This window comes from Paramormyrops kingsleyae, chromosome 5 (genome assembly GCF_048594095.1).
Source record: "Paramormyrops kingsleyae isolate MSU_618 chromosome 5, PKINGS_0.4, whole genome shotgun sequence".
NCBI classification, from domain to species: Eukaryota; Metazoa; Chordata; class Actinopteri; order Osteoglossiformes; family Mormyridae; genus Paramormyrops; species Paramormyrops kingsleyae.
Genome location: NC_132801.1, coordinates 27,922,982 through 27,984,224, shown reverse-complemented (window position 1 = coordinate 27,984,224; position 61,243 = coordinate 27,922,982). Strand labels below are relative to the sequence as shown.

General features: G+C 39.8%; 1 long non-coding RNA gene across 1 annotated transcript; it reads right to left on the bottom strand.

The window, feature by feature from the left end:
- Positions 1–14,039: 14,039 nt before the first annotated feature.
- Positions 14,040–39,215, bottom strand: LOC140590902 (uncharacterized). The gene is made up of 3 exons (XR_011991799.1): positions 38,942–39,215; positions 26,412–26,523; positions 14,040–14,357 (listed from the first exon to the last, which is right to left on the bottom strand). It is a non-coding gene; the product is annotated as an uncharacterized lncRNA (long non-coding RNA).
- Between the last annotated feature and the right edge of the window lie 22,028 nt (positions 39,216–61,243).

The following is a 61,243-nucleotide window of genomic DNA, read 5'->3' as shown; positions in this document are numbered from 1 at the left end:
GACATAATTGGCCACCTAGGGGACTTTGCCTTGGACAGTGATGCGTCAGCGGTTATGCTCGTTTACGGCACCACATCAACTAGGACTTGTACTATTTATGATTTTCTGTTGTTTCCAATTAATTAAAAGGAATTTATATTGGCAATTTTAGAAACAACTTGCTTTACCTATAATAACCGATGATTATCTATAATAAAAACTTAAAATACAGATATAAATATATATATACTTTTAAATAGCTTACAGATTATTTTCTATAGTAGTCATTCGGGCATTTTAGAAAGAATGTTCGGTAAAAGATTCTGCAATTGCACACAATTTACACAGAGCTGCTTATAGGACAGAGGGTATAGTAATTACAATTTATATTGAGGAGGGAAGTCAATGTCATGTTATCTATGTCATATAAAATAGGTAATGTGACCCAGTCCCTGAGTGACAGAAAGAGAGAAAGTTATAGAGGTATGGCGATGCCATCTTTTGAACCTTTCTGCTAAGTTCAGATATATTAATACATCTCAGATTCTTGCATTAGTCACTTTTGACAAATATGCACTGAGCTTTTTAGTGGTACAATTTTAACCATATTCCTATTCTATCTGAAGTACATTAATCTCCCTTTTTTGTAACATCAAAACAATATAGACCATGTTTCTTGAAATGTTATTATGTCGTCCTTATTGTGCATAACTATATAATGAAGGAATGAGTTTAAATGTTTCTAAATGCTGTGAAATGTAAATACAGTGCCAGAACGAAAAATTTGAAAAGGTGTAAAAATGTAAATAGCTAAAAGTTTAGTTTTCTAAGTAAGGCCTGATATTCTACTTACTGTGGTGACTATTTACAACAGGAAAGCGATCTCAAACTGTTGGCAGTGTCAGTATCTTTGTATGTTATACGTTAAATTGCTACAGAAAAGGCTCTGGTCTGGTTACTTGCATTTTTTTTCCACAAAAATATCTATTGCCATATCTGTGACAGGTCAGGACCCAAAATGTTGTATTTTCATATTTTAAAAAATCCATAGAACAACATTAATGATAAATATCTTCACACAGTACCTATTTCAATTAATCCAAGCAACAAGTCAAAATTATTTGGAGCGCATATTAAACTTTCTTGAATGTTTCAGTTTTAGTGTTACTTACTCATGGTTCTTTGTAACTATTTTGAACTTTTAACTATTGATTTACTGTTTTGGTAATAATTGGTTATGATTTTTTATTTTATACAGAGTGATTATGTATTCTGATATTTGATTCGGTTTCTGTCCTGTTGCCTTAGTTTGCTGTCTGTGATATTTGTGAATCCTTGCCTACCTTTCCATATATATTGAGCATTCTGTTCACTGCACTTCATGTTGATAAACTTCCCCTTAAGCATATAAGTTCTCTGAGATATGCCCTGATTTGCATATTAATTAATCAAAGTCTGCAACAGGGAGCAGTTCACACAATTATCACTGTTTACTTACTGTCAATAAATCAGACTTAAACTAAATGTCTTATAAAAGGTGTGAAGGCTAATGTCAGTCTAGCTACAGTAACTGTAACACTACTTTTTAAAATTATTTACAGAATTTAATTAGATGTTACAAATACAGTTGCTATACAAATCACAGGTTCAGTAAAATTCCATCCATCCATCCATCCTTCTAACCCCATATCCAAAACAAGTTCTTCAGTAGTCTATCCCAGCAAGTACCGGGCACAAGTCAGAGGACATCCAGTACATTACAAACCAACCAAGTGAGTTTTTTTCAGACAGGCTACTAAAAAAGAATGAAGCAGCTCAGCTGTCTCTACATATTAATTTCAAACCTATTTATTCATTTTAATGAGGGAGACATGACACAGTGTTTACCCCCATCAAACACAGAAGCGAGGCACAGTTGATGTTCCCATTCATATCTTGTTTACATGTGAATAATTGAGCAAGGGCTGAGGTGTTAGTTAATTGGTATTGTGACTGTTTAGTGGACAGTTCATTAAGGAAACATGTCTCTCATTGCTGATGTTTTGTCAAAGAGAGTACATCTGCATAAATAATTCTAATTTATTCAATTTCTTATTAACCCATTTTCCTTTAACAAGGGTAAATTAGTATATTTCAGTAGTTTCTTAGAGTTTGGCGGGTTTTGCATATTTGTAGGTTGCCATTTGAAATGTTGTCTTTAAGTTCATGATTCCTCCAAAATAACTGATGACACTGAAGTTTGTAGTTTTGGAAAAATATCACATTCATAAAAACATAAAAGATGATCATATTTCTTGTAGTAAAAGTCTGCAGGCAGGGTCAGATCCTGACAGCATGTCAACAGGCACCAGGAGGCAAATACTAAAATAAATGAATTTCTGACTTTCTGCTTATTATGGATTACAGTAGGTAGATTACAGACCTACTGTATATTTAAAAAAATTGCTTGAATGAGTTTGATTTCTGGTACAGCAGATGTAATGTGGGAAGTTTCTGTGTTAAAATAATAAGGGCTCTTAAGTAAAAGAATAAGGCAAGAAATAAGTAACTTTCAGTTTGATGGAATATTTGGGGTTACAAAGGAAAGAGTGAATAGATTGCACTGCAGAGCACAGATAAGATTAGCAACTGGATTTGGGGGTCAGCGTATTTTCTAGGTTTGATTAATTATTCATACAGCAGGTTATTTGAAGTTAGCTTCTGTAAAGCCAAACTACAGAGAAAAGAAGGACTAAGTCGCTCATACTGTATAAAACAGAAGTCAATGAAAGGGAGGAGTGTACTTTGTAAATATGTACCAGTAAGTGGTTTGTAACGGCGGTTTGGACAGTTAATGAGAACATGTAATATGGGTATGATACTTGCTAAAAATCTAGGTCCTATTTTTTACCCCCCTCCCAAAAAAAAAAAGAAAGAATGTAGTCAAACAGTTGAAGCAGTATTATATGGGTATCCGGGGCATGTTTTCATATTAGTGCCTCAAAGGTCCTGGAAACGAAACCTAGTTTTGGTTTTAAAAGATCAAAAGCATACGCATACAATCCTGTTAAGACTAGACATCATGCTGACTGCAAGACAAATTAGAAAAAGAACCTTCATTAGTTCAGTATCACTAGAAAATGTTAGGCTTAGAAGTCAATCTAAAACAATAGGGGTATTTATTAAGTTCATGTACCTTTTGTATGGAAATGTAATGATAAATCTGTGTTTAGAAAATTGCATGATCCTCTTCTTGTCACACAATATTGAACATGAGAATACAATGAGAGCACTTGTATTACAATTGTATACAGTACTTCAATTTATAACAATATATGACACTGATTATTTACACTACCACAATGGTCTTTTGGAAAATGTGCTGGGCAAGCTAATGAACTCTATTAGACAATTCTGGAAAACTGATTATAGCTGCAAATAGGGCTTCCTATCTGATTATATTATTACCTTGAACTGTGAACTCGAAAGACAACATAATTAGCACAGCATTTAGTAATAAGAAATTTAGGAGCATCCTACAATTGAAAAGCTAACAGAGAAGGCTAATATCAATACTTTCTAAAAACCTGATCAAACATGTCAGTGATGTTTAAATTAACATTTTTATTGTTACAAAAGCTTGTTACAAAAGATAATTTTCCTTCATGGTTTTGCTGTTCCTTAGATTGCTCTTCCTGATATTAATCATACGTAAGAAGTGAAGGATATTAATCCAGTCAATGTTATAGCAGAGCGTGGAAAATCCAGTGTTTCTCTTTAGAGTCACATTTTTTAAACTTGTCTTTATAATGTGTTTTGTAAGTGTTAGCACTTTAAATGTGGTACCAAAGAACATAACAAACCCGTAGAATAAGGAAAGAAATTACACACTATGCACTTGGAAATGTTGTAGACACCTTGCATTGGTGGAAATGGCTAACACCTTGTTGATAAATAGACAGAAAAACTTTAACCTGATGGTAAAAATGTACACAAATGTTTGCTTTCTCACTTCCTTTTTAAAGGAGTGCCGGAAGTGCTCCGTCATGCATCTGGGGGGATAACCCTTTGCTTGTGGGTTCTCCTGAAACTTCCAGCTCTCTGTTGAGACGATGGGCCTCATTTTTCAGAACGGAGCACAGTTTGGATGCCTCTCTTCTCTCCTCCACTGATTCCAAGGAGCCCAGACTGAGTCCTGTGACAAAGCCAGCTTTCCTGTAAAGTCTGTTCAGCCTACCAGCAAAGAGCAGCGAGGAACATGATGGACGGCTATGACAGATCGCTAAAGCTGGATTGCCTGGTGAATTTTACCAGTTAATTTGATCCAATCTTTTACCATTCACTGAATCCCTCAGCGCTTGCTGCAATTTTCTGGCTTATTAACAATCTATCATAAGTTCTCATTTTATAATTATTGGGATTCTAAAGCTATTGCCAGTGCAGAGAGAAAATGCTCAGAAGGGAAGTACTTCCCTTCATATCTCTGTGAAAACAAGCTTAGAGAACAAGTTAAAACACTGGAGTCATTTCATTTTCTCTTATTTACCATTCCAAAGTAAGACCCTATCAAAGTGTCTGTCATGGTACAGGATGGGCAGTGGTGGGTAGCAGATCACAGCAGATTAAGGAACCTAGCGTAGAAAATGCATAATTATGAAATGCATCTCACATGAACAAGGGCCGGTTTCTTTTAGCTTTATGCATGAAGCCGGGGGAAGCTGTTATACTTGCAGGTACTTAAACAGAAGCATCAAAGGCATAACTCTCCCCCCCCCCCCCCCACAGTCTATTTATAGCTTTTAATAAAGGATTTCTGAAGAATTTTAGTTGACATATAATTCCGTTCCTATGCATATGTAAACCCCAGATAATTAAATTTGCTTTGCTATGTTCTAGTCTATAACATCAAAGGTATTTTAAATATCTGTTTGATTAAGAAAACTAGAGTATTTAATTAGTTCCATTTTTAACACCGAGATTAATTTTTCCCTAAGGAGCCTCATGACGACCTCACAAAGCAATTTCCAGAGTTCTCTCTCGTCACCCTTACAGTAAAGCCCCTTGTTGTTCTAGGTGTAGTGCACATGGTTATTTATGCAACAAAAGCTCACAACGAAACTATTTTATGTTATGACAGCAAATTATATAATTCATTAGGGGTATAATTTTCTAAATTTTGCTAACAGGATTAATCGTTCCTTATTCTGGATATATAGCAGTTAGTAATCCATCCACCTCTTTTTACATTGCTGTAAAAATTCAGTATAATGAGCTATGGACTGCAGTCACAGACCTCCTTGGCATTACAGGATACAGTGTATTTTTAGTTCAACATGATGGTGGCAGATGAAGTGATTTGCGCTACGGAAGTCACGAGCTGAAAATTACGACCACTCTAAATATATGCAAACAATGATTTATGAATTCAGTCTGGTTGTGTGAGACAGGAAATGTCAGTAGCTCTTTGCTCACTCAGTCACTCTTTGAGCAGCACCTACGTGACAATGACACTGGTGTCTGATTATGCTGACATTGATGGAGAAACCTTTAAGATACCAGGCTACCCAGAATGCTCTGCACCCCCCTGACTGTGTCAAGAAAAACAATGGCCAAATGCAGAGGAGCATGCTTCTCTGATGGATTCCTTCTCAAGCTTTTATTTAAATATCCACCCAAGAACACAGTGAGTCTAAGGCAGTCTAACAGTCTGGAGATACCTGGATGAGATTTCTTGACTTTTCTCAAGTCAAAAACCACTCCAGTTTTATGATGAACTAATTATGTATTGGATTTTATAGTGATTGCCATGGTAACTTACAATTTTTCTGTCAATGTGCAACTAAAATCTATATGCAATATTTCAAATATTGTACAGTACATGCCCATTGAACCACAATGGCTTGTGTGATGTTATAAGCATGTTAATCAGCATGAATCCCTTGGATACATCAACTCCACCAAACACCATAATCAGAGTAACAGGGCATTGATGAAATAATATATGTTAACTTCTCAACTGAAATCAACCCATTATTCTCATTTTCCTCTAAGTGTTATCCAGTATACAGTGATAGGTCAAGGCATACCCCATCCTTGTGCCCTATGCTGTCTGGGATAGGCTTCAGACAGGGGTCATGATGGGACACAAGGAAGGAACAAAGATCCATGAGCAGAATTTTAGAAACTAAAATGGACTTTATTCCAATAATGACAAACAATAAATCTAAAACCAAAAAGGCTCATGAGGGTTTAAAACAAGAGGCAGTGAAAATTAACAAGGAGGGAAAAGGACTAACCTAGTGACTGAGAAAGGCTGGGGGAAACAGTGACAAAGAACACCGACTGGGGGCTACAGCACAGGTAAGACACAGGGAGGAACAACAGAGGAACAGCGCAAGGGCAAATACATACATATAACATGGTAACAAGGGCAAAACAAGGGACAGGTGAGAATCATTACAATTAGACTAAACACTAGAGACCTAGGAACAACAAGGAACAGGTGAAGGTCGTGAACAATTAACAAAGACTCAGGAAATATGACAGGATAACCAGTGATACCTGTTGGCCAAAAACAGGAAAACGATGGACAGAACAGGGACTGATCCTGGCTATAAGTGGTTAAATGATGGATGGATGAATGATATCCAATTTATACAAAGGCAAAAATGAATGTTACCTGGAAATAACTGACCGTTCATATATTTATTATACATTATTGCATGCCGGGGATAACATTACATGTGTTCATATATTATACAAGATTACTTAATGGTTAATTTTATCGTATTAAGTAGGATACCCTTAGATCTTCAGTTGCATGCTGAAATGAGGATGCGTATAATTTGGTGAGGGGGAGAGGTGGGGGGCTACTAACATAATCAAACTTCTCTGTCACCATCACTAATACTTTTAATGCTTGAAATGAGACAAATTCTATATCAACATTTTATTCAACCAAAGACACTGATCTGTGAATTTATAATGTATTATTAGGAGGAATATACCTCCAAGGGACATTTTAAAATAAGTTTAAGAGGTTCATCCTCCTCAAAATAGAAAACGTAGGTTGCCAGGTATATAATGATGAAAGGACTGACAACATTTAAATGCAGTGTGAGATTTCATCTTCCTTTCTGAATATTTATTGATCATTTTCCTTTTTAGTGTCAAATTCCCAAGAAATTATCTTGGACACTTCTCCATAGTAAATAGCTGTCTCGCTGTATATCTCTTTTTCATCGAGTTTTGTCCTACACTTAACTTTGAGCGCTCCAAGCACTCCATCAGTAACATGTCTTCAAAGGGGAAGGAAAAAAAAATCTTCATTTGGAACTGATTTGGATTTATGGGATTGGTGACATCAATTGTATTTGTTGCCTGGATAACAAATGTTCAAAGGGGACTATTCTGAAACACGCACCCAATCCATTACTGGCTCCCAGAATATCCGCCAAAGCAGGTTCTCAGCAGCTACACGGCCATCCCCAGGGACACCCACCTCTGCATCCGTCACAATGCAGGACAGGACAGACAGCAGCAATTCAATAAAGACTGCAGGCAAAATGAGGGGTTGAGTTTGTAGCTGAAGGACCAGTTAAGACTTCTTTGAAGGCTGCTTTTCTCCCCACAAAGCTCTCTAAAACACGTCTGTTCCGTCAGATGTTTGACTACCTTGTCAGCTTCTGTCCCATTCACTCCCAACCTAATGAGTGTGTCAGAACTGCTATTTTACCAGCTGAATTTGATATATTACTACAATAACATATAATAAATTATGCAGAATTAAACCACATTTGTTAGAATTCAAAGACAATAACCATGGATGTCAAAATCCAAAAACAGTGAATACATTATTTTTAATAAATATAAATGTTAATTATAGTAATAAAGCCATCTCAATTAATATTTATAGAGAACGGTGGTTAAATTACTGGTAATTTATGACCTTAAGCAGCTTAAAAGCACCTTGGTCATAGATATTGATTTAATAAACAGGCATTAGCAAATGCAGGATATGAGTAATAAATAAGAACCATTCCAAGTTTTGATGAATGAATATGCATTTCAGGCCATTCAAGCAATAGAATATTAGGAGGAGAGAACAAAAATATGCACAGAAAAGGATTCAGTTTTACTAATGAGGATCCTGAGTGCAGGAAAGGTAACTGAGCATGAATTTTAATGTATGGGAAAAGCATGTGGGTAAGGTAGTAACCTTATGTCTGGAAAGTGCATTCGATTAGTCTAATGATTGGGGTACGTCTACGGATTTAGCAGAGTTGGTTTAATATGAGCAGGAAATATAATGATAAAACAGTAGGATAATTCACAGAATCATGTAAGGCAGACATAAACATAGATATTAAACAGGCATGGAATTAAGAAAATAAACACAAGAAAAATAATCCAAGGGCATAATAAAACGTGGACTAAATTGAAAGAGTATTTGCACTCTTTTCCACAGCTAATTACAGACAAGAAAGGAAGTTTGTTAATAACCAAGGACTGGGAATGCATATATTTAAACAGCACCCATGTTTGAATAATTCTTTAGTAGTCTTGTGGACCCTTACAAATAATGATAAATTAAATTAGCATTCCACCCATTTGACGGATCCGCAGATCACTTGTCAGGTTCAGTTTGACTACCCCAGCACCTGTTCTCGGTCTAACACCTCCAGCAGAGTCCGAGTACAGCTCAAAACATTATGTTTGACATCTCCTTGACAATTCATTCCATTAGGGCCTTATATGTGCTTTTCATAAAATGTTATATGCTATCTTTAAATTTTTCACACATGCAGTGTGTGTTGGAATATATGCAAATTTAGCTACATTTCATGTCAATAAATCTTCCACATGAACGATATGTTGACTGATAGACTACTTAAGTAAATATTTTGACTAATTTTGAAAAGAGGACACTAATGTATTAAAATGACATGGACCATCTTTTCTGTACTTATTACATGGTAATAAGTAAAGACATGCCCTGATAAGTATTGTGACTGTTTAAATGACATTACTGTACATGACGCATCCATTTCTATAGGCACTTATCCAGTAAAATGTTGCTTGGATTAAGCCAAGTAGCTCAAGACAGGGACCCTGGATGCAATGTCAGTCGATAGCAGGACATACATACCCGCCAACACTATGAACAATTTAGAAACACCAACTGATGTACGTCACAAAGGTTCACAGGGAGGTTGTGCAAATTGCACACAGACATACAACTGGGAGCAGTAGGCAATCCCACAGCCCTAGAGCAAAGCAATAGTGCTAGCCAGTGAGCCACTGTGCCACACGCAACCTGGTCCACATAGAGCCCGTACAATTGTGATGAAAAGTAAACCAGCCATTTGAGGAAAATTCTATCCCACTTTCAGTCTGTTTATGATCAGTGCAGAGATGACAAAAGCCCAGTGTTCTTCTTGCCAACTGTTCTTCATCATCTGCTGGAAAATGTCAATGACTCAAATGTCTCCTTGCCCTTAACAAGTCATCTACCTCATGACAGACTGCCCACACAGTCACACAGCCGCTGTGAAAGGGTGTAAATCCCTCCGGCATAGACCCTGGGAGTCATGAGGCAGGGATGTGAAATGCTGCTCCTCTGTATAAAAAGATCTATGCTTGTCCTCCTACAGTCAGCAGCAGAGCGTGTCAGGGCGCTTTCATCTCCCAGCACCCCACACTGAGCTAACAGATGCAATGCTGCAGATAGCTTTTACTCTCCCCATGAAAGACGATTCCCCAGGTAAGGAAATACGCCTGGGAAAAAATTACAGTGGATCATATGAATATAACTATGCAACAGTAAAAATCCAAATGTTCATAATTGTTAAACAGGAATATTCCAGGACAAGAACACACGATTTGCACAAGGCAAGAGAATTGGGTGGGTGTCTCTGGGGCACTCAGGTAGCTGGGGCGATTGTGCTCATTCACTCCTCTTCTTTCTTGCTTTGATAGTACTATAAATTATGGTTTATTTCTACATTACAAAAACCAAGTAGTTGTTTTACTTTTGAGTGATTATACGAAAAATCTTAAAAAATATGCTACAAGATTTTTTCTTTACTAGAAAATGTGGAAGAAAGCCCTTTTTTAATTCACACTTGCACTGACCCCATGAATGCGTTCACAAATATCCCCGGAGCGTAGAATTACTTTAGCCATTGTCGTCTTACTGTTGGTTAGTGGAAGACTGATGACATTTGGGTCAGATGGCAAAACTAAACGCAGACTGAGGGAGCGCAACTCTGCTCAGCCAAAGACGCTCTAAGGCAAAAGGGGGCAGCTGCTTCCATCTGTTGAATTAGACCTCAGATGGTGCCTGATTTGTCTGCTACTATGTGGAGAGGTATTGGTTTCAGGGGAAGTCCGGAGGCCTCTACATGGAAGGTCGGCTCGCCATATTCCCCTGTCTGCTCCAGTCTCCGGCGATTTCTGAAATACAATGACATGGCAAATAGATAAGACAAGTGCAATCTTCTCTCTATTTTCTATCTAAAAAGGGGCAAAAGGTAATTTTTGTCCGTGTGTCCCAAGACCTCAAATGTCACTCAGTAACAGTGATGCACAGTGGCTTTATTGAGAGCAAAAGTGGAAATTTTAGCCCTGTTCGTTTAATCACAGACCTCAGTGATGTGGATGAAGACACGAATTAGACAATATATTATTCAAGTGTAAATCCATCACTAATTGAAGGGTAATTCTAAAGGCTGCTTTGCTTAACTAAAGGGCCTGTTTAATTATTTCCCTTGTTTACTACTAATGATTCTCAAAGATTGTATGACTTTGCAAAGACTATTAAAAGTAAAATATGGTCTAACTCATATATCTCCTCTGATCTCCCCAGATGGAACACCCAGACATAAAAAAACGTTATATTTGCCGATATGATTTATCCATAAACTGAACGAGATACGTTCCTGTGAAACTGACAGGCAAATACAGATCAGTAACAGGTCTTGCATGGTTAGGTATAAGATGGCTTGGAAATGGCTGGAGCTCTGCAATAATGTCCTGGGGAATCACACTGAGGGGAATTGCTGAAATTTTTGAAACCCATGCTTTGCAGACCGCTTGTACTGAGGTGCACAAACCTAACTAACGGGACCTGTCACATGACTGGTTGGCTCGTCCCCTGCTTGTCTCACCACATCTTAATGATTATTGGCAGAGTCTTAAGGACAATCTGATGTCTGTTTCAAATGGCTCCCATCTGTCACACAAATCTGTTCAACTCTCCCTGCACAATGAAAGAGAACAAGAAGGCAATCAAGCCTCCATTGAATTTGAAAGATGATTCACAATATAATTCAGATTTGACTTAATGGATGTAATGATCTGCCACTAATGACAGGAAACACACTGTGTGCATCTAACATCATGCTATTGAGGGGCATAGGAGGGAAATTATGAAGGTTTTTATCCCTCTGCTGGGTTATGCAGGAAATGAGTACATTTACATGCAGCCCAGAGGAGGCCTGACCTCTGCAGTACTTTGCACAAAGGCATTACTTTGTCCCACATCCAACAGTTAATCCTCTCAGGAGCAATTCTGGAAAAATCTGATTTAATAGTTTACACCTGCATAATGCAGCAATATTTAGAAACATAGTTAGCTTTTATGCATTGTAATTCCAGGTGGATGAATGGATGATTATGGTTTTCTGACCTTTTGAAGTGCCTGCTATCCTGGCCAAAGAGCTGAAGAGACTGATGGCCTCGTGCCCATTGCTCCAGTCACATAACTTCTCAACCTTCTTGCGTTGCAGTGGACTTCTTCCCCTGACCTCAGTTTGCAATCTTATATGTGTTGCCCCTTGGGGATATTATTTTTCCCAGTTGCCTGGCTGATGACACACAACTCCATGTATCTGTCAAAACATGTGAAAGATTTCAGCTCTCTAACGTGAAGCCTGCATAGACATTAGGGACTGGATGACACAGAACTTCCTTCTGCTGAACTCTGATAAGACTGCGATGATGCTAGGAACTCTTAAGTTACTCAGACATGCATTCACAGGCTTTGAGCTCAAACTGGAATTCTTCTGTGTCAATGCAGATGCTGGATAGGAAAACCTTGGCGATGTGATTCACAAGACCCTTGCTGTGAAAGATATGTGCAGGGCTTTTCTTTCCTTTTTCTTCAGTTTCGCAGAAAACTATACAAGTATTGTGTCTAGACTCGAGAATTATATCATTCTGAGATCATACAAATGGGCTGCAGAAGTATCTTTAACACGTATCTTTAACAATCATTCCTGTAATCACCTTAGCACACCACATACATACACCATATATATGTTCATTTAGGAAGAATACTGGTTGCTTGACATTCCTCCTCCTTAAAGTCCATTGTCTCCTCCTCAGATTCCTCTGTCTCAGGCTCCAGTACATCATCATTTCTAGGTACTCCAGCATCCATGCAAACTGGATTTTAGGCGCATATTTTAAATTTCCAGGTGGAGTAGAAAAATTGCATGCTGTTGTGTTTGGATGACAGAGAGAAACCATTTTTTTTCACAGGGAAGGAAAATGTTGGCATGTAAGGAAAATTGTGCAGAATATGAGGACCCCTCTCTATTTCGTCAGCATGCTTGTTACTCATGCAATCCCTGACAAAACTGCACAATTTCACAGTAGCTGCTAACTGGATCATTACATGTTTGTAATGGACTCTATAGAACCCTGCTAGGATTATAGACCTGTGTGTAATGGGCTTATAATTCTGATATTAAAATAAAAAAAGGATATAAGTATCATTGACATTCAGTTTTCTCTGGGCTTCATCTTGTGCTTTTTTTAAAAAAAATAAAAAATAAAGGCTCATTTGTCTGCGGATATTTCAGATCAAAACATTCTAACTTGGAATATAATAAAATAAATCAAGCTGCAATGTTATTACTGAAGCTCCAATCTTTGCAGCATTCCTCAGCAACACAGATTGAATACACCCAACTCTTTTTCATTTCCTCATTTTATCTGTACGCCAATCCCATAGGTAAACGGAGACGAAGGCAATTCTGCCCCAGAAAAGGATATATTAACTCAGGATAGGGGATTGTGAAGATAAGGCCTACAGAAGACTTACACACAACATATGTGCTACTGATTCGCTTGGAAAGGATTTCAGTGGTGGGACAGATATAAAGAGGCTGGATTAGAGGTGCCAATATTTCGTGTTGGACATAAATTCTTGTCTTTTATCTAAACTTGAGAATGGTCTTAAAATGTCACAAAATTTCAGCTACATGAAAAAGGATTCTGGCTTCGATTTCTACGCCAAACAACATCAAAACCAAACAACATCCCCCAAACAACATCAAAACCAAACAACATCCCCCAAACAACATCAAAACAGAATTTAGGACTTTTCCGCTTCAATACAATTTAATACATATATGAAATATTCTAAGAATATCTTTGTCCAGGTTCAGCCTCTCTAGTCCTGCTTTTAAGTCCATCTACACTCAGTGGTTCTTTATTAGTTTCACCTAGCTGGTACCAGGTAGGACCCATGTTTGCATACAGAAATGCTTTAAGGATATACAGTATCAGTTCTGTATTCAAAGACTCCATTCTGCCCACCACTGAGCTGTTGTTTTACACAAGTGGCCTTCCTGGTTGCTTTTACAAGTCTGGCCATTCTCCTCTGACCTCTTTCATTAATAAGGTGTTTTTCAGCCACAGAAATATCCCCTGCCTGGATGTTCTTTGTTCATCAGGTCACAACCGTAATACTATTCACACATCCACAAAGTACCAATGGTGATACAAAAACAGGGCGACACAAAAGGAAATGAAAATGCATTTTATTTGTCTACAATAAAATACATTCAGTGTATGAATTTTTTTTCCTCAAAAAACACCCTGAAACAAAAATGGTTTCAAACCTGTTTCAAATATGGTCTCAAACCTGAAACCATATGTGTTTTTTTGATTTAGCATATATTATTCGTTTTACATAGGAATGAAGTTTGGTGTGATTTAGATGTTCAATCATGGCAAATAAAGAGAATGAATGTATTTTCATATTCTCCATCTTCAGAAGTGCTTTTATTTCATCAGCATTCTAAAAATTTTCATACTTCTTCCCCATATTTCACACTGATTGTTCTGTTTTGTGAGTGTCAGTCCTCCACAGACATGTTATCATTTTATAAAAAATTATTTATGTATATAATACATTCCATGCTACTGCTTAAATAAGGTAAATTAGGAACTACATACTGTACATTCAGTAGGTTTCACAGAACTACGGTTCACAGACACCTGCCAATGTCAGTTTCAATATTGCTCTTGAGAAAAGTATAGAAGGTAGAATTTGCCTGTTCCCTTCTAATTCTCTTCTGTCTTCACTTTCCATGTGGCAGGCATGATTCCTGTCAAGAAAAATATTGACAGTTTTTGCTACTTAAATAAAAGATTTCTCCCAAAGAGAGCTATTAGATTTATTTAAAAAGTCATTTAGCTACAATAAACGTTTAACTTACTGATATTTCAAATATTATTTTGTTACTCTTAATTTTATGTTTGTTCACATACGTATTGAAAGTGAAATTATAAACAAAAATGTTTGCATCATAAAAAAACTGTTTCTATAAACAATACACAAATATTCATGTTAAAAAGGCATAACATTTTGGTTCAGAATCTTGGAATTAAAAAAAAATCACAATAAACAAACACCTTGACTATATGGACATTTTAGGTTTTCTGGGTCTGAGTTGGTGCTGTGAAGTATGAGAAAAGAGCCCATGTAAATTTAATCATTGGTGGGAAGAGGATACAATGGATGTGTGAAATGCCCCGACATAGACATAAATGGATTTTCAAGAATCATTAAGTTACACCATATAATATACACAAAAATGAGTTTTCTTCCTTTTAACATTGCCTCAAATTTTGTGCCATAGTTAATTATAGGTTATCATGCATATTTAATACGTTAATTTCTTAAACTGAAAAATCAGTACTCAAACAAACACACACAATCCAGGGCTCTGTGTAGCTTAGAGATCCAGAGCTCCACATGATCATCTTGGACGTAATGGTATGATGTAGTACGTCAATGTGGTGTTACTCTATTCGACTTCCATGCTTTTACAAACTGAACCTGTGAGGTGTCAGATTGAGAGAGCAGTCCCCCACCACTCCCCTTCCTAAGTATTGCTCACTGAATATTCACCAGGATGGAGCAGCAGGCTTATGGCCCTGGCCGCGAGTTCAAACGCCTTTCCTGGATCCCCTCGTTGGTTGTAGTTCAAGTTGTCCCTGTCCTTCACTGCACTCTGAGGGAGGCTGTGATGTGGCCTGACGGAAAGATGTGCATGAACAGAGTGATATTATGCTTCTTTTTTTACATTTCCCCAGCTTTGACCTATCTTTTATTTTTTTTTTAAAAGAACATTTTTCACTCGTTTCCTTCTTTTGACTTTTGCGCTTTTGCTTTTCTGTTGAGATAGAATTTACAAGCTGATCCCACACAGGGTTTATTCTGAGAATGAAAAAATGACACCAAACCTTGAGGCTTCTTTGATGTGTTCGATGTGCAAGGTAAACAAACATGCAGTTCCAGATACAAAAAATTGCAGTGTAGTTAGCATACAATGAATAAACAGGGTCAGCTGGGTGACTGCTGTCTCGGTAGGAATACCAAAGGCTGCTGAGTTACAGTATAGTAACATGTGTTTGGGGCAGGAACTTACGTGTCAGTGCTGGCCATCAGCTCCTGTAAAGTACAGTGCTCATCTCAGCCAAGTTTGGCAAAAAGAACTCTCCATATTAAAACACCTGTCAGTTTTCACTGTAGGTGGTGAGAATTAGGAGTGGAAAAACAATGAGGTATGTTAGCAAAAGGCATTGATAGTATCAACATGATGCTCTATGATTATTCTGTGGTATATACACACATTCATGGTTTGCTTTAATGTCTGGAGGGACATTCTGCGATTCAGGGATTGTGGTACTGATTTTGTTTCACCTGCCCTGCATTTGTTGTGTAATGCATAGAGCTGCAGGTATACTATTTTACTGTGTTTGTTTAACCCCTTACAAGTTTGATTTTAGCCCCCTTTAGCCTCTGTATCCTCTTCCCCCTCCTTTCCATTTTTGAACAGGATTGATCCTTTTCCTATCCCGACCACATGTGGCTCTGTTCACCATCAAAAGGTGCTTTTCACAACACATTTTAATATATTTTGTCAAAAAGTGTTGACTCAACAATGTTTACTGTCTCTCTCAAAGTGTGAAACACTTGCTATTAAGAACCAAACTATCGATAATAATTGAGAACAGAACTGAAGTGAGCTGTAATACACAAGCGAACTGAAGTGAACTGAAGTCTCATCTGTGTAACATATATCTTTTTTGCAAAAAAATAAGAAGTTAAACTACGAGACGAACTGAACCCACACACATTTTATTCTGAGAACACAAATAGCCCCACAAATCCCTTTTTGGTATTCAATGAGCTGTTTATGGTTCTATTTTCACAAATTTAGAATGATGAATCGAAGGTGCACTCAGTAATCTTTTCAGTGCAGTGAAGGTCATGAACACACAGCCTTGTGGAGAGCAACACTGAAACATACATCCAGCACATGCTGCACGAAGGATCCAGATCGTGATCTATTCATACTCTGGGTTCATCATGGACTTTCTGCATTGAAATGAATACCAATCTATTGCTTAGAAAAGGCAAAGAGGCAGGCAAAACACAGAAATAAACTGCAAATGTACAGAGAGCCAAACAGTGTCCTAGACCACAACAAATGAAGTTTGGCACTAGTAGGCAGAAAGCTGCTGTGATGCACATCCAGAATATTCAGCAAGTGACCAGAATTGCACAGCATTTGTGGGAGAATTCCATTTTTAGAGGATTCAGCACACATTGTGATTGTCTTCATGCTGTTCTGACAGATCTACTGTAGCCCGGTGACCAATTACATTATGACAGCAGCATTCGTTCATTTTGAAGCTAAGTGTCATTATAACACAATAACTCAATGTTAGCACTTGCTACAAAATCACCAACATCTGAAGGAAATATGATAACAATATAAATGGCATCATATTTTAGTTATATAACTTATTTACACCTTATTCTACTGCTTCAAATCTAGCAAAGTTTCTGTATTATTTATTACCTCCTACACATCACTTCTTCACAGTCTTCCCTCGTTCCTTATTAAAAATAAATTAAATTAACTAAGAAATACATCAAAGACAGCTGATTCATGTAAGTACCTACCAAATAAAGGAGACAGCATGAAGTATTATAATTGGGTGTTGGGGCACCATGAGTCACGATTCGTTACCTAAGTGTGAAGACCTCTTTCAGCTGTTCTTCTGGAAAGTCTTATAAGTGATCATCTGGCTTGAAATCAGTTCAGTCGGAAAGCCTAAACATATTAGTTAAGTTTTAATCTTATCAGTCTGTTCGATTACCACCAGTCTCCTTCCGACTGGGCTTCTGTCATATTAGCAATCATATTAGACATGGTTTTCCAGAACATGAATGTAATCACTATTAATTATTTGCTTTGTCTTTGTCCTCTATGCAACTGAAAGTATCAACACCACACACAGGACTGTATAACACCACTGACAGAGCTCTTCTTCATGGGAAAGCAGCAATTAAACTGGTGGGTTTCTTTAGTCAAACACAACACAAACATTTGTCTACTTTAAATGCTCAACGGACAGTTGTCCCTGATCTTTGCATCACTGTATATGTATAAATGAATTATGCAAAGCAAAGAAACCATAATATTAGCTCTGTGAAGTTCGTCATGGAATATACTTGACCAAACAGCCAGCGGATGCCTCAGATTAACTCCTCTCAACTGGTTTGACTGTGGAACCCCGAGAAACATCACAGCAAATGAGCATGTGCTTTCATCCCCAAGCTGGTGATGTCCTTCCTCCAAATTATCACAAGCAATATAAGGAAACATAAGGAAACTTTGGTGGAGCTTTGTCACTCAAACTCCAACCAGACACAACAATTACCGTATCTTCAATTTCCTGCAATCTCATTTCTTTCAGATACGTCAACCTAAACATGGCTTCCCTGGCATTTTTATAGATGGCATTTAACTGGATGTTAACTGCTCAGTCAACTTGGCAGACACACCTGTACGGATGCACCTGCTTTCAGCATACTCACTATACTTCATTTACTAAAGAATTTCCTTCATTTTATCAGTTATTTCTAGAAAGTGGTGTTTTTCCCAGTAGTCATGCTGATTCTATTGGCCCTTTGGAACATGTTGCCATTGAAATTGACATTGTCCTGGATATGCCTACAAATATATAATTCAGTGTATCCAGTATAGCTGCCTTCTACATCACACAGCTCAGTTTATCACTTCTGTAATCACTAATGCAGTGGTCTGAGTGTGTTGCTCTCAGTCCAGAAAGACCTCATGATGGACATTTGATCTCTTTCCATCAGGTAAGGTTTTTCACATTTGCACATTGACAAACCCAGGATGATGACCTAGTTAATTAGTTGAAATGTATCTATTGTATGTATTCCAGTTTCATCTACAGTCCATTCTATTAAGAAAGGCCATTAAATATGACAGATTAAAACACTCATAATGAAGTAATTAATTTTGAAACATATATTAATCCATCTATCATCTAACTGGTTTTTCCTGGTTGGGGTGGCTGAAGGGATCCTGGAGCTTATCCCAGGGAACAAAGGGCACCAGAATCGCATTCTCATACATGAAGTACATACTGTAATCAAACTGAAACATTTATTTTGAAATAATTTTCATACTGCTTCTGTTCATATTTCAATATAAAATTTCAGAATTATGCTTTAAAAAACCTTTTCAATAATATCTTCTTCATTTCATAAGTACACTTTTCAGAAATATTTGACATTTCACATAATTGTGTTGTTTCCTGACATAACATTACAGTACTTCTGGGTAACGTTCCCAATTAGTTCATGCAGCAATTGAAAGCTTCTTTTGGATGAGTTCATGGTGCCGTCTGCAGGAAAACTACCTTGCTGGAAAGAGTCAGATGGGATGTCTGTTTGATTAGTGAGCAATTACAATAACAGTAGTTTGCAGAAAAAGTGAAACATTATGCTTTCATAAGTTTCAAGACAAATTATATTTCTATGGTGTCACAGAACCATGTGGCAGATTGTGTGAGGCTTTCTGCTAATGATCAGTTCATATAAAGATATGCAGTGTCTATTATTTGCATTATTATATCTTAGGAACAAAAGATCAATGCCAATGGAATTAATGAACCATTTCCCACAGATTCCAGTTTAGGTTGTGAGGAAGCAGTCATCTGCAGCCATTCTCCAGTCCTGTGTAAAGGAGATTATGGGTCACTGGTTTGATGTATCGTACATTTCAGTACATCAGTAAGCTGATTAGAGAGGAGAAACAGGACTCATTGGAACAATAACAGTTGTAAAAGGAGTGCATGTAGAATCCATTGACAGATGATGCATTTAAGCCTATTAGCCAGAAAATGCTTCTTTTCCAGAAATTTCTTACATTTCTTAGTGTAGCCCTTTCACCTCGATGTGATTGATTTTGTTCACCACGACCATGATATGGATGACTGACTTTTGATGTAAATATTCAAGCTGGAAATTGTGATTGAAATCCTTGAGGGCAACGAAAGAGAAATATTAATAATACAGCGAATGGCTTCATCTGTGCCTCATAATCTCTGAGGAGATAAATCAATCATAGTTACTGCCATGCGGAAATGGAGGCTTGGGATCATATTCACTCCTTAAACTGAAGCTCCGCAACTCGACCACCTTCAAATTCATACTGACCTGCCGCTGATAAGTAGAGGGGTTTTAAAAGAGATTGCCTGCTCAGGTTCCGCTCATCACGTCTTTGGAACCTGATGATTTGATCCTAAAGCCACTGACTTATTTATGGGATTAGAGGACTTTTCAATCAGTAGAGATACTAGTGGCACAGAGATGCCTGATGAACGATTGCACAGAACGACACACAGCAAGAGATGGAGGTGTTATGGAAAGTTTGCCTGGGTCCTTTTTTTCATAGAGGCCAATTGATGCCATCTTCTGAGGCTACTACCGTACGAATCCAGATTTATAGTCACTGCTCTGGCTTTACAGCTGCTCCAGTGCTAAGGGCTTCAATCTACCCTCATGTCTGTTGAGTTTATGTCTCCCCACGTGATGTTACTCTCTGGTTAGTGTCTCCAATGACTATGATATGTCAGTTTCCTGTGATGGACTGCTGTGAGTCCCAGCTGATTCCTGTTGTAGAAGTTGTTTACTTGATGTTGGTGATTAAGCAGTTTATTAAGTTCTTCATTTTCAGGGATAAACTGGGTGGGAATACAGCCAGTATGATAAATGTTAATACAATTAAAAAAATTCACTACATTGAATCTGTCACATTGCATTGGGTCCTCCTTACTCCTTGTAAGTTCTACATTACCTTGACCTGCATTTTTTTGTATCAATTGAAAGTTTCAGATGCCTCATAAGGAAATTTGATTTGTCCCTGTTGTAACGCATCACAGACTTTATGCTCTAGAGGACCTCTTTTCCTCTCCATGCTTATCTCTTTTCCACCTGTAGACTGTGCTATTACAGAGCGGGCTGAAAGCGCCGAACATGGCCTTTTCTTGTTTTAATTTATCACTTTAAATTTGTGACTGAAACTACAGATGATTGTATACAATAACATATTTCTAGCAAGACAGGTCTGTAATTCTAGCTATATATCCCCCAAAAGTTACTGATATTTTCCCAAAAGTAATTCATATTAAAGCAAATATGCTGCTTACTATGTATAATATTTTTACTTCGATAATATGTGTCAAAGTAATTTAAATACCATGAATTAGCCAATATGTGCTCCAGAATCAATAGCTGAAATGTATCAAAGAGTAAACTTTGTGAGAGAAATCATTTTATGGTTTTAAAAATTTAGGACTGTAAAACATTTTAAACTGTATGCTACGGTTTTCCCTAAATTTTAGCAAAAATTAGCTTTGAAGTGTGAGTTTTGCCATATAGGTTCTGTAATCCCTGGAACAGTGAGCACACAGACAGGTATCATTCAGCAGGATATTGTAACTGGAGAAGGGTCCAGCATTCAGCTGTCTTATTTCTGAGCAGTCTGCCTTCAGCAGGATTTTGCTCACCCATCAGGATATAGCCGCTGTTCACTGTTGATCATTCCTCATTACTGGTTGTCACTTCTTGACAACATAACTTGTATTCCTATGCCAGCTGAATAATATAGTCTCATTTTGATTTTTTTCATATGTACCACTCTTCCATTTTAAATAATATACACCTTGTTCCAAATAAGCACCGTCTTGCCTTCAGGTGGCTCAGGATAGACTCAATCACAGAGATTAAAATATTAGCAATTATCAGAGTCCTTAACACAGTCAATAGCTGAAATGTATCAAAGAGTAAATCAACAAAGAGACTTATTTTATGTGCATTTGCGCTGCAATGAAAATAAAATATAATGCATTTTAATCATTATATGCTAACTGTACTTCACTTGTGGTATACAGATTAAAATGCTAGGTATGTTCTTGTCATAGCGCGCAAATGCACATAAAATAAGTACACATTTGCATTTTACAAACAATTGATTGTCACACGTAAGGTGAATGCGTACTTGTGTACCAGTTATGTCCATCCCTGTATATGGCTCTTCCTACAATAATTGTTTCCATCTCTCCTCCACAATCCATGCTTGATGTATGTGTGGCTCTCTCCTTCCCTCAGTAAACCAGGAGCCAGTGAGGAGTGACTTCTGATGTAAGATGAAGTGACAGCACCTGTCATATTAGTTCAGGGTTTTTTTCCTCTCCCGTCTTTACTATTTTTTCCCCCTTTTTCATGCCAAATAATTAACAGGATCCATCTGACATATAATTGCAAATTGATGACAATAGATAGACTGCACTTCTCCTTCCATATCCTCCAGCCAGAAGACTGCCTCGGGGTTTAAAAGAAGCCTTAGGAGATTATAAGAGGTAAGTGCTTCGGGGATCAGTGGAAATGCGTACACTCCCCCATCCCAGTCGTGGAGGAGAGCAGCAATACCAAGTAGGATCCTGAGGAGAGAACCTTGACGGAGACCCTCCCCTTGTGTGGTCCCCTCCCTGGAAGGAGATGGCAGTGAGGCACAAGAAGGAACCCTGTCATAAATCCTTTTTGATCCCACCCGTAACCACACACAAGACTAGCTAATAAAAATAGACCTTCAGCTGCTGCATGCAGACACAACGGTGACATATCCTTACTCTTCAGTGATTAATGAATGTACAGAGGAAGCTGGGACGCTCCAGTAACAATTGTTACTCCCCACAAATTGCAGAAAAGGGCGGCTCATCACAACCCAATACCAGGACAGTTCCAAGAGGAAAGACCTACTAAAGTGTAATGTTTTGTTTCTATTAGCCCAGCACTCATGCAGATGAGGTGTTAGGAATGCTAAATATTTAAACTTGTGACTGTCCCAAAAATATAGTTATGCTCCTTCCATCAAAACAGCAAGGAAACTCTCAAGCTTATCTAATGCACTTGCAGTTCAATGTGATGCCCAGTTTAAAACAGAACACACAAGAGAGGTCTAGCCATGCAGTTTATCCAAAAAAACAACAACAAAAAGTAGTGGAAGCAATATAATAATATAAATGGAAGAGAGAAGTCTCACTATAAGTTACCAGTGCCATTGTACTGTTTTTGATTCTTCGTGCACAATAGATAAGTAAACAAGGTGTATAGATCTGATGCTGATATCGATTAAACATTGGATAAATAGTGATGAGTTTGACTTACTTTTATTTGACATTTAACTAAGGGCTATTAGTTTTGTTTCCCGTATTGCTTGACGTCTGAGGGGAAGTTTGCATTCTGCATTTTTCACCCTCCTGTCCAGTTTTCACTTGGTCTTGGCCACATACCAGTTGCCGATAGATCGATTTCTCTGACCCAACTTTGTTAATGCGACCTCGATCTCGACAGTATCACAAACACAGTCGTCTGCAACATCTGAGGGCAGCCCTACAATCAATGCGGTGAGTTGACCTCACTGTAAACCTGGCTAAGTGTGCTGTTAGGCAAAGGGAGGGTCATTGGGTTTCCTTTTTGGTAAGGGACAAATGCTTGCTGCTTAAGTTTAAAAATCAAGGAGAGGTCTGAGAGGATATTTCTGTGGCTGGCCAGTTATGCATTTATTCTCAATTTTGCGTCCCTGGACAGTCCCCTCACAGCCTCACTTTGCTGTTGGCGTTCCTGACCACCAAGGCAAGACTCTCAATGGCCCATTTACTACCCTGCCTCATTTCACCCTGACTCCTAATGTGCAGATGGGTGCTGGCTGGGGATCGTCTTGCACATCCGAGTCGTGAACTCTACATTTGAGAGTCAAAGGAAAAATATTTTTAAAATAATAAACCTCTTTAAAAAGCACCTATAATAAGCAGAAAAAAAGTAAATGTCACCTTCTATTATTACCTGAGATGTAGTTTCATAATCTGTGTGGGTCATGCACCAATTTCACAAGCTCCACTCTACCAAGGATTCTGGTGAAATGCTTGACTGTCTAGTGTTAAAATTCTTCCATTTCAAATATACCATGACCATGACCTGGTGTGACTTTGTCCTTTGCTGTAAAAACATATTATTAAGCTTTAGATAAACCTTTGCATGTAATATCATAACATTACTTAACACTTCATAGTTAAGGTGTTTGCCATGAAAGACATTTGGTGGAAATGTTATCAAAAGATATAAATATGTTATCAGCAGAAATAAAACTCTATAATGAAAGACAAAAAAAAATCCTATCTCACGTATATTTGCATTAGTTTGAATAATATGCCCTCGTGACCCTGTACTGGATAACCAGCTGGAAGATGAGTGGACGGATGAATGGGATGCAAATTGTTCCAAATAAAAGTTCATTTAGATAGAAATGAGAGACTTTCTACAGTAGGAGCATTTGCTAAAATTCCTTTTTTGGAGGTCTCTATCCAGAAAGCCACATTTAGAACTAATAATAAGTTAAAAAGAATTTAAAAATTTTAAATTTAAAAATGTTACTTTTAAAATATTTAGTCTATTTTTTACACCTTAATCATGGCTAAAATGGTGACAGTAGCAGGAAATATGATTCACTGAACTGAGCATAAATTGGATTCTGCAGTAGATCTTTGATAATGGACAACTTTTGCTTAAAAATATAGATATAGTGACAAGAAGAGTAATTTACATGAATATTGATGTGCACACAAAAAGTTTGCAAGCAACTATTACTGCAAACATGGGGACATTAAGCTAGAGCAATGATCACCAACCAGTAGACAGAACTACAGCTCACTCTCGACAGTGCAATCGGCATAGCAAAGGTATAGAAAAAGTATATTAAAGGTATATCAAATTTCTTGTCTTGGACGGGGGGGGTCCAAGACAAGAAATTTGATATACCTTTAATATACTATAATATACCTTTGCTGGGGGGCACCCCAGGCTTTGCATTACTGATGGAATTTGGCCTTTGAGGGAAACAGACGGGGGAGGGATGGGGGGTTATGACCCCCCCAGTAAACGAAACCGGCTAATACAACCCCCCCCCCCCCATAATCGTCTACCCCTAGAAGGGTGGAGACCTCAACCCCCCCCCCCCATAATCGTCTACCCCTAGAAGGGTGGAGACCTCAACCCCCCCCCCCCAGCGTTTAAACCAAAGGTTTGCCCTTGGCTGGAGTTATGATTTGCATTTGATTGCTGTTGTCTGAGAGGGTGCCAGACCAAGAAATGACAAATCAGAAGGCAAAGCTCTACACAGCATGTGACGCCTCTCTGAAGCCAGCTCCCCAAATGAGTAACAACAGAGTGATCACACTCGGGATGTATGTGCACAGTGGAAGTTACTCTATTGTTCAATTATTCCTGGTGTTTTGGGTAACTGTGGGGCATCACATAATTCTGCCTCTCACTGGCAACTGAAGAGTTAGGAAGTGGTACAAAATAAAGCAGTTAATTGATGGGCTACATTACAGTCATTATATTTCATTGGAGTTCTCTGTGCAGAGATTAGGATGGCAGGTTATTTAGTGTATTTGATAGCCTCTGCTGAATGCTGGGTATTAGCTGAGAACACAAGTCACTTAGATAGGGCACAAGTCCACTTAATGTCCTCTCCTGTCAGGTTTATTTCCACCAAGTGGGATGCCTTTCAAAGATAAAAATATAAATTAAAAAAAGAAGCTGACAAAATGGAATCCAGGGAGGAGATAAATGGGACCACAACAAAATAAAAAAAAAAAACAACTCCTGAGAATTCCAAACTGAAAACGGGCTCCACAATTTGGTTATTGAAATAGGTTTTGATATCCTGAACTTTGTTGTATACATTTTAGTTTACTTTTTCATTATCTTATCATATACCTAAGTATTCTGGTGTCACTTTACTTGAGGGGGTTCAAGGAACTTAGTAACTCAGTCACTACTGAAGTACAAATCATGAAAAAGTATAGTTTGGATGAAATAGATGAACCGCTATGATTAATTAAGGATGAATGAACATGGGATCACTGCGTAACTAACACTTAGTTTGTGGTTAATTAAAGCAAGAATTAAGGGTGTATTACTGCATTATTTGTGTCCTTTCAAGTAAAGTGGTACCCGGATTTTTTGATTGGATAAGTCACTGCATTTTCTCTAACTCGTTATAAAATGGTGGACAAAACCTGAATATCCTAATTTTTCATGAGTCTAAGACAAAACAGAATCTGATATTGGGTTCTATCATTTATATGAGATGCATATTATATGACATTCCAAATGGAGGAAATTAATTTTCAGCAGTCGAGGGACTTCATTCTTGCATTTAGCATGGGTATTACTGTGTATTATCTTTTGTATTAGAATATCTAAGGTAAAATGTTAGTTGTATACGTATAGGGATGAGTATTAAGCAGAAAGACAGCGCACTGGAGTTGTATGCAGTGGATAGTGTTGACTTAAGAAAATGTTCTGTAACTGTATGGCCTGGCTTCAGTAATCCAATCCACAGCCGACTGCCTGTCCAGCTTATTGAGTTAGCAATCGTAAACTCCACAATCATGCTAGAAACATATTGGTTAAACTGAATTATATACTACTATACCAGTGTAAAATCTTACAACATGTTATTAAGGATTAACAACATTTCTTGACTGACAGCTTGTATGAAACATCCAAAGGAAAAAGTGAGTGTATTAATTTAACCTCACAGGCAGCAAATGAGCAATATTGTGTTGCTTCTAAACAGCTTGGTGCATTACTTTAGAACTTCTCTGGAGATCAAATCTGAATATATACCCAAATGAAACATCACATTATTACACCCAAGCCCAGTCGTATCTAAAAAGTGACAAACATAAAAGAAGAATACTGTGCTTTGTTTGATGCTCCCTTCACAGTGAAGAACTTTCCCTGGGGAACCTGATTGCAGATATGACTTCTCGATGCTCAGATGATGATGTTCCTGAAGAAGACATGTTGGACTGCAGGGCACAGGAAAGCGAGAACATCTATCAGCTGGGGAAGGTGCAATATATAACTTTATGCTTTCCATCTTTCTGTCACACTTATGATGTTCAGTGGTCTTAAACCACATTTAATAATTATGAATTTGATGATTATAAACAGTGTTTTGATCACATATGGTATACAGCTCTGTAAAAAGAGACCACTCTACATTTTAAAAAAAAATCAGATTTTTTAAATCCTGGTTTAATTCTGCTTCTGCTGGCAGAAGGCTATGCTGAGCAGCAGGCTGCTTTCAGACTTAAAGTTTCTAAGACAGTGGTACACAAGATCAAGGAGAAGCAGGAGCCACTGGGAACAACCAGGAACCTGCCAGGTAGAGGGCAGAAGTGACTTTCCAATGTCAGAGATGGTCGTGCCTCATAAATTGGAGGATGACCTTCAAAAAGAATGGGAAACATTAAGTGCTGTAAAGCGCACTGCTAGGACAACTCATAACAGGCTCCTAGAAGCAGGACTGGAGTATAAAAAACTAAAGTAAAATTTGCATTTTTGAAAAGTTTCTCAGATGTTCATAGTATTCACAGTACCAAGCCAACATTAGTAATACTGGCTTTGTAAGAGTATTTTTTACCAATTGCTGTTAAAATTTCATAAATTGGATAGCTATGCCTTGAATGGAGGTAAATTTGTATTTATTATAATTAATTGTCAGACAATCTTATGCATCCGTGGGAGACTATGCATAGTGTTCTAGATTGTGGTCTATTGGAGAATAAAAATCACACCACATATTTAAAAAAATCATTTATGCACTTAACTTGCCTGCATCCATTGAATGGGCAATTTAGACATAACAGTCCATCCAATCTGTATGTTTTTGGACTGGGGGGGGACACACAGAGTGGGGGTGGGGTTATATCTCCCCAACCCTACATGTGTGAGGTGACACTCCCTGTCACTGTGCCCCCCAAAACAGTGCTACAAATTATTGAAAGAAACCTTGGAGGTAAAATAACAGGGTCACCGGCTTTGAATATAAAAACAGAAGTATGGGGTGTTATTACTGATGCAAATTTTTTGTCTTTTTAACTGAACAGGAATAATATTACAAAGGTCATTTTGAAAAAATCTGTCCCTTGAGTCCCTCCTCTCACAGTAAAAAGCCGTAAACACCTTTGTTGTCAGCAGATTTCGTTTCCTTTTCATGGTCAGTGCAAGAAAAAACACTGTTTACCAATTGCAATGAATGCAGCATGTGTCCTCTCCCAAACAGAGAAAAGGTCACACGCTGTCTGTTTTCAAAGAGCAGAACCTATGCCCTTCACATCCTTGGGGTCATATTAAAAGACCTTAACACTTTAGCATTAGAATATATCACTGGATGAGTTTCTGTATGTTTTTTTATTTTAGGTCTGCACAAATAACAAAAGTAAATTAAGAAAAGCCCCACGACCCTGTACTGGATGGACGATAGATGGCAAGGAGGAAAGTTATAGTAAACAAGCTTTTATTTTTAAGTACCAAAGACTTGAAGCTATGTAACAGTTTGAAATCTCTTCAGGTCTGTCTTTTTAAATTTCCTTTTAATTAAGATTTCAGTCTCTGCTATTGTTTGCTGCTATTTAACTTCTATGCATTGCTACTAGGGATTTAAATAGATTTTCTTACCCAGTTTGTTACACCCTGCCCGTCATGTCTGTCTGACCCTCCTGTCTCCTCCCTAACGTGACCCTGACGAGCCACACCTGTTACTTGTTACCCCTCATTAGTCTTTTCATTTGAGTACCTGTTTGGCTTGTTAGCCCCAGTCTGGTCAAAGAAGTCAGTCCCCTTGTTGCCTGTGCCCTTCCTGATACCAATCTTCCTGTTTTGATCCCTCACAGTGCTGTTTATTTCCCTGTTCCCGTCTCCCCCATTCTGTTTGCCAAAAACTTGCCCTCGAGTCCGCCCATCATGACACAGTTTGATACTGTGCTTATTATTTATACTTATTTGACTTATATTATCATTAATCATCTTGTTTTTAGCTGTATTAGCATTTTTCATAATTTTCTTTCCATTTTTTGTTCTATAAAAATCCATTAGAGTATTTGTAGTCAGCTGTATCTATGCCTGGACTGTTAACCACATAGAACCTGGCCTCAGTTTTCGTGGTTAAATCCTGAATGAACAGGCTTGCAAAATCTTTAATCGGTTGATTCATAAATGTAGTTTATCATAATTACTCTTGTTGCATTTAAAATGAATGACCTATATTTGAAATTAGCTAGCAATGATCCACTTCAAACACAACAGAATGGAACAAACAGAAATAGTAGATTATTATTATTATTATTACTATTATTATTATTTATAATAATAATAATATTTATCACGTTTCGGTGATTGCGTCCCCCCATGAAAATCATTGGCCACCCCTTTGAAAAATTTCTGCTGGCTCCCCAGCCTGATAGGTAATTTCATTCTACAGTATTAAAAACTCTAGACTCAGTGTTTGATTTGCAGCACCATTCCATCCGTGATTGTGGTGTAAAACTGCAGCAAAGATCTAAAGCCTGCCAGGCAATTACTGTCACCAGCCTCTACACTGCAGTTAACAAAGCTGCAAAGTTTTATGCAAAGAAGTAACTTTTTACTAAAACTACAATAACATGTATAATTTACAGATTGAAATAAAAAGATAGCAAGTAACTAGAAGAATAAACTATATCTCACATCATATAAAGCACATTTAAACATGTAAATAATTCCTGAACAAGGTACAAATAAACTCAAGAGTGAGACCTTATTCAGAACTATTTGGTGCTGAAATGTATTCAAATATTATTTCAATCTAACATCAATCTAACCCAGCTTTTGTGTGTAATATATATTAAATATGTCATTGATATACTGACACTCCTGCTACGGCCCTTGACATCTTGGGAAAAGGGATAGAGCAACAAAGTAACAATTAGCATAAAATAAGAAACTAAGCGAGGAACAATCCTCCCAAAAGTAACAAGACAATAAGGCAACAGCAGTTTATGTTCAGAAATAAGCTGGAGGAGAATTTGATGTGTTTATGGGATGTACCAAGCTATCATGTCCGTAAAATGCTGGACAGTATCCAGTGCGAGAATTCCTAATCTTTTATCTGGAGTCTGGTAGCATAAAGCTGCAGGATCAGCTCGCATTACAAATAGATTTGCTCTTTTCTTAAGGGTTTGTTCCCTAGTGAAGCATCCGTATTTGCACTTGTTCTTGGTTTATCTGGAATGAGATGCTCTGAATATTGGATTAGTCCAGATAAATAACTAGCATATTGACACTTACCTATGCTGTCTCGGTGGATGTGCATTAGCAAGTCACCCTTTAGATGAGGGTCTGGTGCTTCCATACAGCTGTGTACAAGTGGATATAATCATCCATCACCCTCTTCTCTACACTGTCAGGAGTACATTAGTTTGCCTGTTCCCAGGAGCTCGACTGAGATTCCCCGTCACGGATCACTTGGCAGTTTTAATGGCAACCTTACAACTTCTTGAAAAATGTTTCATCGATGCACAACACTTAAATTTTTTTGTATGTATTTAGGAAAGCTTTTGCTTTTCAAGTGGATTTTTCTCAGTGTGGATAGAGGAGAGATGGGTCAACATGGTTCTCTCTTATACATTCCCTTGCTAACTGGAAACTTACAAGTGTCCGGATCGGTACCCACCCAGCCCTTTCTCATGTGTCATCTCCTTATTTGACCAGCTGGCCATCCCATTTGGTGTTACCCTGGTGTGTTTTCCAGCTTCTCGTCCTGCCTCATTAGTTGTGCTTATAGTTGCCTACCTGTGTTATGTTCTTCAGTTAGTCATTGTGATTCTGTGTTTTGGTTCCTGCGTTGCTCTTTTATGGCTCACTTACCTGTGGGTCCCCTAGATGTGTTTTAGTGTTTTTTTTTTCTCTTATGTTAGTTCATGTTGGTACCTTGCCAAAGGTCAGGATCCCTTTGTGTTCTGTGTTGCTGAATTAAACCCTTTTGTTGAGACCCACTATGTGGATGGTAACTCCTTCACCAAGCCCTGCCATAACAATAGGACAGTCTAGTGAAGCTTTCGTATTTGTGTTCTGTCACCACTGAGTTTGAGTTGAGACAAATTAGGATAAATGATGTGTGCCCAGGTCACACAATTTTACATAAGTATACTCAGGTTTGTAAGACATTCCTACTGAAACTAAAGAAGCTGAGTCATAGAGATAACCATGTGTTACACATGGATAATAATTCACAAAGTGACTGGCAACTAGCCATTGCACAAAAATGAGACATTTTAATGAAGTTATTGATAATTCTGCAGATTACATTCTGTAGCCCCAGCGAGATTTAGATATCCCAGCATGCCCGTGGGCAATTGTAAATAGCCCCTTTCTGTGCACTGTAAATAGCCCTTCTTGTATGGTTGTTCTTAATAGTTGTATTTGTATTGTGGTGTGTAGGTTTCCCCTGTGTCTTATGTGCACCTTGTCCAATCCTCACATGTCCTAAGCATAATCTCCCACTGTGTGTGTACCTTATAGTTCAGTGCCTGACCTCCCTGTCTATCGCTTGTGTGTTTGGTTTGGTGCTCGTTGGGTGCCTATTATAGTCCTGTTAAGTACTGTAATAAAAGAGTGTGTTCTTCCCAGCAAGCAAGTCTCCTCATCCTTCACTGCTCTCGTGATGCCTGAGTCTGCCCGGTGCTACAATACTTTGTCATTATCAAGTGACTGTAAAGGCTTCCAGGTTCAACATTTTTGGGAAACAACTGGGGAAGTTGACCTGGGTGTGAGGGGGTTGCACATCACTGGACCCTGGTTGAAGTAATTTTGTCCAGGGCCCAAGCATTTTAGGTGCTGGCCCTGAAGGCATCATTTTGTATGGCGAGTTAGGAGCTGGTCAGAGTTCTAAAGCAATAGGGAGGTGTTGTCAAAAGACATCAGTTCTGGAGTACAGCACTGGCATTGCAACAGTCATTTCAACCGATGATCTCATTAAAATAACCCATATAACAACTGTTTTAATGCTTTGAAAGACAATGTGAGGTCATAATCAAAGAATTTTAATTCACCTTTGACAATACACCAGCGTAGAACTTTGTTATGTGCAGAGTAGAGTACTCATGTCAGTAGACTGTTGAAAAAACCTACGGACTGCTTGTTGAATGAAGAGAGACTCTAGTCCCTATTTCAGCCTTGAGCGCAGAAAAGATTGTGTAAACTATTGAGGAAAAACTACTGAGCATGCAGTGTGTCAAGGTGAAGGGAAACTGTCATCACGAAACTGGAAAGAGCTGGGTTGCTATGGAAGAAAGAAATGGATCGTCATCACACTCATAGTATCATGGCTTAAGGGAATTCTTCTACCCTTTTGGGTGTAGGATGATCAAATTTTTTCATACGTTTGTAGGTGTGTGTGTGTCCGAGTGTGGGTGTGCAACAAAGTCTTCCCTGTATCCATTTTACATTAGGTTTTGTCTACAGAACAGACATTCATCGTGAGCAACAAATGTCCAGGGTGGCAAAAACAAACAAACAAACAAATAGAATAACAGCACCTAAAAGCATGTATGATTTTGTAACCAGTGAGTGACGTGGGCTGCGTCACTCACAGGTCACATGTTGGGCTGCAGTATATGGGCGACTGGTTAATAGGATTACTATGGCAGCGTTCCGCAAGTCCAAACACTCTGTATTGTGCGGGGCTACGTTGCGTAGGTAGATTGTTTACGCGGTTACCATAGTAGCCTCCATAATCAAGTTTCCAACTTTGCATAGCTGTTTCTGCTCTCGAAATTTTACTGGTTGGCATTGGTGAGGATAAAAGACGTGGGAAGCCGGTGGCGTGGTCCAGGGTTCCTTTGGCATTTCTCTAAATGATGAGGATCGTTGTGAGCTGCTGGTTCTCCTGTGTCAGGCTGCAGTGCGAGATTTCAAGTTATGATGTGTGGATGGTGTGGCGGCAGAGGCGAAGTGTGTTTTGTTTTTAATAACAACTGATTCCTTTTAGACTTGTTGCCAGGTGGAAGGGGTGCAGGTCTGGGTTTATACTGAAGCCCAGGTAGGATGCATGTGTATACATTGTGCATATAATTATTCGAAATTCATGTGTATCATGGCTATGGGGTTAATTGTGTGCATATGTCTGCAGGAGTTGCCACTGCTGTTTTGCCTGTATATTTTTATTTTTTGTTTTCTCTTCTGTGTGTGATAAGGTGATATGGTGGTTTGTTTTTTTACATTGTTTGTGGTTGTGGTGAACAAATGAGTGGCAATTACTAAGTTTAGCCTTTGAGTACTGTGTGGTGCGGCCTTTTCTGCACTGCATGGAGTGACCAAGGTGTGAATCAATGAGCAGCAGGTTTGTTGTGTGACACTGTGTGTGTGTGTTTGCTGTGTTGGACTCTCTTCCTCCTTCCTCCAGGGAACCACTCTCACTGGTTTACATATTGGCTTTGGTTTGCATGGACTGTACCACATAGCGGGGTTACTGGCTTATGGGGGTAACTTGTTGGATTTAAGGTAGTCTGGGCAAAATGTAAGTGAACGAATATGAAGTCCATTTAAACTGTGGTACCTTAAATCCGACAAGTTACCCCGATAAACCAGTAACCCCGCTTGGTAGTACAGGCCACTGGCTTCTGACCTGTGGTTTTAGCCATGTTTTAATATTCAGTGAATTTACGTTATTTATATTCTTTTAAAGGTTTTGTGTTAATAAACATTGCCCAGTTACTGGGATATGAGTCTCTGTCATTTATGTGATGTAGCTGTACCTGTGGGAACCCTGAGGATAACAGTAATCATACATCTTAAGGGGCAGGGCCTTAGGTGGCATAGTCTGGTCTTCTACCTACATTTAATGACCTAGTATCACAAGGTCACAATCTGAATACTCAAGAAATTACATAGCATATCAGATCAATCCACTCTCCAAGCGATTATCCACTACAGGGTCACACTTTTTAATGTAGCAGATTATAATAAAATTGTTCTCAACAAACTTCAGACTTTGCTGGCTAGTCTGGTCAATACATGCTTTTATCTTCTGTACAAGCATTTATGTTGCCAGTGTTTTCCTGCACTGATTTCATGCTCAGCCCTAACCTTAATCATAAGTAACCAAATAGAATAGAGGACTTTTGGCATTATTAATTTTTTTACTCTACAATCACAGATTTTTATAAAATTGAGTTTCCCTTTGTAGGAACCTAAAAAAAAACAGTACATATGTACATTTCCGTAATTCAATAACAAAATAAGAAATAAAGCAAATAACATGAGCACTAATAGTGAGCACTCCATATTTTACATGTTGTATTTAGTTTACAGATCAACACAAGCATTCCGGAAGTATTTACTGAAAATGTAAGCACTTGTCTTGAAACACTATTTTAGATGTTGACATTTGAACATTTCATTCAAATACCTCGCTAAAACATAATACGAACACCCTTTAAAACACATTTTATTATTTAACTGCACTGAAGGCTGTTTCACATTTAAAATGAACAAAATGTACCTGCCTAAGTTCAGTGTCGACTCCTTCAATTGCTGTTGCCCAGTATCCACATTTACCTATTCAATTAAATCCCGTCCAGATGGTGATATCTCGCTGATTTGCCGCACGGCCTTTTCTCAGTACTATTGTCCATACACTTGTAATCACTGCCTGCTGGCACCATAACAGACCGCACTACCTGTCTCGCCTTGGTTATTTCCACATTAATGGGCCCCAGTCTACAGAGTGGCATGTAATTACTGCAAATGTCATTCTTCTTTTAATAAACGTGAGCATAAGGTTCATCCTCGCCAGTTTCCTCAAGGACAGAAGATCTGGGCTCGCATGCAGCACCTTTCTTGTGCTGCCATTATTTTAACTATTTCAAGTATTTAAAAGAATCTGAGAGTTTTTAAGTATATGCTTGCTTGCCAATGGCAAAAAAGATTTTGTTGTCTTCATCCATGAAGTTAACACCTGGTACATTTGATAGGCTGCTTTCTACACCAGCAAAGGTACGATTATTACATGTTTCTAAGAAGCTGTTCACAGTGGTGAAAGCATAGATTTTCCACGAAAACAGTTTCAGTCACACCTCGTTCACACAGGGTAATGCAGACCTGCCAGCATTTAAGAATTTTACATACCAACTGTAGTATAAGGAACAGTATGATTTTATTACGGTTTAAAATAAAGTTTCCATCAAGTACAGATGGCACAAATGTTCCTCGGTTGATGTTCTCTGAAACTTGATAAAGTGTTATGCAAATTTCTCTTTTTAGCAGTGATTGACTTTTTTTTACTGTGAATGTGCATATTACTGTCTGATATTTACCAGTTCTCATGGTGCTGTGAGAAAAGATTTAATTTCCTTCATCCATGTACAAAGATTACTGCCAAGAGCATGACTTTCTGTGAAAAAATACACTTAAAAATAAAATGTGCGCCAATAGCAGTAACTCTTACTCTCTACATACAGACAATTTCTACAATATCTAAGCCAATTAACAAATGTGCTATATTAACAGGAAGAGATAGGGATGACATATTTTGCTAATCTTAAAATTTCTCAATTTAGGAGTAGTAATACTGTAGAACCTTTTTCTTGTGAAACAGCTAACATTTTACATACGGTGATTTACTGAAAAGCCACAGCTGTGGTAGCCTAATAGTCAGTAAAGCAAACTTGAAATTGAATGATTGATGGCTTACAACGTCATGCCATGTCTGTCTTACCTGCCATGTCTTATTTGTTCATCTGTGTACCGTGATGTCATAATGGGGGATGGGCAGGGGTGGGCTGATCTGGAGTGGCTTCACTTAATGTATTGATCTGTTGTTCAGCCAATTAAAAATTAAGTTGTCCTCCGAAAGGGGGGTGGGTGGGGTGGTTGGGCTATATATATAAAAAAAAGAATGATTGATGGTTTGAATCCCCACCAAGCAAAGTACTACTGAGATACCTTGAGCATGGTCCTCCTTGGGTGCTGAATTAGCTGCCCCCTGCTATGCCACATATGGGTTAAATGCAGAGGACACATTTCATTGTTGTGTGCTGTGTGGTGTGTCAACAATGACTTTTCGCTTCATTTCTTTAAGGCTAGAAAGATACATTTTTTAGATTTTCTAAATGAAATTATTTCTTGCGCACTAGCTATACTCCGGATCTCCAGTGACTCTGAGTAGGATAAGCGGTTTCAGAAAATGGATGGATGGACATTAGCAACTGGTAGTAAGTAGCAAGTTTGTTGACAGAGTAGACAGAGTAATAGATTAATAAAACAAGGAAGAAATGCCATAAAGACTATAAATATAGATTAATGGAGGGCAGGTTGGTTCAAGATTATAATAACATTGTGGCTTAATTGATAATGCACTATATTTCTTATAAACATGAATAACATATAGTCAGTGAGTACACTATATTAATACATACATTCCGCGGGTTACGATTGTCCGTGTTCAATAAATTACATGATATTATTATAACATTTTATTATAAAATAAGCTTTGTGTTAATGATTTTGCCCAACATTAGGCTAATGTAAGTGTTCTAAGCATGTTTAAGGTAGGCTAGGCTGTGCTGTTTGTTAAGTTAGGTGTACTGTATTAAAATGAATTTTCGCCTTACAACAGGTAACATAACCCCATCGTAACCTGGGGAGAGGCTGTACAGTGCAAGGCAGCCTTCCTGTGAAGTACATGGTTTCTAGTTCTGTGACTGCCCAGTTTTAGATGAAGGCACAACACAGCTACTGCTGAATGGTGGTGACCATCAAATCCATTTCCCCATACATCACATCAACCAGTCATATACAATCACCCCACTGTGGCTGCACCCTTCGCTTAATCAATGTAAGCTCTTATCTCTCAAAAGGCTTGTTAACTGTAAGCCACTCCCGGCATTTATGGAGCTGACCTATGTGTACATGTTTAATGTTTGAACGCAGTCTGTCCTGGAGGGGGGAGATGAATGGCCCTGTCAGGATACCCTATTTTTAGGTCTTTGCTGGTATTGGATTCACAGCATGATTAAGCTGGCCCCTCTTTTCATTGTCAGTGTGAAGTAATGCCTCTTCCCACAGCGTTCAGCTGCAGAGATAAGATATGTAACACACATACTTATAAATGCCAGCCGATAACCATTAAAGTCAATTTCTTTATATCCTCAGTTCTTTTCTATGGCTGATAGCCGCTGATGGAAGCATAAGTCCATATTTATGAAATGATGGATTAAGTGTCCATGAGAGTAGCTCCTATTCATGTAAAGCCAATGCTCACAAACTGGCTATGAATATTTGCAAGTCTGTAAACCCTTTGATGTTTTTCCATTTATCAATCCATACGCCTTTTTCAGGGAGTGTCATGGTGATTACTGTGTCACCATCGTGCCCTGTGTGGGATGCTTGCCCATATGTAGTTCACCTTACATAAAAGGAGGACTGTATTGTTAGAGCTCGGGGTTTGATGTACCTCAATCAGCCTGCTAATTCCCAGTAGGGTCCCAAGGACCTGCGGCAGTTTGCTTTCTCTAAAATTAAAAGCCAGCTGTCCTTGGAGACAAATGATTTCATTTCTGTGTGCCCTGCAAATCAGGTAACAGAATGAATTAAATGTTGTGTATGCCTGTTACAAAAAACACGACTATTTGCTTGTTCAGGTAAACATATTTTGTTAGCTAACAAGGTGCAGTGTGTCTGCTGTTCTGCTCATTGACTTTTTTTAACTTGCCAAAACTTTTTTTTTTTCTGTTTTTCCAACTTAGTTGAGTCCTGACACCTCAAATATAAAAAAGAGAGTAAAGAAGCAGAGGGACTTTAACAGCAATCAGTAACAGTACCCAAGGCTTACATCTAAAGGTTAATTTAATTTGTCTAAGACAACATCTTTAATCACAGACCATTACTAAAATTGTGTTCTGGGGGTAAATGGCTCCAAGAGCTGAGAAACTAGACATTGTGCTTGCAGAATTATTGATAAATAATGATACAATTCATTTTCAAAATCAACAATAAGAACAACAATACTTTAAACATGCATCCCAAATATTCTGCAGCAGCCTACTTTCTTTACCATCAGACTAAGAGCTATTTAGACAACGAATATAAAGCCACAAAGGTGAATAAAAATATATTAAATCAAATTAAAACATTATAAATAACTACAACCATTTAAACCAGAGATACAAATTTAACATCGAATAAGTACTTGTTTGCATAATGTACAGTACCAAACAATCTCATGGGAAATTGGTACAGCTTGTAAAGAAAAGTGCAACTATTACAGTGTCATCCATGATAGTGAGCTAGCTTTATGTCATTCTGGACGATTTATGATTCGCTATATATGTAATGCTTTAGATATTTTCTGATCAGATAACTCCATCAGTGAGTATCTTATGGTGATTCTTACTCTTGGACAGGGCTTAAAAACGAAAAAAAAAATCCATTCGGTTCACTCCGAGCAGAATCGATATTATAACGTTTCTGTTCTTGCGTTCCTCATTAAGCAATACGTTCCGAAAACGGTTTTCTAGAAAAATACCGGTTAATAAACGTTATTTTATTACACGGCGCGATAGATAGATAGTGTGTGCCTTTTAATAACATGTTTGGCATTATGTTTACAAATGATTAAACCAAATTCCGTGTTCGTGTCATTTGAACTTCTTGTCTTTAAAACCGAAAGTAAACGAGTTCACCTGGAAACTCGTTACAAATGCGCTAATAATTTTTTAAAAACAATTTTCTTGTTTGATAATACTATAGCGAAATAAGCCCCTTCAAGACCATCCGCTTAACATCCTGACCACACGGCTTAATCTGCGATAAAAACCTGTTGACTTATTCCTTACCTAATATGCATAATAGCCTATTATAGGCTATTTTCACTCAAACAAAGCAGAACTCCAGATAGTTATGATTTTACATTTAATGCATAAAAGTAAAAGAAAACGTAATGCATTGTAACATTACACTGCATTACAGATGCACAACAACAGATTTTTTTTAACATTTAACACAACAGATCAACAACTTAAATTATAATATACCAAATAGTCTACTGGAAGACATTCTGGAGACATTTGAACATGTAGGCCTGTTGTCTTTGGCTTTTTCACTACGACCGCGTCTAGAGTCGTTTGTCCATCAGCTGCTGACCTTTTATTGCTGGTCGACTCAACATACTGTATTTCGTTGGATGTTTACGTTGAATGTGTCTCTGCAGGTTACCGCCATGATTCCCAGCTATTTCTGCCCCGCATCCTTTAATATTACAGATCGATTTATCAGACGATTTGTCATATGAAAAAAATTGACGAAAGGGATTTTCTTTATGGCGACCCATCTAAAAACAATAGACAATCAGTAATTATTTTTTGTAATTTTAACTACAAGTTTTAATTAGGCTACAATAACTTAAACCTAAACATACCTTTGCACATGAAACAGCCAGGTGCTTGGTAACCTTAAGCTCGTCGCATCAGAAAGGGCTCTGCTTATGACGTCTGCTTCGCGGGCATTTCACGTTGTATGCGTCACCGTCGCATTTGCGCACACAATTTGAATTCGTGTTTTTGGTCTGCCAAATTGATATAATAAAGAGAACGATAAAAATACCGTTATTAACCGGTTAATTTGGAATTTCTGTTTCCGTTTCTGTTCAGAACGATTAAAATTGATTTTGTTTTCGTTTTTGTTCCTGTTCAATGTTATTTGTTTTCGTTTTTCGTTTTCGTTCCTTGAACCGGTTCAGAGCCCTGCTCTTGGATAAACAAAAAGTATAGTTATGGTTACCAAATTGATGTAACATACATTGAGAATGTTCTAATCACCAGTAAGAATGACTATCTTGTCAGGATGTGGCAGCAAGAGAGATGCATATTGTTAATTTGGTGTATCCGTTAATGAATCGAGGCTTAGGAAGAGAGCATGCAGTAGCTGATCAATTCTCCAACACTGACTTCTGAAAGAATAAAACCCAGCTCAAATGCATTTTAAGACTGACACCTCTTGATTAGGATTTCCACTAAATATATAATATCCTCCGTATGTTATTCACTATCAGTGTTTATCGAAATTAATATGCATTCATACATTTCAATGGCATTGCAAAACTGCCAATCTGCATCTTAATGATATGAAATCATAGAAAACTAATTATGCCTTACCATGGAATTGCAAGCAAGTTATGTATTTAAACAGATGTACAAAAATTACATTTGATGACAAACGAAAAAATGCATTCCTTTTCTTTTTTTACGTTTTCTATAATAATTTGACTGCCTATACTGTGTCATTCATATAAATGCGTGCTTTTGCTAAATGCAGCTACTTTGAATTAGCTCTGAATCCTTTATATGTGGCTGTGATGAAGAAATGGCAAATCAGATTCAAACAATATGCTGGTGATTAACACTAAGGGAACCAACTGCGACCATAACATCATTTTGTGACAAATTATGTTGTCAGACTTGATGTTGAAGCATTCAGTTTAATAACTTTATGAAGTTTCAACTTGATGTACAATCTCTGGGGATTGTCAGAAAAGTGAGAACATCTGAAGGATAGGCAATTGAAAAATATCTGTCTGTCTGTCTGTCTGTCTGTCTATCTATCTATCTATCGTTAGTTGCTTAGTTTCTTCCCACGTATCCAGCATACCTGACTGCAACATAAGCTCATGTTCTATGACACTCACCCTACCTATCTGGCATTAAAAAATCATCTGTTTATTTAATCTGTTTTCCAGTTCAGCTGCATTTCCAAAAATTTCCATCAGTCATCAGTCAGACTTTAAAGACTAACCTGATGTCATTTTCATGTGTTGTGCCATGTGGTCTAATCTTGTCTAATCATATTCACGCCTTTAGCACACCACCATCCCAAGCTCTTGGCCATGAATTCTTACCATAAACTGAATATCAAAATATATTTTAAATTTTTACATACCACAAAATTATAACAAAATCACAACTTCAACCACTCCTGCCTAGTTGATCTCTCCCAATCCATTTTATTTAATAACAACTTTCATGAGGGCCTCTTACTCTCTAGAGTACGTATAAGGAAATGTATATCCTTCAGAGTGTGCAGTGACAGGAATGCAGGGTTGTTAAATCGAGCACCTCAATTATGCCCCCTTGCAAAGATTTGTATAAATATTTGTATAAAACGGTGAAATACTGAAAATGCATTCAACATGACTGTAACACTATGTTAATGGAGGAAAATTTGGTATCCCTCCAAGTTCCTTTGCCTTACAATTCTGGGCCGACTTCTGCTTTTTGTGTACAGAGTGAGAATGATCTCCCTGTATTCATGTCAGGTCATTTCCTTCTATAGCCCAAAATATTTAGTTCAGCAGAATTTGTTACTGAAAGCTGCCCTTAGTCTGGCCTTGCATGTGAACATCCTGTGGTTCTGACATTCAGTACCAGCCCACATTAGCATACAATCCTCAGGAAAGATTCCGGCTCACTATAATGCTTATTGGATAGGTTCATCCTTCTTATAACTGTTTATCCAGTTCAGGGTCACAGGGGAGCCTGGAGCAGGTCCCATTTAGCACTGGGTGCAAGGTATGAGTAGGATACCAGTCTACACACGCAAGCACACATTAGGGAAGAGGGAAGCACATGAGAGACCAGAGGACCCCAAAGACACCCACACAACACAGGGAGACCATGCAGACTAATGCTGCTTTTCATTTACCTTGGAGGCCGGAAGTTGGAGCTGGGAATGATGTCACACCCGAATTAAACACTTTCAGTTGGAAAGCAATTTAGCAATACCAGTTGTAGCCTGGTTCAATGTTAGCCAGGGTTAGCAATACCTGTTCATAAGAATGCATTGCGTGGTATTTTGTGCATACAAACAGTATAAAGACATATTTATAGATAGAGTTTGGACAGTACTGTGAGTACAACTGATTTAAGGAGACACGAGGACGACATTAATGCTAATTAGTAGTATATAACTACAGCTTTCACTTCTGTTGATGAAGGGCGTAGCCATCTTGAATTCTCAGGTCAGGGCTGTAGAGATTCCTATGACTTTCCGAGTTGGAACTTCAACTTCAGGGGGCGTTCCAGTTGAAATTTCCGAATAGGGACCTGGAAACTTCAACTTCCCAGATTAAATGGAATGCACCATAAACACAAACTGAGAAAGAGAGTGTGGTCCTGGCCTTCAATCTTTGTTGTGTGAGGTGACAGAGCTATCTTGTAAGTCACTGTACGACCCAATGGTGTTATCATTATTTTGGATAATTTATTGAAGATGAGGATATATAAGACTATATTCTGCAGGCAACAATGCTTCCGTTCTTTCAACAGAAATGAAACACTGAATTAAATTAAAATCTCCTTAAAGCTCAGTCTATTCTGCCAGTCTTCACCATTCACACGTTCTTATTTTATTTAAAGACTGCAGAACCGTGACACTGAATTTAAAAGTTCCAAACTTCTTCTAAACTTGAAGCTGAGAAGTACCAAGTCTTCAAAACAGAATCAATTTAGTGCATCAACATACTGCCCCAAATGAAAATAGATCAGACTAACATATAGTAAAATAAATCATTAGCCTTAATTGTCTTCAGAGAAAGGTCTCCTGCAGTGTTGCTGTTTTTAATATGGCATAGAACTATCTTTGAATATTTTTTCATTCAACAAATGTATTTTGTTCCCACTGGAAACTCACTGTTTTTCAGAAGAATTGCAAATTAAATGCACTGGCTTAATTTATCAATAAAACACAAAAAAGTCAAAAGACTTAAAATATCAAGAAAAGATTTTTTAAAATAGCTGTTGTACTGTCTTTCCTATCCAAGAGGAATAATAATAATAAGAATAATAATAATAATTATTATTATAATTATTATTGTTGTTGTTTTTGTTCTTGTTTACAAACATACAAAGTGGATTATATGAAGGACAAAGCACTTGATTGATGTTTAAGGTCACCAGAGGGCAGTGCTTTACAACATGCCGGTCTGTTTCATCATTAGTTTTGAACTGAGCAGTATATAGTATGCATAAATGATGCAAGCTAAGGTCTGTTTAATGGACATTGTAAAAAAATCCTCTAATTTAATAGTCATATGTACCGGAAGGGGTGGGCAGCATTTATAGCCTATTAAAGAGTACGGAGAGGGGAACATATATAAACCTCAGGACTGATAAATATCAGTCGTTCAGAGAGTTTAAAAGGAAATTCCACTGAAGCACTGCTCTGGGCTGTCCTGTTACTGAAGTATTATAAAGAGTTGTAGAAAACGTGTCAGCTTCAACATGGTAAAGTTCCTTTTAAAGGACTAAGATCATTTCATCGGTCATGACATTTTGTTGAAGTACAGGCTTAACTGCATAATTGTAAAGGTATTTTAGTTCTAGATAGCTTACCAAACATGGATTTATCTGTTATATCTGTTACATCTGTTACATGAATTCCGTTTCATTCTAATTATATCTGTCACGCCCCGCTCCGTCCGCTCCCAATGTGTGCCACGCCCACCTCATTACCTCCTGTTTCGCCCTGATTGTTCTCACATGTGGCTCGTTATCCGTGGCTTGTCTTTTGTATTTAGTCCTCGTCTGTGTCCGTCTTCCCCAGACTCGTCATTAATGTTTACTGTCGTGGTTCCCCGGTCCTGTTACCCACAATAAATCCCCGTTTTGCCTACTTCCTGGCTCTGTTTGCCTGCTTCCCAGATCGCCTTACGCCCAAACGTGACAGAATGACGAGTCTCCGCAACACGCTCAGCGCTACTGGGGAGAATCTCCCTATGGAGGAGGAGGTGATCAGGTGGACGGACCTGCTCGATCTCCACCCGGATCCCGTAGCCCGCCGGCTGGTGGCTAGCAGCTGGGAGCTCCTGGACAGGAGGTTCCGCTCTGGTGAGGAACAGCTGCTCGAACAGGTGGACGTATACCTGCGACAGCTGAGGGAGAGAGCGGCAGTCTGGCTACCCCACCTGGGGTATGCCGCCGGGCAACCGCCCCCCGACTCACCACCTGCCACCCCGGTCTCTAAAAAGGACTGCTCCACCGAAGCGCAAAACTGAGCGCAACGCGACTACGGCCGCTCAGTTCCCCAGAACTGGGGAGCTGCCTGGGAGAAGACCCCAGGAGAAGGACCTGCCCTGGGTCCTAGAGAGCCCCGCTCTCGCCAAAAAGAGGCGCAGGAGGAAAAGAACCGCCCAGACGCTCTTCCTGGGAGCGTGTTCCCTTTTCCCCGCCTGGGAAGACACCGCGGCCCCGCTTACTCCTGCCGCCGCCGATCCGGGTAAGCCCTGCACAGGGGAGAAGCCACCGCCGATGGAGGCTTCCTTTTACCGGCCGGCGCGCCTGGGTCAAGGCGGGATACGCGCCGTAAGAGACGGCATTCCCCGGGTCTCGAGAGCCCTTAAAGGGACAACGCCTTCTCGCTCGGCGCCCCTCCTGCCGCCCATGCCGAACCTAGCGGCTGCGCTGCCTGCTGCTGCCGCCGATCTGCGCGTGGCTGCGCTGCCTGCTGAAGCTGCCGCCGATCTGCCTGCAGCACCGCCTGCTGCAGCTGCCGCCTCTTTGCCCGTGGCACCGCCTGCTGCAGCTGCCGCCTCTCTGCCCGTCCAGCCCTGCTCGCCTGTCCTGCCGGCGCCTGCACTGCCCGTCTCGCCTGTCCTGCCGGAGCCTGCACTGCCCGTCTCGCCTGTCCTGCCGGCGCCTGCACTGCCCGTCTCGCCTGTCCTGCCGGCTCTTGACCTGCCCGTCTCGCCGGTCCTGCCGGCGCCTGAACTGCCTGAGGTGGCCGCGGTTGCGCCCCCTGCTGGCCGTGTACTGGCAACGCCCGCTGTGGCGCTCCCTACTGGTCGCGTGCTGGCGGCGCCCGCCGAGGCGCCCCCTGTTGACCGGACGCCCGAGCCGCCTGCCCAGGCGGCCCCTGCTGGTCGCACGCCTGCAGCTGCCTCCGCTCTGCCTGAGGTGCCCGCCGAGGCGCCTCCTGCTGGCCACACGCCCGCGGCCCCGCCTGAGGCCGCCTCTCCCGTCCTGCCCACGGCCCTGCCTGAGGCCGCCTCTCCAGTCCTGCCCGCGGCTCTGGCTGCCCCGCCTGGGGCCACGCCCGCGGCTCTGGCTACCCCGCCTGCGGCCACGCCCGCGGCTCCGGCTGCCCCGCCTGTTGCCTCCTTAGAGGCCCTGACTCCCTCGCCCTTACCCCAGCAAGGCCAACGCCCCCCAGGACCCCGCCTGTCGGTGTCCCGTAAGGGACGGGGACATAGGCGTCGGGCCCGGGTCCCGCCCGCCCTGCCCCCTGGCTCGCCCGTTCGGCCCCTGGCTGTGGCTCGGTGGCTGCCTGCGGGTCCTCCGGCTCGGGGTCGGCGGTCCCCTCCGGGTCCCCCCCTGGATCCTCGGTGCCGGTCCTCGGTCCTGCCTCCGGCTCCATGTCGGTCGCCTCCGGGCCCCCCTGCTCCGGCTGGGCGTCGGACGGCGCCTTCCCCGGCTTCGGCTGCGCCTCCGCCTGCCGCGGCTTCCCCCTCCTGCCTGCCTTCACTGGTGTTCCCTCCTGCTCCCTCCGTGTCCCCTCCGTCACTCCCTCATCCCGTTCCCTTGGCCCCTGGGTGGTCCCCTCCTGCTCCCTCCTCCCTCTCCCCTGCGGCCCCTCCGGCCGCTGCCTGTCGCCCGCCTGGGCTCCCTCGGGCTCCCCTTTTTCCGCCTCCCTTTCCTTTGGTCCCGCCTGTTTCTGCTCCTCGTCCCTTTGTTCCGCCTCCGTTCACTCCTGGCCCTTTTGTTCCACCTTTCTCCCCTTCTGTGTCTCCGTTCTTGGTTTGTCTGTCCGCGTTCCCCGTCCTTTGTCAGGTCCTGTCTTTCTTTTCGTCCTTGTTCCTGTTCTGTGTCTCTGTCTTGTTTCCGGTTCCCCGTTGATGTTTTGCTTTTTGTCTTTCAGGTCCTGTTCCCCGGTTTCATCCCGTCCGTCACCTCCTCTCGGGCGCGCCCGGTGTGCGCGCCTTTGGGGGGGGTTATGTCACACCCCGCTCCGTCCGCTCCCAATGTGTGCCACGCCCACCTCATTACCTCCTGTTTCACCCTGATTGTTCTCACATGTGGCTCGTTATCCGTGGCTTGTCTTTTGTATTTAGTCCTCGTCTGTGTCCGTCTTCCCCAGACTCGTCATTAATGTTTACTATCGTGGTTCCCCGGTCCTGTTACCCACAATAAATCCCCGTTTTGCCTACTTCCTGGCTCCGTTTGCCTGCTTCCCGGATCGCCTTACGCCCAAACGTGACAATATCAGTAATTTCAATTGAGAAATTGATTACTGTAATGCAACGAAATTTGAAATGACATATTTACAGGCAGTTGCTAGCAGTGTTAGAAAATCTGCCATTTACCCAACTATTACAATTTTTTTAGCAGCTATGACTAAATGTCAGCCATCATATCTAAGCTGTGTTTTCCTCTGTATAGATTTTGAAGAGCACTAATATGAAGCTTCCTTTAGATCATAAAAAGCATTCTTTTGTTTTATTTTAACTATATATGAAAGTGACCTCATAAGCCATGATTATTCTGTATTCTGTGAAAGAATCTCCACTCCACTTAGCAGAGCAATCAAAACACTTAAATACTGAATGGCGAGTGACTGGCTCAGTCAAGATTTTTACAGTCCAATATTAATAGGAATCATGGAATATAAATAATACTATTATAAATCCTTATTATGAGCAACTGAATCATATTATTAGTCCTTGTATAAACTGAGATTAGCAGCACCAAATTGCCGACCTCAAAGCAAAATTACAGTAATAGACAGAAAGCAGCTAATGAGCTCTTATAGTAAGAATAATTTGCTATGTTAGGCGTGAGTGGCATTTTTTAAAAAGAAACCCAAAATAGGCAATAGGATAGCAAACGATTTTCCTCTGGGCTGTATTAGCTGGTGAAAGAGCAATTCAGTTCTAATGCTTAAATTGTAATTTATATTTCATGCATTATTTTGATGAAATGATTAATACAAATGATCACAGTAAATAATTCAATGAGCACAGTAAGAACCTTTCTCATTTGCCATTACAGAGAGAGTATGGGTGGCGAGGCTAAAATGAAGTCAATGTATGTTGGGAAATTACGTTATAAGTACAAACCATTATGAATGTGATCTGTTAATAATATAGCATTCACTTTCCCAGAATTTCAGCCTAAATCCTAGTTTAATTTCCTGACCCCAAGGGCAGCTAACAGTGAATTAACAGTTTGAAGAACCCAGATCGTGTTATGCCTCTGACCATATTATGACAGATTCTAATACCTCATCCACTTGGAGATAATTATGATGGTCCTCTTGAGCGTGACCCAGCATGGATGTACCGATCTTAGGCTATATGATGCAGCCAGCTAGCCTCACGCAGGGATTATTCTTGTTGGTGTTTCTAGAAAAATATGGTTGCCATCCCTTTGTAACTCACAGAAACATTTTGGCCAGATTTTGATGAATGATTCAAGATTTATTTGTCACATGCACAGTTATACAGGTACAACTTGCAGTGAAATGCAGATCTGGTTTCTCAGACTGTGAAGCATAATAACAGTTACATAAAAAAATACATTAAATAGTTAAAGTGGGGAAGGGTGGCAAGATGGACAATAAAAGTTTAGTAAGACTATGCTTTTATGCAGAAGTGATATTTATGGCATTAATAATATATAATGTACAAAAAATGGTGATGTATAATGGACAAAACCGTCAGAGTGCACATATAACAATAGCCAAATATACAGTCAATATAAGGATTAACAGCATTATGGGAGATGCATGAAAATATGCAGTGGTGTTTCCTTTTCCTGTTTTTAATCTTTCTGTGTTATATGGGAAAAGGATGAATGGATGGATGGATGGATGGATGAACGAGGAAAGCATAAATTATCTGCTATTGCACAGCACTTCTGTATTGTACTTTCATGAGACCTAAATGCTCCATTGTCATTTTCTCACGACTCTGATTATGCTGAGAATGAAGGTGTCTTTAGTATGTCTAATGAGGTAAAATAAGGTAATTCTCCCTATATCTGCTCTGCTATGACAAAGACACAGTACAAACATATCCAATGCAATGTAGTTTTGCCCAAATAGTGGACACAGAACCTGCCAAAGTGCAGGAATCGACCACCATACATATCAATACCTCTACAAGATCTGTACTACAAATTAGTGAGCAGTCAGTCCAACAGCAAAAGAATGCACAAAACAACATACAAGCTTGCACAGAGAAGGCATTCAGTATGGCTGCCACGCTGTGCAATGAGGTAAAGCTCTCCACCAGTCCCAAAGTGCTAATTGATGACTAATGCACCATTGCTCACAAAATTCTGGCTTACTTTGTCACAGTTGGCTTTCAAATATTTATCATGTCCAGCAGTGACTATGCGGTGGAGGTCTTTGGGAAATCCAATTACTCCACATGAATCTATGCATCTTTTACAGAAGCAAATGATGATTTGATTACAGTCCTTGATTAATAGTCTTTATATTACACTTTCTAAATGTTTCCAAACCATTTCATTTGTTACCCTCCCAATGAATGCATGCATTTCATTTAACTGTATATGATAAAAAGTTATTATACAAGAGAGCAAGAAACCTATCCCTATATGTGTGAAAGACAATTATTTTAGGCGACGTTAATATTGTGTAATGGTAACTAGCAATTGTGCTCTACAGGCCATAAATACTTTTGATTAACTTGTATGTTCTGTCATGCCACTTGGGATTTCATGGCCATAGCTTATTCATTCTTCTTCCTACTCTTCTTCTTCTTATAATTATTATTAGTAGTAGTATTGCTATATGGATGGAAGTAGGATGCAAGGTAAACCTTCAATACATTTTTTATTATTAAGAACCTTTGTCATTTTGTTTATGTGGTGATACATTTGGCTTGCAACCCATGTAAGTCAAATTATCATCTTTGAAAACAAGCAAACAAATAATGTCTGCTTATTGGTTCATTGATTTATTTTATTATTTTTGAAAGTAAATCATTTGCGATATGTTATGGCGGGGCATACTGAAAAAGACGATCCACATTGCATCTTACAAAACAAGGCACTTTTGAACTCAACAAAACAGCAAATAAAAGGAACCAAGAAGGGTCTTACGAAGGGAAATAGGTAGAACACAAGAGCTAAAGCAGGAAGCAATACAAGAAAAAATATAGCAGTAGCACAGGAACAAGCACACACACACAATGACTGACTAGGGAACTGAGTAAGGGCAGACACTTAGATACATGTGACAAGAGCTTAAACAAGGGACAGATGTGGACTATAACTAACTACAAAACAATACAGACTAGGGGCAATGAGGAAGAGGTGAGGGTAATCACAATTAAACACTAATGACTAGAAAAACAAAGGAGATACAGGGAACATACGTGAAATAATTACAAAACTTGGTATACACTATGATAACCAGAAACATATGCCATATGTGTTTTTGGCTAGGGGAGCTAGAAGACCTAGGGTCTCAGCTGGCTGTTTCGTCCATTCAGTCCATCAGTAGCCTAGGGACCTGGGAACATACTAGGTACAGAACAGACCTAGGAAACAATGGGAGACAGGATCACCAGTGACACCTGCTGGACAAACAGGGAGATGACTGACTGAACGGGGTTAAGATTGGAACCAATCCTTACACTGGGTTCATCAGGTACACCTGCTTGTTGAGGCACACAGAGAATCATGCAACCGAATGTATGTAGCACAGACAGGATGAAGAGTTTCACTTCTCCACTAAGCATTATAACAGTAAAATGCCTGATCTAAGCAATTTTGACGATGGTGTGATCATTGGTGCCAGATGCAGTGGTTCCAGCATCTCAGAAACAGCTGCCTGTTGGGATTTTCACACAGTACAGTGTTGATAGTTTACAGAGAATGGTGTGATTTGACATAAAACATCCTGACAATTAAAGTTATGTACCCTAAAACACATTGTTAATGACAAAGGTGAGAGGAAAGTGGCCAGACTAGTTAAAGGTAACAGGAAGAACAATAACAGCTCAGTAAAACAGTAGTATGCAGAATGTCTTCTCTGAAGTGGATCTTACACAGTACTACCTAGGAGTACCAAATAAAGTAGCTGCTGAGTGTAGAAGGTAGAATATTGAAGCAGTAGAGAAAGAGAAAAAGTATCTCTCATGGCATCTGGCTACATGTTTTTAAACTAGAAAGAGTCCCAGACTTAGTTAAAAATTAGCTGGGATACTGAAGGATTCAGAGAACTAATATTTTAGAAAAGTCAGTTCAGCTCAAGGACAGAACCACATAATTCAGTGTGTGTGTGGGGGGGGGTGGGGGATTTAAGCTTTACTTTCAGTATTTTCCCTTTTTAAGGTGAATCAGAGAAGGGAAGAAGAGTAAACCTGTACCTCAAACCGAGAAAAACAATCTGAAACAACCATAACTCAATTCAGTGCCATTCAAGACAAGACTTAAATAGAAGCCATTTCAGTGGCAATGAGACTTTCAACATGGCTAATCTGGACTGGTGTACACATTGCTAATTCAAGGGTTTTTGCATTCTCATTTATATAGAGATGTACAGCTTTGTGCAGGCGGGATGCACTAAGCTCAGACAGGGATAGTCTCCTGACACACAAGCATCCACAACCATTTCATTAAGATTAATGCATGGGCTGTGAAGTAAATGTCAACATATAATCTTTGTATCATTTAACTTAATCTGTAGCCATTACGCATGAGCAGTCTTCATGGAAGTGTCACACATGCCTAAATGTCCCTGTATGATATGAAAAGGGAAAGAGTTGACTAATGGAGATGCCATTTGTGCTTTAAGTAAGGTGTTACCAAATAACCAAACTTAACTGTACCCAAACCTAAAATAAAAAGCAATTCAAATATTTTAAGGGTAACGGAAGAAAATCACATTATTGTGGCCATTTTAAAGCACAAATGGCATCGCCATCAGTCAACCCTTTGCCTTTTCATAACATGTCGGCTATCATGAAAGGCTTATATGTGGTATCATGTAGCCTTATGAAGAGCACCTTTAGGTAAAGTGTGACTGGTCAATTTGTCAAGCTTCTTTTAATGCTTGTTAACAGCTATGATTCTTCATCCATTAATGAAAAAAATAACATTATTTTCTTGATTAACATACACAGGGGGGATCAGATCTAAGGGCGTTTCAGAATAAGCTTCAAGCCACACTGATTGGAGGGATGGGGGTTTAATCTAGCTAAATGAGTTTTGCAGTTATTGAGCAACTTTGGTATACCTCATTAAAATCCTGCAATGATCTGTGACATCTATAAGATCACACATTTACTTCTGCGTAAACAATGTTCAATTAACAGACGATGACCCAACAGCTCAGTCTAAGAGTATTACATGATTTCTTCATGAATTCTTACAAGGATAACTCACAATGGTTGACGTCAATATGAATCCAGATCCTCTTCTAACCAAATGAATGTCTGTCCATTGAAATTCTAAAAAGAATGCTTGCTCTCTTTAGCACCAAAGTTAACAGTTTTTAACAGCCATAGGCCAGAAAAATACAAAGCGTGAGCTCAAAATAGTATAGTGCCACACTTTGAGCCCATGCATCCCTTATTTTAGAGGGATTACTCAAAGCCAAGACTTTGACACAATGAGATCATTCTGTGGCCATAACAAACTGCATTAAATATTCTAGGCCAGCAGTCCTGGGAACAAAGACTAGATCGTGGGAACAAAGACCTGATCGTGGGCTCACACTGTTGTATAAGAGGATTTGTGCAATTTGTTTTTTTTTCTGTAGCTCATGGCTTCATAAACCCTTAGTAACACAGGATATAAGATAGTTTATACAAAGGTGACACTTCGTAAGGACAACCAAAATGAAAACGGCCAATATATCTGAAAGGAAATGTGGTATAACCCCCTAGTGCTTGTTACCATAGTGAGAAACATTAGGACAAATACTGTACTCAGCTGACACATTTCACACATACTATATGGAAAAAGTTTTGGGAGACCTGGCTATTACACCAAGAGGATTTTTTATGACATCCCATTATAAATCCATTGGCATCAATATCGAGTTGGTCCCACATGGAGTTGGTCCAGCTGCCACTCATCTGAGAAGATTTTGGAGTGTCTGTGGGAATTTTTGTCCATTCATCCAGAAGAACATTTGTGAGGTCAGACACTGATGTTGGACATGAAGGTCTGGTTCACAATCTTCATTCTAGTTTATCCCAAAGGTGCTTGATGGGGGTGATGTCAGGGCTCTGTGTAGGACAGTTAAGTTCTTTCACACCAAACTCACCCCACCATATCTTTCTGGAACTTGCTTTGTGCACTGGGGCACAGTTAGGTTGGAACATAAAAGGTCCTTCCCCAAACTGCTCCTATGAAGTTGAAAGCATAGAATTGTCCAAAATGACTTGGTAGACTGATGCATTAAGAGCTCCCTAAACCCTGAAAAATTACCCCATACCATTATCCCACCTCCACCAAACTTTACAGTAGGAAAAATGCAGTCAGGCAGGTAACGTTTCTTGGGATCTGCCAAACCCAGACTTATCCATCTGACTGCCAGACAGAGAAGCGTGATTCATCACTCCACGGAACATGTCTCCACTGCTCTAGAGCCCTTGTGCTTGGTGATGTGAGGCTTGCATACAGCTGCCCGCCATGGAAGCCCATTCCATGAAACTCCTGGTGCACAGTTTTTGTGCTGGAATTAATGCCAGAGGAAGTTTGGAACTCTGCAGTTACTGAGTCAACAGAGTGTTGGTGACTCTTACGCACTGTGTGCCTCAGCACCTGACGACCCCACTCTGTTACTTTATCTGGTCTGCCGCCTTGTGGCTGAGTTTCTGTTGTTTCTTTCACTGTGCAATAATACCACTTACAATTGACCATGGAATATCTACAGTAGCAGGGAAGAAATTTCATGAATGGACTTATTGCAAAAGTGGCAGCCTATGACACTGCACTTCAATTCACTCAGCACTTCAGGACGACCCATTTTTTCGCAAATGTTTGTAAACCTGACTGCATGGCTAGGTGCTTGATTTTATACACTTGTGGCAAAGGGTCTGAATGAAACAACTGAGTAATAGGTGTGTCCCAATACTTTTGTCCATATAGTGTGCATACACACACACACACACACACACACAGCATTGCCGCTATACTGGATATTATTATGATATATGGTACACATTGGATGAATAGTGATATCTCTGTCACAGCTGACAGCTGGCAAGCTGAAGGCCCTGAGACAGGTCTGTGGGCAGCCAGCTGAGATACCCAGGGTGACTTAAACATCCTCTTAAAATACAAATGTTTTGAGTTTCCTGGCATTCGCGTGTCACCTTAGGTGCAAACTATATAATTTGATGGTTTAAATTGCTAACTCATTGTTAAAACTGAAACAATTTACTCACCATAGCTTTGTGTCGTAAAATGTCTATATGCTGTAGTATGTATAGTGTATGAGAAAATTACCAACACATATATAACACATAGCAATTCAACCCAGTCGCATCCCTGAGCTATCCAAAAGTCTAGAATCTTTCAGACGAATCATGTAATAGCAATGCATTTTATTCTGAACCATGTGTACATTAGTGATAATATAGGTATGCCATACATATATATCTAACATACAGTATCTCATATATATATATACTGTATATCTGTGTGTGTGTGTGTCAAACAGTAAAATCTTTACTTTATATTTGATTTTAAAGACTTAAATAGACAGAACCACATATAAAATATGTCACAATTCAGCAGATAATACTGACATCACAGAAGAACTGAAGAACCTGGTGAATTAGCACATTTTAATGTCACCTGTGTAAGACTTTGGAGAAACAGAGGTTATTCAGGGGTCATGTCGTCACTAAGCACTCCGTCAGGGCGTGTGGGAGCACCAAGGTGACATCTGCCTGCTACTACACACAGGAGTTAACCCATCTCAGCAAGGAACTCTGTGTCTTTCTTCCGGGAGATGTCTACAAGGGCACCACCTACATTTTCTGACAATATTGGAAATCTTTTTTGGTCAGGTGCAGGTTCTTGGACATAGGTAATTATCACACATTTTATCTGCTACTGTGCTATGCAAGAAGTGAGGAAAACAATGCTGGATTTATGTGTTCTTACTGTTTGGAACTGGACCAGGGTGTTGAAAAAAAGTGATGACTACAGTGTTAGCCTAGTTAAAAATTTAGTTAGACAGCTGGAAATTTATATTTAGCAAAATCTAATCTCACAGCTGCTAAATTTATGTATCTGTCTCAGATTTGATGCTTATTTTCATGTTTATTCGATTGTCTACTTGTTAACTAATGCGCATTTTTTCAAATTCTCAAGACATACTTGATTCTTTCACATTTACATTTTAAATTACAGATGAGTCATATTAATATAATCAAGACATTTTGTGCAACTCAGATGTGGTGTATTGGCACCAGAGAAGAGGCAGACCCCGTAATGGGGGGAGAAGGGTTTTTTGGAAAAAAAGCAGAGTGCACCAAAAACCAAAGGGGAAATCCAAGCGGGTAGTCAGGTCGATCGTGGGAGGTCTAAAGCTGGAAAGATCAGTCCTACAGGCAAAGACGGGACATGGAGACAATGGGACGGGAGAGAGGACGCAGGCAGACTGGGCAGGCAGGGCAGGGAAGGCAAGCAGGGCAGGCAGGGGCGCTCCCTCGAGGAGGTCGATGGCACAGTCACACTCCCGGTGAGGTGATAGCTTGAAAGAAAGCGCCTTGCTGAAGACGTCCCGGTAATCTGAGTAGTCCGTCGGGATCTGAGAAAGATGTTCGGGTTTGGGGCTCTCAATTCAGGAGGCCCGGCAAGGTATGGCTAAACATTGACTAAGACAATGGTTTGACCAGGCAGCAAGCTCACCCGTCCTCCAGTTGATGAGAGGATTATGTCTCCGTATTCATGGATAGCTGAGGATGATGGGGTCCTTTGCTTCAGGAAGGACCAGGAAGTCGAGGGTTTCAACATGTAAAACACCTACTTGGAGCGTAATGGGACCGGTGCGATGAATCACCCGTCCTCCTTAGAGGGGCTCTCCACTAACCCTTGTGAGGGGGTTGGAGAGAACCTGCAGAGGAACTTAGATCTCGTGGGCCAGAGAAAGACTCATAAAGCTCCCCGCAGCCCCTGAATCGATCAACGCTCGAGTGTGGTGCCCCTCACCGGAACCAGTAACAACTATGGGGACGGTAACCTGAACTAGGGAAACCCCAAGAAACGTGGAGATGCCTACCTTGTTGTGGGTAGCAGGAAGTGGTGGTCAGACGGGGCAGGTGTGCAGCATGTGTCCAGCTTCTCCACAATATAGGCACAGCCCTTGGGCTGTGCGACGGTTCCGTTCACTGGAGGAGAGAGGGGCGCGTCCTAGCTGCATAGGCTCTACCAGATCCTCCGAGGTAGCTGACTGGGTGGTGGCTGTTGGTTGGCGAGGGCGTTGGCGACGGCGCTCTCGGACATTGTTGTCTATGGTAACAGAGAGCCTGATGAAATCTTCAAAGGACAGGGTGGAGCCACGCGAAGTCAGTTCATCCTGCACTTCCAAGTTGAGCGCGTGATGATACAGGATCCCTAGGACCTCCTCAGGCCAGCGGAGTCCAGCTACAATAGTGCAGAGTTCCAGCGCAAACTCCGCAACGGTACGTGTCTCCTTTTTCAGATCAAACAGTCTTTCCCCCAGACTGCGACCAACGGTGGGATGATCGAATATCCCTTTGAATACCTGCTGGAATTCACGTGCTGAGGAGAGGACTGTCGTCCATCCAAAGCGCGGTGGCCCAATCACACGCACGTCCGGTGAGAAGAGAAATGACGAAACACACCCGCACTGTTTCCTCCGTAAAGTGCTCCGTTTGTTCCTCCACGTATAACCTACAGTATACTGCATCTGGAAAGCCTGACAGTGATCCAGATTGCCGTCATATTTTTCGGGCATGGCGACGGGAACTGAAGCAGACGCTCTGGGAGGGGAGGCAGGTAAGCTGATCATGCAGCTCGACTTCGACCTGCTGCTGCAGCCTCTGATTCTCCGCGGAGTCCATGATAAGGCAAAGTATTCTGTGGTGTATTGGCACAAGAGAAGAGGCAGACCTCGTAAAGCGGGAGAAGGGTTTATTGGAAAAAAAGCAGAGTGCACCAAAAACCTAAGGGGAATTCCAAGGGGGTAGTCAGGTTGTTCGCAGGAGGTCTAAAGCCGGAAAGATCAGTCCTACAGGCAGAGACGGGACATGGAGACGATGGGACGGGAGAGAGGATGCAGGCAGACTTGGCAGGGAAGGCAAGCAGGGCAGGTAGGATTGATCAAGTAAGCAGGGCAGGTGAGACAGCAGGGCACGACGAGGCAGGCAGGGCAGGCGGGGAAAACACGAGACAAAGAAACGCTCAGTAGATATCATAACCATGGCAACAATACTTCGCAACTTGCAGTAGTTCGCTTTGGGTTTAAATAGTGTGGTGAAATTGTGGCAAATGCTAGCCGCTGTGCTGCCCCGCCCCTGTGGGCGTGACATCAGAGAGTATATAATGTGTTACAGTAAAATATAATTTGTGCATATAAATATATGAACACCTTGATAATTCATTTTTAAAGTCTGTTATTGATTGTGCTTTATTCTGACAGGCTGAACAGAGTGAGATGAACAGACTTTCTTGTGCTGCTCCTTCAAAAAAAATGAAAAAAAAATGGGTCCTTGCAACGACAAATTGAATTCTGAGCAGAAAAAAAAATATGTGAAATTGTTTAGGCGCATTCAAGTGAATTCCTTTGTGTTGTCTAGGCAACTCTGAAATCAGTGGGTTCATCGGGCCAAGCGCTTATGGAAACAGGGAGCAGTTGTTTGTGCTGCAGAAATAGGGACTGACACGAGGCATTTAAACAGACCCCTTGCAGAGTAAAGAAGTGTTCCAGTTTGAGTGTGCACACCTTAGACTTAGGTAGGGCTTAACTTACATAGCAGTGGAAAGACAGGGGAGTGGCATGAATAAGTGCCATATGACACAATGAAGGATTTCATACTTTTAATTGTGCATTAATAAATAAATAAGACCCAAATAGATTGCTAAAAGACAAGAATTGTGTGGTACTATCCCTTTAACCAAACCGGAAGGATGATTTGAACATATTTGTGCCAACTAAATGATCCATCCATTTCCTAACCACTTATACTGGTTAGGGTTGCAGGGGGGCTGGGAGCCAATGCCAGGCAGCACTGGGAATTAGGTTGGAGAACATCTTTGATGGGAAGCCAGTCCACCACGTGGCACACACAGTATGAGTAATTTAGAGAGATCAGTTAACCGAAATGTATTTCTTCGAACTGCAGGAGGGAACTGGAGTACCTGGAAGATGCTGACATGATATAGAGAGAGCATACAAACTCCCGACACACAAAGAGCAGAGGCGGCACTTGGCTGCCAGACCTTGGGGTGGTGATACAGCAGTGCGGTCCAGGGTGCTGCCCCAGCTAAACAGTCACAGGTTACAGAAGTAAAGAAGCAAACTAATAAGCGCAAAATCTGGAATGGACAAGAGAGGGTGCTTGCCAAATTGCAAGTAAATTCACTTGTCAAATGGTGTAGGAGAAAATTGATGGCCTGTGAGTGATGCTTCTTGCCAAAGCCCACATGCAGCCTTTGCCCATGAGTGAGTATTTCACTTGCTGAAACAGGCAGGACATGCTTGCCAAAGCAGATGGAGACACCAGACTATCTAATACTTGTTAGGTCCACTGTGTGAGCATTATAAGTTAAAACCGCTCATCTTCCGAACAAGCCTCAAAGGATGCTATTGCTATATCAGCCATGATTGTGCAGCATCACCTTTCTGTAATTTTTATTAAACAAATAAATTTGTACAGTATAACTGCCTTCTGTTTTGGTGTATCTATCACCTTGGTCAGTTTATCATATTCATGTTTGATTCACACACACACGTCGGGTATATCTATCCGTATGGGCCCCGCTCATTCACTTCTATGGGAAAAATGCTAACGCTAACTATGACAACCTTAACCCCCACCCTGCCCTAACCATAACCATAAGTAACCAAGCAAAATACAAGAGTTTTCGCATTTTTAGTTTTTTCATAGCAGTCACCAATTTTTATAAAATAACATTTTTGGGGACCAGGAAACCGGTCCCCATAAGGGATAAAAAAATGGATATTTATCACATTATGGGGACATTGTGTCCCCATAACGATAGGTATACCCTCTCTCTCTCTCTCTCTCTCTCTCTCTCTCTCACACACACACACACAGGTGTGTATATCTTTATAGGGACTCTCCATTCATTTCTATGAGGAAACCTCTATTCCCAACATGACGACCTTAACCCCTACCCAACACTAACTTTAACCATAAATAGTTTTTTAATTGCACTCGCAGATCTTTGCGGAGACCTGGAAAAAAATCTGTCTTGTATTACATTGTGGAGTACATTTGGTCCCCACAATGTAATATAAGCATAATCCACACACATTTCTGGTTTTCAGTATTTTATCAATGGTTATACTAAAGATAATTACAATAAACACAAATATCTGTTGCTTTCATCATACGCACATCAACAGTGACAGAAAACTTTTCTTCTTCTCTTACATTTTATTTAGACAGAATATTACTGATAGGGCCACCCACTGATTTCTATATATTTCCTATAACTTGTCCCAAATTAAAATATGCTATATTAAATTATTCATCAACTTATTGTAGTACTAAAATAAATTGCTTTTCTATATCAATTCACTTTTCTTTTACATTAAATCAAATTCCCATCAGTTCAATATGAAACAAAATTAATCAAAATAATAAAGATACAACAAGCTCAGTAAATTCAAGTGTGGTACCGTCATAGGATGCCACCTTTGCAATAAGTCAGCTCGTGAAATTTCTTCTCTACTAGCTATTCCACACTCAACTGTAAGTGGTATTATTCTACTATGGAGGCATTTAGGAGTAATAGAAACTCAGCCACGAAGGGACAGACCACGTAAGGTAACAGAGTGGGGTCGTCAAGTGCTGAGGCACATACTGTAACCATAAAAATCACCAACGCTCTGTTGACTCAGTAACTGCAGAGTTCCAAACTTCCTCTGGCAATAACCCCAGCACATAAACGGTGTGCTAGGAACTTCATGGAATGGGCTTCCATGGCCAAGCAGCTGCATGCAAGCCTCACATCGCCAAGCGCAATGCCAAGAGTCGGATAGAGTGCTATGAAGTATGCCACCACTGGACTCTAGAGCAGTGGAGATGTGTTCTATGCAGTGAAGAATCACGCTTCTCTGTCTGGCAGTCTGATGGTCAGCTCAGGGTTTGGCAGATGCCAGGAGAATGTTGCCTGCCTGACTCCATTGTGCCAACTATAAAGCTTGGTGGAGGAGGGATAATGATATGGGGCTGTTTTTCAGGTGTTAGGCTAGGTTCCTTAGTTCCAGTGAACTCTTAATGCTTCAGCCTGACCTCACATCATGTCTAGCATCACTGCCTGACCTCACAAATTTTCTTCTGGGTGAATGGGCAAAAATTGCCACAGACTCACTCCACAATCTTGTGGAGAGCCTCCCCAGAAGAGTGGCAGCTGTTATAGCTGCAAAGGGGGGACCAACTCCATATTGATGCCTATGGATTTAGAATGGGATGTCATAAAAATTCTTGTAGGTGCAATGGTCAGGTGTCCCAATATTTTTGCCCATATAATCAGAAAGGCAGTATTTCAATTAAATACATTAAAAAATATACATTTACTTAATTTTATGTCATGGTCAGCTCCCATCCGACCATACCTTTCGTGTCTCTACCCCATTTGTCTAGCAGGTATAGCTGACCATCCCACCATTTCACTCCCTGTCCATCCCTTGTGTGTTTCCCCTGCTCCTTGGACTGCCATGTAGCTCAATCGGCTGAAGGTGTGGCACAGAGGCTGTACCCTGCAGTTGTGGTTTTGAAGCCAGCCTCGTCTGTTTAGTTTGTTTATTGGTTTTCAGTTTTTCCTATTGTTTATTAGCCCTTTGCTTCCCTGTTCTAGTTTATCCTTAGTTTAATATTGTTTACCCCTCTGTTTAATTTGTCCTGTTTGTGGTTCTCTTCCCCTGCCTTGATTATGTTCTGTTTTACTTGCTTCTTGATTTTTCTCTTAGTGTAGTATTTCCCTGTGTTTCCTTAGTTCTGAGTAATTTATATTTTGCTGGGCAGAAAACAACAAGATGTATTTTGTAACAAAATACTTTGAGAGCTTGTATTTTATACATTTAAATAATATTTAAAATACTTAAAAAAAATATATCATTTTATTTTTTTCTGTCATTTAAAAAACCTTCATCACCAGGCTTACATTATTTTAAATATCCTATCGCCATCTTTGGCTAGATGCAAGTAAATCATGTGACACATCCTGTTTGGCTCAACTTGCCCAGTGTGAACTTCATCTTCCCATGAACAGTAATCCAAGGAAAGAAGCTGCTTTGGTGCTTGGTGCAAATTGCCTTAAGGTGAAGTATGCAGTAAAATATACTATCAGATATTACTCACTGAATGTCATTCTAGGACAGAAAAATAGAGCAACTAGCAAACAGCAGTGCTGTGCTCTAGAACTTGTGAATTAACTTGCTAGCCTGCTAGTGGCGTTCTAGTTAATGCAAACATGTTCAAGCAGTGGCATCTTGCAGTTTGTCACATATGGAAGCCTTCATTAGCGAAAAATCAGGCTTGCTACTTTTATTCCTGAGGACAAAATTAATTCCTATCCGCTAAAAGTAAACATTTTTATAGCCACTGAACCTGTATAAAAGAGAGAGCCGACTGATGATCATGATGTTGCATGGTTCCTTTTTTTAGAGTGTGTCAAAAAAAAATAGTTTCTTCTTTGAGTTTGCACACGTTCGACACCCTACTGAAAAACAAAGTGGGAAATTCATGCATTATGATAATTAGCTTAAGAAAGTGTTGATGTGCCTTATTGTATGCATACACACACTGGCCATGTCAGCCTCTGCCACTAATTCTGTGGGAAATACTGGTATAAATGAAGGGTGTAACGGTTCTGTAACAAAACCCGCAATTGCTGTTCTGGAAGATGAAACCCCCAACCTCAACCTGCTGCTCATTACATTACTAATGTTACAAAAGTCATTTTTCATTTTGCAATGAACACTGTAACACATGTAAATCACAAAATTATTATTCTATTTAAAGTTTGGGTAAGCTGTATATTTTGTAAATATTACAAATTACTACGGCTGTAACTATACACGCATTCATCATGTAACGTTGTTATTCAAATTTATTTTATTGCATTTTCAAATTACTATACAATTACTTGTAGTTTAATTAAATACATTTTCTCACACCAGTATTTTGCATTTTATTTTGTTTGATGAGCAAGGATTTGTAATTTGTAGCAAGATACTTTTTGATATATTTGTGCACATCTCTGCAGATTGTGTGTGTGTGTGTGTGTATGTTTGTTTATATATATATTTTTGCATGCTTCATTGAGATTTTCCATCAAATACAGAAAAACCGGTATACAGGAAAAATGCAGTTCAATCAATAAAAAGAGCATTAATTCCTGATTTTGTTATTTTATATGATCACAGATCAATCCCATATTATACTACCCAGAAATCTGTGTTCATGGTATGAAATACAGAGCACTGACATGAGAATAGACATCTCCCTGAGAAGAC